At 51.5% G+C, this 68966-nt stretch overlaps 4 protein-coding genes across 16 annotated transcripts in view; 2 read left to right on the top strand and 2 right to left on the bottom strand.

Annotated features, from left to right (window-relative positions):
- Window positions 1-6724: 6724 nt before the first annotated feature.
- RNF112 (ring finger protein 112) lies at window positions 6725-17055 on the bottom strand. Of its 4 annotated transcripts, XM_003912449.5 has the most exons (15): window positions 14706-17055; window positions 14499-14539; window positions 13387-13672; window positions 13021-13227; window positions 12755-12886; window positions 12488-12592; window positions 12027-12077; window positions 11662-11718; window positions 11508-11582; window positions 11253-11370; window positions 10930-11099; window positions 10798-10851; window positions 10536-10610; window positions 7246-10422; window positions 6725-7168 (listed from the first exon to the last, which is right to left on the bottom strand). In XM_003912449.5, the coding sequence occupies exons 1-14, from the start codon at window positions 14757-14759 to the stop codon at window positions 9952-9954; spliced, it is 1896 nt and encodes a 631-aa protein (XP_003912498.1). In that variant the 5' UTR covers window positions 14760-17055; the 3' UTR covers window positions 6725-7168; window positions 7246-9951. The 4 variants fall into 4 exon arrangements, with proteins under 4 accessions (XP_003912498.1, XP_017805893.1, XP_017805892.1 ...); XM_017950404.2 differs by lacking the exon at window positions 14706-17055 and having other exon boundaries at window positions 7246-8532; window positions 8681-10422; window positions 13387-14536; XM_017950403.2 differs by lacking the exon at window positions 14706-17055 and having other exon boundaries at window positions 13387-14536.
- A 16255-nt stretch (window positions 17056-33310) lies between these two features.
- MAPK7 (mitogen-activated protein kinase 7) lies at window positions 33311-48605 on the bottom strand. Of its 8 annotated transcripts, XR_002518029.2 has the most exons (10): window positions 47938-48605; window positions 46858-47094; window positions 46055-46220; window positions 45498-45515; window positions 44313-45391; window positions 43547-44226; window positions 43075-43208; window positions 42701-42943; window positions 33804-33867; window positions 33311-33400 (listed from the first exon to the last, which is right to left on the bottom strand). XR_002518029.2 is itself a non-coding variant. In XM_009189853.4 (8 exons), exons 1-8 carry the CDS (start codon window positions 47972-47974, stop codon window positions 42790-42792), a joined length of 2505 nt encoding a protein of 834 aa, XP_009188117.1. In that variant the 5' UTR covers window positions 47975-48605; the 3' UTR covers window positions 42485-42789. The 8 variants fall into 8 exon arrangements, 7 of the variants coding, with proteins under 7 accessions (XP_009188118.1, XP_009188122.1, XP_009188121.1 ...); XM_009189853.4 differs by lacking the exons at window positions 33311-33400; window positions 33804-33867 and having other exon boundaries at window positions 42485-42943; XM_009189856.4 differs by lacking the exons at window positions 33311-33400; window positions 33804-33867; window positions 47938-48605 and adding an exon at window positions 47447-47737 and having other exon boundaries at window positions 42485-42943.
- Window positions 38789-42584, top strand: MFAP4 (microfibril associated protein 4). Its single transcript, XM_031657407.1, has 6 exons — window positions 38789-38879; window positions 39192-39270; window positions 39566-39720; window positions 40571-40667; window positions 40744-40926; window positions 41315-42584. Exons 1-6 carry the CDS (start codon window positions 38874-38876, stop codon window positions 41560-41562), a joined length of 768 nt encoding a protein of 255 aa, XP_031513267.1. The 5' UTR covers window positions 38789-38873; the 3' UTR covers window positions 41563-42584.
- Window positions 48606-64920: 16315 nt separating the features above from the next.
- Window positions 64921-68966, top strand: part of B9D1 (B9 domain containing 1) — a 23087-nt gene continuing 19041 nt past the window's right edge. Inside the window, exons 1-2 of one of the 3 annotated variants that reach the window (XM_009189851.3) lie at window positions 64921-65150; window positions 67308-67376. In XM_009189851.3, coding sequence (XP_009188115.1) covers window positions 65088-65150; window positions 67308-67376 — 132 coding nt within the window. In that variant the 5' untranslated portion in view covers window positions 64921-65087. The remainder of the gene's footprint in view (window positions 65151-67307; window positions 67377-68966) is intronic. The other 2 variants (XM_017950401.2, XM_003912447.4) reach the window with 2 other exon arrangements.

Below are 68966 nucleotides of genomic sequence, written 5' to 3'. Positions count from 1 at the left end.
CCGATGCTTTCCGTAACCTCAAGAGGGTAAGTAAGCTTCTGGATCCCATTGAGGGATTGGGATAATCACTCTGCAATTTTCCTTTTGTGCACATTAGTAAATTTCTATGTTATTTCTCATATTAATCTGCCTTTTGTGAGTTGGTTTTAAGGCAAACATTCAGAGGGTGAAGGGGAAGTTTTCCCTTGGCCCCTAGAGTCATTTGACTTATTTTTATGTCCCCCATACCGTGATAGCTGTCTTACCAGTGCATAAGACCTGGCACTTGTAGGTGTGCCATGGGACTAGCTGTGAACAAGCATTCTTACCCGATGCCTATATTGTGCCTGGGAGATGCACTCTCCTAAACTCTGCTATCTCAACAGACTTTGATCAAATAGATGATCATGGTTATACAATGTTGATTTAGTTTGGATATTTGTCCTTGCCCAAATCTCATGTCGAATTGTAATCCCCAATGCTGGAGGTGGGGCTTGGTGGAATGTGTTTGGATCTTGGGACTGGATCCCTCATGGCATGGTGCTGTCTTTCTGATAGTGAGTTCTTGAGAGATCTGGTCACTTAAAAGTGTGTGGTACCTCCCCCAACCCCCCTCCACTGCCCGCATGCGCCCCCACCTGCCTCACTTGCTCCTGCTTTTGCCATGTGAGGTGCCTGTTTCCCCTTCGCCTTCTACCATGATTGAAAGTTTCCTGAGGCCTCACCAGAGACCAGGCAGATGCCAGTACCATGCTTCCCGTAAAGCCTGCAGAACTATGAGCCAATTAAACCTCTTTTCTTAATAAATTACCCATTCTCAGGTATTTCTTTACAGTAATGCAAGAACAGCCTAACACAAATGGTAATAAGACACTGGGCTCCAATGTGATTTTCCTGACTTTTCTGTTAAAAATCCAGCTTTGACCTGTTAAATAAAATTTATAGGATGCAATTAGTCTGGAGTGAGCTTCCGCCCTAGGCCCAACAGATCAAACCAAAACAGAGTTCCTCATACTGAAGTTCCATGCCAACAAGCCAAAACTGAATTGTTTATCTGACCTTCCAGGGAATCAGGACACAGAGGGATAACAGCCAAATCCCCAAACAGGCCAGTTTTAGCCAGCATGATAGGACGTCCCCTCTGCTTTAAACTTTGCAGATGCTCCCAATAAACCCATCCTAAGTTAAAAATATTACAAATTAAGTCATTTTCAGTTGGGGACCAACGTACAAGGAAAGTCACTTTGAAACCACTCGTCTGCTTTCTGTTCTCTCTTTCTGCTTTCCACAGACCTTTTCTCCCTATCAAGCCAAACCTCCTCTGTTCAGCTCATCGGAACACTCATTCTATTTTACGAGAATGAGTTATTGCACAATTCTTGAGTCACAAATAAAAGCCAATTAAGATTTTAAAACTTGTTGTGCTTTTGTCTTTTGACAGATCAGAGTTTGCTGATGGATCACATACGAGATGCAAACAGCCAACTTAGGCTTCCTGTGCCGTGGTAGCTGCTCATGAAATTGTGGGAGCTTATTTTGCCTGGAATTAAATCAGCACAATTTGAGTTAATGAATAGCTTACATTTACTAGGGCTTGGCTCAGGACTTAAAACGAATGGACGTACTGATAGTAAATGTCTGTTTAGTGTCAGTCATGCAACAGGGAAGATTTTGAAAAATAAGAGATTCTTGACTTTGACAGGAAGTAAACTCGCAGAAAATTAACAGCTGAGGCCAGGCATGCTGGCTCACACTTGTAAGCCTAGCACTTTAGGAGACCAAGGTGGGAGGATTGCTTGAGCCTATTTCAAGTCTACAGTGAGTCATGTTCATGCCAATGCACTCCTGCCTGGGCAACAGAACAAGGAGACCCCATCTTAAAAAAAAAGCTAAAGAAAAGAAAATTAAGAACTGAGTGTTTAGAGGCATTACACTGTAGCATTCACATGGGCAAAACAATCCCATTTCTAAAGGAAATAATTTTACTGAAGAGCTGCAAAGGCCACTCTTCAAATATAGCAGACCCAAACTTAGAAGTCTCACTTTTTTTCTTTCTTTCTTTTTTGAGACAGGGTCTTGCTCTGTCGCCCAGGCTGAAGTGGAGTGGTGTGATCTCGGCTCACTGCAATCTCTGCCTCCTGGGTCCAAGAGATTCTCCTGCCTCAGCCTCCCAAGTAGCTGGGACCACAGGCATGCGCCACCAAGCCTGGCTACTTTTTGTAGTTTTGGTAGAGATGGGATTTTGCCATGTTGCCCAGGCTGGTCTTGAACTCCTGGACTCAAGTGATCTGCCTGCCCCGGCCTCCCAAAGTGCTGGGATTACAGGTGTGGCCCACCACTCCCAGCCAGGAGTCCCACTTTTAACACAAGTAACTTCTATCTACTTTCAAAACTATGAATCACAAAAGGAAACTGACAAATGGAATAAGAAAGGGGCTAAAAAAATCTGACTGGACTATGGGCATTAGCTAACAAAATAATATTGTACCATGGTTCCCATTTACTTGATTAGTAATGTGTCATCAACAAAACCATCCCCCAGTGAAAAGGGATCTTAAAGGCACTCCACTTCACTATGCCTGCTAAGCAGGTGGTATCGTCCAAAACACGCTGATGTGCAGGTTGTGGGCAGGATTCTTTAAGGCCACTCCCAAGGTACATACAGAAGGTTCTTTTCCACCAGCTTCACCAGGGACCTCACAGCAGCTGGATTCTGTAGAACTAAGGCCTTTGGAAGATCAGAGATTTTTGTCGCGTTCTGTTTTCCAGGATGTCCACATAGCCCATAGTCTATTGTGGTTCAGGAATGATGCAAATCATGCTGTCATACTCCCTGTTACCCTCAGTTCTCTGGACAAATAGAGCAGATGAATTGGACTCTAAAGCCTCATTTAGAAATCTGCTGGCCTAAAATGGCCTCATGCTTTAGTGCTAGCCTTGTTAAAAATGAGAGCAACCCTGCAAGCAAGCACAGTATCACTCCCTTTGAAATTCTGTTTGGCAGGCCTAGGAATTGGGTCTGAGACCATGTCCTGGGCCCAATTTAACTGAATCCTCTCATAATCATGTTCTTTACTTAAAAGGGCATCTCTCTTCCCTGGAGACATAAAATCAGAAGGATTCAGAAGGATCTGCCAGAGGAAATCTGACACCCCACCAACGATCAGGTGATTTTGTGAACATAAAGGTGTTCTAGAGGAAAGATGCTGTCATCACCCTGTGAGGGACCCTTTCACATGTTCCGAAATGATTATCAAGGTGAAAGAAAAATCCAGCTGGATTCATGCTTTCAACTGGACTTGTGTTCCCACGAGGACTCAAAACTTAAATCTTCTAGAATAACTGATATTGGTACTAAATTCAACTGAAAAGAACTATTTTCGTGAACTTATTATTACTATTATCATAAACAGCCTTGCTGGCCTATTCACAGCAGTGATGATTTCAATTACTTTAAGACTCATAATTGACTAGAAACAAATATGTTATTTGTAACACTACTTTTCCTTCTGTACTCCCAGTAATGGTCCCCAAAATTATTTACTTCCCATCTGCTCTATATTGTGTTTTCAGGATAGATATGGCCCAAATTTATAAGACCAACAATCTGATTGTCATCAGAGTGAAGGTGGGACCATCTTCCTTTTATTTTTTTTTTTTTTGTTTTTTTGAGATGGGGCTTTGTTCTTGTCGCCCAGGCTGCAGTGCAATGGCACCATCTTGGCTCACTGCAACCTCCACCTCAGGGGTTCAAGTGATTCTCCTGCCTCAGCCTCCCGAGTAATTGGGATTACAGGCGCCTGCCACCACGCCCAGCTAATTTTTTTTTTTTTTTTTGAGATGGAGTCTTGCTCTGTTGCCCAGGTTAGAGTGCAGTGGCCCGATCTCAGCTCACTGCAACCACCACCTCCCAGGTTCAAGCGATTCTCCTGCTTCAGCCTCCCAAGTAGCTGGGATTACAGGTGCCTGCCATTGCACCTGGCTAATTTTTGTATTTTTAGTAGAGACGGGGTTTCACCATGTTAGCCAGGATGGTCTCGATCTCTTGACCTCATGATCCACCTGCCTCGGCCTCCCAAAGTGCTGGGATTACAGATGTGGATGCCCGGCTAATTTTTGTATTTTTAGTAGAGACGGGGTTTCAGCATGTTGGCCAGCCTGGTCTCGAACTCCAACTCCTGACCTCACGTGATCCACCTGCCTCGGCCTCCCAAAGTGCATTTTTGGTAACACTAACATAACTAATATGCATCACAATATTCAAGCCCTAAGTTTGACACGAAATGTCTGAGGCTAAAGTAGTTTGCATAACCAGAATTGCATCCCCTAGGCTCTCCCACTATGAAATCTGATTATTAAGAGGCTTATTTGAGGTCATACAAGGACAAAAAGAAACACTAAATACAGTCCTTAGAGGAATAGAAATAGACAAGTGTAGCTAAAGCTTGTTGATAATGACACCTTCAATAATAAACTTTGAGACAATTACAAAAACACATAATACAATTGCAATGGAAATGGCAAAAATTCAGAATTGGACTATTGAGAAACAATGTAATGCCCAAACAAAAATTCACCACAAGGATCTCAGAGGGACTCAGCAATAAAGCAGCTTAGCAATTAGCTAGAAAAAAGCTCTGAGATTTCGTCACTCGTTCAGCATGACATGCTGCTATGATAATATAACTACTGATTGGACTGATGTGGAAAATGGCCAATGGGTGGGTTTGTCCTCAAGACTCAACATAATAAAAGCCATGGACATGACCAGGCATGGTGGCTGACACCTGTAATCCTAGCACTTTGGGAGGCCAAAGTGGGCAGATCACCTGAGGTCAGGAGTTCGAGACCAGCCTGACCAACATGGTGAAAACCCGTCTCTACTAAAAGTACAAAATTAGCTGGGTCTGGTGGCACATGCCTGTAGTTCCAGCTACTCAGGAGGCTAAGGCAGGAGAATTGCTTGAACCTGGGAGGCAGGGGTTGCGGTGAGCCGAGATCGCACCATTGCACTCCAGCCTGGGCAACAAGAGCAAAACTCCGTCCCAAAAAAAAAGAAAAAGTCTTAAAATTTTAGATGGGTGCTGCAGGTAAGCCACTCCTTAGGCTTAGATTGGGTAAGACTTTGTAAGCAACTACAAAATGATACTCAAATAGTTAATTGCATGAAAGGGCAAGTGATAAAGACAGCACAGCAGTTTGTAACATTAATGTGTGCCAAAGGAGAATTTTTGCACATTGCTAATCAGGTTTGCTTTAACCAATCGCCATTAGTATGATGCGTTTAGAGGTTTTTCCCCGAGGTGCGTATTCTACTGACTGTTAAATTCATCCCATGGAGATCCTGATCATTGTTTTTACAACAGGCTGAATGTTTATGTACACCCAAAATTCATATGCTGAAATCCTAACTAATCCCAAGGTGATGGTATCAGGAGGTGGGGTCTTTGGGAGGTGATTCGGTCATAAAGACAGAAACCTCATGAATGGGTTTAGTGCCCTTGTAGAAGAGAGTCCAGAGACACCCTCCACTCCTTCCAGCATGTGAGGTAAAAAAGAAGACAGAAGTCTATGAGGAAGCAGGCCCTCACCAGACATCAGATCTGCTGGAGCTTCGTTCTTGGAGTTCCAGCCTCCAGAACCATAAGAAATAAATTTTTCTTGTTTATAAGCCAGCCAGTCTATGATGTTTTGTTCTAACAGCCTGATCAGCTTTACTGTTTTACTGTGGGCTCGCTGAGTATTTTAATGGCTTCAAACTGCCCAGAGAAAGGTAAAAAAAAGCAATGGAGATCATTAGCAAATTATAGTGTTACTATAAAATAATAACAAAGTGGGGAAACTGTAAAGGTAAATAAAACTAAGATGGCATTTGTCTTGTTTCCAAAAGGAAAAGAAACCCCTTCTCCCCCTCCCTTTTCTTAGAACATTTCCTTGAGAAAGCTTGTATTTGTAAATCCTTCCTCTGTTCCTTCAGATACTTATGCAAGTCTTTTAAAAGTTTAAATAAATCTTTTACCAGAATTAAAACCCAAAACTGTTTTTCTGAAAAGCCTGGGAGCCCCCTCTCACAAGTGTAACATCAAGGACGACAGTGCCCCATGTTGCTGTCACCAAGGGTGTGTCAAGGTGCAACTAGGTGCCTTGACAACCTGCTTTATTTTTTATTTTTATTTTTTTGAGACGGAGTCTCGCACTATTGCCTGGGCTGGAGTGCAGTGGCGTGATCTCGGGTCACTGCAACCTCTGCCTCCCGGGTTCCAGCAATTCTCCTGCCTCAGCTTCCCAAGTAGCTGGGATTACAGATGCCCGCCACCACACCCGGCTAATTTTTTGTATTTTTAGTAGGGACAGGGTTTCACTACATTGGCCAGGCTGGTCTTGAACTCCTGACCTCATGATCTGCCCACCTTGGCCTCCCAAAGTGCTGGGATTACAGACGTGAGACACTGCCTGGCCAACAACCTACATTTCCTAGAGATTCAAGTTGCTTTATTTTCCCTACAGAAAAAGGCACTAATTAACACAGATGCCACCCCAATCACCAGGTGAATTAGGTAAGCTGTGAGCGCATGTATAGCAAACAACAACGCCGTGGAGCTCTCTCTCACCTGAGTTCAAGTCCTCATACACGACAGCATGTGTGTAATGGGTTGTAGCTGCTTGACTACATACATGGGGGGATTTCTGTCTTTATGTTGGTGTTAGCTGATTACACGTAATGCATCCATGTGTTTAATGCTTATTCAATCACAGAACTAGTATTTTCTTTATTTTCCACATTTGTGGAGAGAATATTCTGGGTTGGCAGGAGATTTTATTGAAAATAATTTTTTTCCTCAATAGCACAAGGTCTATCTTCCAAGTTGCCGTAGGCAACAATTTTAGCAAATGTTCTGCTACGACCTAAAATACCTTTCCTTACCGCCCAGCCCCCAACTGGTGATACTTTACCTGTCTGTTAACAGCATCACTCCATTTCAAAGAACCCATTTCTGTGTGTGTTAGAGTAGGGTGGGCAATGGTGTACTAAGTCAACCTAGATGTCGCATCCCCTTCATGCAGTAAAAGTTTATTCCTTGCTCACGGCGTGGTTTGATGAGAGCCAGTGGAGTCGGGGGCTTATTCCTGCTCCAAGCGGTCAGGGGCCTTCAGGATGCAGGCACCTCTTGTCTTGTAGTACTGCCATCTGCAACATGAGGGAGGCCTCAGAAACAGGAACCACACGGCAAGTCACCAAACCTCCAACCCAATCCTGGAACCTACCAATCTTGGAACCTTCAGTGGGTCATAGAAGGGAAACCAGCCAGACGTCAGCATGCTGCTGAGACCTCGGTCAGTGAGTCACCTGGGCTCTTGTGAATTACAGAATCAATGTTGGAAGCCCAGGAAGCCAACAAATCGGGTTTAGAACCCAGAAGCTTGGTCGTCTTGGAGTCTGGAGAGGCTTGAAGGTTCCACTGAGCCAGGGATTTGGCACCAGAACTCTTGGGGCCAACTCCTGGCCTACCTCTGACTAGTTGTTTCCACTGAGACACATCATTTCTCTCAGTTTCAGTGTCCTCCTCTGTAACACTGTGTGTCCTACATACTGCTTGAGATGATTTCAAGGCTTAAGGGAGACAATGTTTGAGGAAATGTTTTGAAAGCTACAAGGCACAAGACAAACACCACTTAATATTACTCATCTTGTCTCTGCAGACATCCCTCGCTGGGCCAACCTCTTCCCATCTGTGCACAGAGTGGGGAGAGGTAGACACGGAACTGATGTTCCTTCCAGTGCTGCCGGGTGGGATTCCAGCCATGTAACACCCTCCCTCTGTGAGTCTCTGGCCCCTCATCCTGAGCCTCCAAAGTCTGGACGGTTTCATAGCTCATGTGTCCACCAGATGACAGTGGAAGGGCTCAGAGAGATGCTTCCAGAAAGCCTTTCTCCACAAACACTACACAAAGTTAGGACCCTGTTCCCACCCTTGGCTCAGACACTAAAAGAGAGAGTCACTCTTATTTGTCTTTACCCCACTCAACCCCGCCCTGGCTTTGGGATTTCTCTACATCCTGTATTTTGTACCCAGCCTGTTAACTATAACTTCACTGCTGAGCCATCTGTTCTAGACCATGTTCCTGCCTCTGCCCACCACACACTTCCCTGGAGCTGGACCTGATCAGCCAGAAGCAGCATCTGAAAAGGAGCATCTCAATTTCAGCACAGTTGACCTTAACAAAATGACTTGGGGAAGAACACCAGCTTGGGAACCAGGACTTCGGGGTTTCCCTGCTTCTGTCACTGGCAGCTGCACAGGCTTATCTGAGACTTTCTCTCTCTGGGTGTGCACCTATAAAATGCCAGGATTGGATGAAATGACTGCTGTTGTGATTCTCAGATGGGGAGCTGGGGAGCGGGGCTAGGAGGAGAATCAGTCGGGTGAACTCCTGGCTGGCTGAGCCCTGCAGAAGTGGTCCTGGGCTCCTCCTTCCTTCAAGGCTTGACCAAGTTCTCTCTGCTTATGCCTCCATTCTGTCCTCTCGCTGGGACAGATGCTTGTTGACTGCCTGTTGACAGGATCATGGGAAGCAGTTTCTCAGAGAGGAGACAAGAGGAACAGAACCCCAAGTCCTAGTGGAAGAGCCTACAAAGGTGGCCATAACCACTTGGCCTTGGCCTGAGCCCTCTCACAGCCACCGAATGGGGACCTCTTACATTCACTTCCTCGGATCTCTTGAATTCCAATCTCCCTCTTCCCATCTGTGCATTCCATCAATGGATCTCATTGGTTCACCTGCTCCCACCATGAAGTCCTCTGAGGGTTAAATTCTGTTTCAATAATATACTGGGAAGCTGACATTCACATACACACATTTTATTTTTCATAAAATAAAATAAAGGATAATGTGCCCACCCATACCCTGTAAGTTTCATAGCCTAGAAGTCAGTTTCATATCCTAGAAGTCAGTTTCACAGCCTAGAAGTCTTCCTAGTAGTCAGATTTTCTGTCCCCCCGAGGGAGAACTCCTGCACCCCCAGTTCCCAGGGGACCTGGTGTTTGAGGAGCTGCATCAAGCCGCATCATCTTACAAGCCCAGGGGAGAAAGGATGTGTTTAAGAATAGAAGTTGTTCATTTTGTTTTCCTTTGCAAGATTTTGATAGAATCTAGTAGAAAGGCTGTCTGGCTTAGCTCAAAATGCAAGAAAAGGTGTTATTCTTTGGCATCTGGGCATTTCACAGAGGGCATGGGCACTCCCCCATCTAAACAGGCTTGAAAAAGGGCACACACCCAAGAGAGGTCCTCGGGGAGGCCCAGCACAGAGTGGTTCAGGATGCACAGACAGCCTCCCTGGGGCTGTGGGCCAGGAGGTGGGAAAGCCACCTTACTCGGGCTGGAGCAGATTTGGGAAGAGTCATGGGAGCAAGTTTCTCTGCTCTGGGGTCTGGGCCACAGCCTACCATGTCCCATCTCTCTGGTTCTGCCCAGTGTTCCCTCCTTCCTTTTATCCCCAGCACCTCATCAGGGCTCCCTGCTCCTGAACACCATGGTCAATCATCCTGGGGCTTCTCACATCTGTGAAAGAACAGGTCTCTCGATCACCCAGGTGTAGACTTCCAGGATGGTGCCTGCTTAACTTTCCTACAATCCAGGGTCATCAGGGAAATGAGCCAGGTGGGGAGGGTAGAGCCTCACTTGCAGCCAGAAACCCTGGGATGTAGCCTATCTGTGACAAGGGCAGATTGGCAACCATCTGCAACCAGAAACAGGCCAGGTATTCTATCCACTGCCCCCAGATGCTGCCTCCCAGGTTCCTAGAGCCACCTTGAGTCCCAGCTCAGCCGCCACCCAGACACCGAGCATTCAACCAGGGCAGTGCAGTACATGGGGGCGCCTTGGAATCCCTGGCATCACCCTCACCCCTCTTGCCTCTCTTCTTCGTCCCCACCTCACATCTCTCCCGTCCTTCAACATCTCCTGGGGCTGTTACTCTTCCTGGAGAAGGGGCTCTCGGTCCCCTTCCAGCACCCTCTCATCCTCCTCCTTCTCCATGCAGCCCACTGTGGCAGCCAACCCAGCGCCCACACCACCCCCAACCACGGCGGCCCCTGTGGCCCCCACGGCAGCTCCAGCAGCCACCATCCCGGCCTCTGCAGCCAGTGCAGCTGCTGCCATGCCAGCACCCACCACGCCTCCTGCCAGACCCATGAGCCCGGCCCCCACAGCACCCCCCACAGCAGCCAGGTGGCCACAGAAGCGCATCGTGTAGGAGTCCATGAAGGCCTTGGCCGTGGCCTGCAGCTCAGCTTCCAGTGCCTCCAAGGTCTGATCTCTCCCCTTGCAGAGTAAGGCCACACCATGGCGGGCCAGAATGGCATCTTTCTGGGTAGAGAGGAGGTTCCGCATGGTGTCTGGCAGGACCCGTAGCGCAGAGAATATGCGCTTGGTGGCTATGTCCTGTGACAGGGAGGGGAAAAGAAGGTGCCCTGACCAGGAGCCCCAGGCATCCTCTCCCTGACCTGGACCCTGCCCGGACCACACCTGCCCCCTGAGCACGCCCTAGGGCTCACCTGCTGCCTCACGTACTCCTCGAACTCCCTCTTGGCAGCTTCCACCTTCCTCAGGTCGTGCAGCTGAGCAGCCATCTGTCCACGGGAAAACCCAGGCTGCCTCCTTCCTTCCTCCTCAGCCAGGGGCGCCGCTTGTTTCCTCATCTCCACTCCCAGGGCACACAGACCCCCACCCCGGAGGCCTCGGCACAGCCCCCACCTCCCTGCCTCCCCTGACTCCCTGCCTCCCTGCCAGAATTCTGGATCCCCCAGGGGCTCATACCTCATCCGGAGAGGTGAAACCGGGCCCTGTCCTCCCCATCCATCCTGAGAGGTTCTGCGGAGACACCATCGCCGGGGTCAGGGAGAGCAGGGGCCCAGCCGAGTCGCCTGGGTCTCCAGGGAGTTTTCACACCTTGATTTCCTGAGCTAGCTGCTGCCCCGTGAGCAGGCGTCTGTCCCCTCTGGCCACGGCGCGCCCCTCGTTCCAGTACCCCTGGCAGCGGCTCTTAGCGTGCTGAGGGGCCGCGCTCAGCACATCTGAGACGTAGGCCCCCAGAAGGTGGCAGAAGTCATCATCTGTGTCTGAGGGAGAGATTTGCATGCTGAGAGACTGCAGGCTTTGGGAGGAGAAGGGGTGTCAGAGGCCAGGAGAGGCGGGTGCTTCGAGGGGCTCGGTTGCCCAAGGAGGGGAGCTGGGAGCAGCGCAAAAGAGGTCCAGCTCTCGGGGACACTCACCATCGGGGCTTGCATGGCCTTGGTTCATCCACCGCCTCCCTGGGGCAGGCAAGAGGCAGCAGCGGGCTCGCTTCCCTTGCAGCAGCTCCTGCACTTTGGGGTATCTGCCAGATAATCTCTGTGAGGCAGCAAGAGGAGTGCTCTGAGCTAGGAGGTCCACCCTCCCATGCTTGGGTCCCTACTGGGACCCCTCCCAGCCTTCCCCACCTCTGCCCTGTCCATGGCCCCTCCACCCCATCCCCTTGCACCACTCACCTGGAAGATGTTGCCTACATGCCCCTGCCCTGCCTTGTTGGGGTGGGATGAGTCACGAACTAAGAGGTCCAGATGCTGGAAGAGAAGGGGTCCTGACACCAACAACTGGGGGTGTGGGGCCTGGGACCAATGAATCCAAAGATAGGTATCTCACCTGGATGGGCACCATCCCATAATGCTTGCCCATCACCTCGGCCACGTGGACAAACATCTGGGGGTGGGACACAGACAGCGTCAGGGCTGCGCCACTTTGAGGACTATGGTGCACCCCAAGCCTGTCTCCCCACCTCCCTATGCCTGCTGTAGGAGCCAGGCTTCCCGCTTCACAGCCTGGGGTTCTCCTGCCTCTCCCCAGACCAGGCATCTCATGCTTTACTCTCCACCCTCCCCCTTCAACCCTGTTCAAGTATCATAAAACCCTAGACCAGACCAGGAGGGCACCTAGTTCCTTCGGGTCTAGCCCCTGGCCTAGTGGGCAGGGCAGGGGTGGGGGTGACCCAACATCAGAGGTCTCTGTACCTCCAGATAGTCCAGGTCTGTATCCTTCAGCTCCTGGCAGGTGTTGAGGATCTGGAATCAGAGAGAACATGTACGAGGGATTACAGAGGCCAGGTGACTTCACTGGGGAGGGCCCTGGTGAGTGGGGAGCTTGCAGGCAGCCTGTAGGTCTCCGAGCACGGGAGAGGCCAGTATGGGGGCCTTGAAGGCTGTAGGGCTGGGCTGGCCTCAAGGCTGGAGGCAGACCTGGAGGGTATTGTGATCCATCAGGCCTTCAGTTGCCCCAGGGACCATCAGCCCACCTTTAGGAATAACCCACGTTCCCACCTTCACCAACTAGAAGCACCTTCCCCCTTCCGGGGCAGCCCCAGAACCTGTGAGGACCCCAGACACCAAAGCCTGTGAGATGCTCTGGCCTTGAGGAAACTGAGTTGGAGAAGGGTGTGTGGGGTGGGGATGCCAACATCAGTGTCCCCCATCACCTGGTAGGAGCTCAGCATCGTGGTGAGAGCACAGAGCTTGATCCTTGTTTCCCTGCTCAGCTCAGGGCTCATGGCATCCCCTGTATCCACCAGGAACACCGCCACCTATGCAGGGGGTAGGGGAAGACCCAAGGGGCCAGGCCTGCCTTGTTCTCCCACATTCTTCCCAATCCTGCCCCGTCCCATCCCCATCTATCCTTACCCCAGAGATGCCCTTCTTGATTCCCCTTCCCATCCCTGACCTCCTTCTGCCACTTCCCCCCTCACCTTCTTTCCTTCTTTCCCCAGCAAGAAGGGGTGGCTCCACATCCATATGCCCCTGGCAAGGCCATTGGCACCCCACCTACACCCCTGCAAGGACGCTTCTCCTCCTCTCGGCCAGCCGCCCTCACCAGACTCCTGCAGGGGAGAGAAGGGAGAGCATCAGTTGGTCGGTTCCTTGTCCCACAGACTAGAATAACAGACCCAGCTTCCCCCAAGCAGGGATTCCCATCCTTGCTCCCCGCCCCCCTCCTGCTCCGCCCTGCCCTCACCAGGCCCGGCAAGCCCTGAAGCAAGTGGTTGAGGAGGAAGGACTTCCCTGAGTGCTGCTCTCCCAGGACAGCGAGAAGGCAGACCGGGGTGTCCCTGGCCAGGGGGTGCTTCAGGCAGCGGTTGATGGCCCCCATCCTAAGGATGAGGCCCCCAGACGCATTGACGCGAACCAGCAGCAGCGGCTCCGCCCTCACAGGACAGGTCTCCTGGGCCAGGAGAAGAAAGGGGCCCCTGAGCATCCAGGACCAGCTCCTGACCTGGGAGTGTGTCCAGCCTGGAGCTCTGGGTGCTGTCCTGATGTTCTAGAATAGGGCCAAAGCCACCCCCTCCTCTTGGGTCTGACTGATTAGGTCCAGTCCCCAGACCTGCAGCGCAGGGGGCAGCGGCCGCTGCGGCAGGAGCTTCATCTTCTCGCCCAGGCTCCGGAGGCCCCTCTTCTGCTTGCATATCTTCCGGCACTCAGGGCAGCAGGGCGGCTCACAGCCCGGGACACGGTGCGTGCTGAAGCACCGTATGCAGAAGTCGTGGCCACATTCTAGCGAGATGGGCTCGCGCAACCTCTCCAGGCAGATGGAGCAGGTGGGGAGCTCCCGGGGTGCCATGGGCCGGGGCCCCAGACCCAGCTCCAACTTGGGGAAAGGTGTGTGGGACCTGTGGGGCAAAACAGGCCACTGAAAAGCAGGATGTCTATTGGGGGCAGGGGGTACCGGCCAGGGTTGTGGCGGAAGACTGATGGCTTGGGAGTGGGGTATCCTTTGTGCCAACCCAGTTTCCATTGGTGCCTCCATGGAAAGGCGGAGCTGCTTCCAGAGAGGCCAAGCTCTGCCAGTTCCTCACTGACGTGTGTCCTAGGACCTGGGGGCCTCAGAGTGGGGGCAGCAGAGCGGTGGTGAGAGAGTCTGAGAGGGAGAAAGTCTGGGTAGAAGGGACTCCACCACATCCCAGCCATGCAAATGTGAGCAAGTTCCTTCCCCTCTCTGTGCCCCAATTTCCTAACTGTCCCAATGGAAAGGATAGCAATACCCCTCATGGGGCCGTTGGGGTGACCATCCGAGAGGAGGCGTGTGCAGCTGTCTGCACAGTGCCTGGTGCAAATGCTTGGGAAGAGGCTCTCCCGGCTTTCTGCAGGGGGCTGCTTCTATGAGGTGCTGACTTCAGCCAGGCCCCCAGGCATGATGCCCTCCACAATACCATGCTGCAGGGACAGTGAGGAGAAGGCAGCAGCCTGTGCTGCAGTTGGGCAGATGGCTCTGGATCTTAGAAGATTCCTTCCGCTCTCTGCTCTGAGCTGGCATCTGCCTCCCTGCAGCACCCACCTGCTTCTTCCTGTCCCTCCCTCCACAGCCTGGCGGATCCAGCCTCAGGCGGACAGCCCTCCTGGCTGGGCTGCCAGGCTCTGTGTTCCGGGACCGGCCATTTCAACTGAACTGCCTGGTCTCACTGCACCCATCCCAGCCTGGAAGGCCCCGCTACATACCAACTGTTGCCGCTGTTTCCCATGAAGCTCTGTTTCCTCTCCTTGGAGAAAAAAATAATAATAATAAGATTTAGAACAGAATCCAGACTTCTATCTTCATCCTGGGTTTCCAGGGACTCCTCATGCTCCCCCACCCCGCCCATCACCCACCCCAAGAGGGCTCTTCCCACCCCACTCTCTTTCCCGATCTTAGGACTGAAGACTTGCCCGTTTGCCAAGCCGATGACAAAAGGAAGTGACTGACAAGGCGGGCCTCGGCATGGGAGGCTGGGATGGGGAGAGGGTCCGGATGCAGAGGGGGAGGCCCCGAGACCTTCAACCAGAGGTAAGGATGCCTTTTCTCCCGGAAAGGCTAGCGGGCTGCGGCAGGTGGAAGGTGAGGTTGGGGGATGGTCTCCCCGAGGAGCTGACTCCCGGGCAGAGCTGGAAAAGAAATGTGACAGCCGGGAAAGAGGAGGCTGCTGCTGGACTCACCCCAGGGGGAGGAGACAGGGCTGCGGGTAGCAGGGCTCCGAGGAGGGAGGGATGGAGCCCGGCTCAGAATCCCTGGCAGAGGCTGGGATGCAGGCAAGCCGAGGTGGTGAGTCGCCATGGAGACAGAAGGGAAAGATAAGGACAGGGAGGGGGAGGGGGACAGAGAGGGAGAAGGCGTGCAGTGCACCCACAAACATGGAGGCGCCCTTCGGCGGAACCACGGGCCAGCACTGCCTCTACTGGGCCAGCTGAGGTCTCCCCAGGGCCACAGGACAGGGTGGGCAAAGAGAAGAGGTGTGGGAAACAGGAGAGGGTATGACCAGAGCTGACCCAGAAACAAGGAGTTATTCATCCATTCATTCAATGAACAGTTACTGAGCACCCACTATGTACAGAGCCCCCGAATGCCACCCTACTTCACGTGGCCCTGCACATGCCCCTGCCCTCCCTCAGGTTTATGTCACTGATGCCCAACCCAGCTGCAGCCTTCTTCAGCACCCATGGCCCTCCATGTCCTCTGGTGTATTTCCCTCTCAGTGGCTTTCACCCTGCCTCAAACTTGAGCAGGGTGAAATCTATCAAAACTATGAGCCACCTCTGGATCTTCTAATGGCCTCTTGACTGGGCTCCTTGACTCCCTTCCACTCCCCAGTGCACAGCCAGCATAGACTCCCCCAGCACAGATGACCTCACACTGCTCAAACACCTTCAGTGGCTCCCTACTACCATCAGATCGAAATCTAAACTCTCCAGCCTGCTGTCTGGGCTGAACCTTCCTTCTACTCTTCTCTCTCGCCCCACTCTTCCCTGCCTCTGCACCCTGGCTTGGTTGCGCTGTTCCTTCTCATCCCTCCTGGGACACCCTCCCAGGCCCAGCGCAGGTGCTGTGGCCTCCCTAGAGCCTCCTTCCCTCACCCCTCCTAACTGGGTGCGGTCTTGTTCTCAGGCAGTTCCGGGCTGGGGACGTCTGATATGTGATAAGCTTGGCGCAGCCCAGGCTTCAGAGCCAGGCAGATCCGGGCTTGATTCCCGGCTCAGGGGCTCTGGGATTCCAGTGCACCTCTCTGTGCTCTGAGGAGCCACCATTACCTACCTAAAGCCACTAGTCCAGGCAGTGGAGTCATTTGTACATCTTAGGAGCTAGGATGCAGAAGGGTTGGGGTGAGGTGGGATTGAGAACCTAGAAAAGTTCAGCAGAGACCACCTTCAGCAGGTGGAGACACCCCTGAAGCTGGGGCTGGATCTTGTTCATTTTGGTGTCTGGAGGACCTGAGACTGTGGGCTGAATCAATCAGATTCAGAGAAGCAGTGCCACAGACTATATCTTCTCCTGCCCCAGGTGGTACAAGCCCCTGTGTGTTGGCAGCAAAGCCTCACACTCAGGGGATGAGGAAGCAAGCCTGAGCCGTGCCACAGCTCTGCCTTCAGGGCAGAAGGGAGGGTTTTCTCAAGCCCTGTAGCCTTTCATCCCTGCAGGAGAGAAAGCGTGGGCGCTAGACTCAGATTCAAGCTCTAAACCTGCCTCCATCCCAGCATGAAATGCTGGTGAGTCATTGCCCTCTCTGAGCTTCCATTTGCTCATCACCAGGCAAAGATGTGAGGAAGCAGATGGGACAGTCAGTCTTCACTTAACGATATTTACTGAGCACCAGGCACTGTGTCTCACACTGGGGTACAGCTGGAAACAAGAGAGACAAAGCTCTGTCCTCCCTAAGATCCCAACCGGACAATGAAAAGGCATTGCTATGATCTGGGTGAGAACCTGGATGCGGGGAGGGTGAGGAGGGGTGTCAGGCTGTCCTGATAAGCAAGGAGGTAGAAAAAGGCTGTCCACGCAGGGCAAACCACATGTACAGGGCCCAGAGGGGACGGGACACAGAACCCATTCGGGGGAATGAAGGAGGTCTGGCTAGCCTGGCAGGAATATTTGATGCTAAGATAGGTGCACCAAGGTGAAGGGTAGAGCAGGCCTGGGTCATGCAGGCCCTCAGGGGCCAAAGGGGGGGATGGGGACTTCACCAGTCAGTGTCCCAGGAGGGATCCTGCAGGGCAAACATGTATGGTAGAAGCCTCACTCTTAGGGCTGACTATATAATTTTATTTATTATCATTATTATTATTATTTTTTTTTTTTTTTTTTTTGAGATGGAGTTTCGCTCTTGCCCAGGCTGGAGTGCAATGGCGTGATCTCAGTTCACTGCAACCTCTGCCTCCTGGATTCAAGCGATTCTCCTGCCTCAGCCTCCTGAGTAGCTGGGATTATAGGCATGCACCATGATGTCCGGCTAATTTTTGTATTTTTAGTAGAGACAGGGTTTCTTTATGTTAGTCAGAAATTCCCGACCTCAGGTGATCTGCCTGCCTCAGTCTCCCAAAGTGCTGGGATTACAGGCCTCAGCCACCACGCCTGTGGCTAGTTTTTTTTTTTTTTTTTTGGAGACAGGGTCTCACTCTGTCACCCAGGCTGGAGTACAGTGGTGTGATCTCAGCTCACTGTAGCCTCCACCTCCTGGGTTCAAGCAATTCTCCAGACTCAGCCTCTCCAGTAGCTGGGACCACAGGTGCACACTACCATGCCCAGATACTTTTTGTATTTTTTAGTAGAGACGGGGTTTTGTCATGTTACCCAGGCTGTTCTTAAACTCCTGAGCTCAAAGTGATCTGCCTACCTCGGCCTCCCAAAGTCCTGGGATTACAGGCATAAGCCACGGTGCCTGGCCAGGCTAGTTATACAATTTGGTGAAAAACATAACTGCAAAGTCCCCACCAGAGGCAAGAAAGTCCACTGCCTCTTCTCACAGCACACTGCCTCCACCCATGGCCAATAGGCAGCCCCTCCAGATTGCCACAGTCATTTTAGGACACGCTCAATACCTGGATTGGGGGTCATGGAGAAGCCTATGCTAAGTTTCAGCCCGGGGAGGGGAAAGCCACCACTTTGTCACACCCTAAGATGCCAGGGGCCAATCCAGCAGTCCCCAGTCCTCCTTGAGCCCACATTCAGGCCTCCAGATGGAGGGGGGCAGCCATGGTGGGGCAGAGGTGGGGACACCGGGAGCCTGGGAGTGGGCAGCCGAGAGCCTGTGCTGGGGAGGCAGTGGGACATGGGACACACACAAACCAGCTTCCAAATTCCCAGTGAAGGCGCTGTTTTCCCATCAGATTTCACTCATAAAGCACAAATTCAATGCTAACATGATTGTTTCAAGATGGTGGCCAGAGCACTGAAACCCAAGCACACGGCCCTTCTGAGCTCTGGTCTTGAGTGGCTGCACTGGATGCATACCTGTGAAGCTGGCCCCGCCCACTCTGGCTGCTGTATGGACAACAGACTAGAGGGGCAAGCGGGGAGGCTGGGGGTGCTGTTGGGGAAGTCAAGGCTACAAGTGGAAATAGAGATCCACCTGGGATCATACCCAGGCACCTAAAAGAGGGCAATCCTCAAGGCACGGTACAGGCCGATCAGGTGGATAGGAGATGGGAGGAACACCAGGCTTGCTCCTGGATAAAGGATGGGCCCTGCTCCTTTGCAGCCAGAGGCCTCTGATGCTATCTAGGGCTCCAAGGGGAACCCCTGGCCCAGGGAGGCCAGCTGTAGTGGTCGTGGGTCCATGTCTATGGGCAGCCCTGCTTTATCCATTATGCTCCACGAGTCCCTGAGTCTACGGTCTATGAGAATGTTTGAAACCTAATGGAAAAATGAGGGTCTCCAAACCACAAAAAGAAAATTTCAAAGTCAAAAGTAACACCCACTTAGTTTAATGTCCCAGTACCCCTTACATGATGTTAGCTGGTAAACCCAGCTTGAGTTATCATCTGTAAAGTCAGATTCAAGTCATGAACGCACTGATTCAACACATGTTTACTGAGCACCTACTAAGTGCTGAGCACAGTGCTAGGTTCTGAGAAGTCAGGGTGACCAAAACAGAGAAAGTAATGGCAGTAAAGTGTTGAGACATCGACCAGGCATGGTGGCTCACACCTGTAATCTCAGCACTTTGAAAGGCCGAGGTGGGTGGATCGCTTCAGCCCAGGAGTTCGAGACCAGTCTGGGCAACATGGTGAAACCCTGTCTCTCTACACACACACACACACACACGCACGCACACACAATCAGCCAGGCATGGTGGTGCACAGCTACTCAGGAGGCTGAAATGGGAGGATCACTTGAGCCTAGGAAGTGGAGGTTGCAGTGAGCCAAGATTGTGCCACTGTACCCAGTCTGGGTGACAGAGTGAGACCCTGTCTCAAAAAAAAAAAAAAAAAAAGTGTTCAGACACCAAGATAAATAGTGTGTCTTATCAAAAGATGATCCTATCCTTTGAAAAATATTCATGGCAAAAAACTTCAACTCAACCTGGGCTGTGGATGCCCCATGTTTTAATGTGTTTGCTCTGATTAGAGAGAGTCCTTCAGACAGTCAAAGGGCCCAGCGCCTGCAAAGTTCTTGAGCCTGGCAGCTGAGGCCCTCGTTGGAGGATGACTACCCCACGTGGACTGCAGTGAACCTGAAAAGGAATGGAAGAAACTCCACTCTGCCTAGTTGCTTGCTTTCTAACTATGGTGAGGCTACCACTCAGGTTTCCCATGGTGCCCCTAAGTGGCCTCTGACCTTCCCCAGGGACTCAATGGGACAGGAAGAGCCACACTGAGCCAGGCCTGGTCCTGCAAGGTGGACAGGCCCTCAAGGTGCTGTTGGGGGCCGAGCAGTGACTTGAATGAGAGTGGAGTCCACAGAGAGGGTTGGGGTGGAGGGGAAGTCCTGGGTTTCAGGGGTGGAGCTTGAGCTGTGGGAGGGAGTGAACTGCAGGCCCTAGAGACAGTCTAGACTTATTTCTCATTTCACCTGTTGTCCATTCATTCACCAACAAATATTGGCCGAGTTGGTGTGAGGTGCTTCTACCCAGCAAAGAAATGCCAGGAATAGGGCCATAACTCACCCAGACAGGATCACTACCTTCAAGACCTTGCACAGACTCAAGGAGTATGGACCTGGGAGTCCCAACGCCCACTGGGCTGGTCCTGCACCATCAACTAGCTCCATGCCGTCCACCCTGTCAGACCTCTGCCCAAATCCGGCCCTTGGCCTCCAGATCCTGAAGCTGAAAGCTCCCAGCACCTGCTCTCCCTCTGCCTCTTCCATCCCTGTGAACCAGGCTCCTGGTGGCCCAGCTCAGGCTGCTGACCTGACTTCCTGACCTCTGGCTCTAGCTTCCAGGCTGGGAGTTGGAGTGGAGGTGGACTCATTTTTTGAATAACCAGCCTCAGGAATCAAAAATACAGTTTTCCAGACTGGGACCCTGTTTGGGGAGGTTTCTGAGTCCCTTGATGTGGGCAAGAACCAGCTTCACACACGAACACACATGCACACACACATGCATGCATGCACACACCTGGTGAGCCCTCCCCCAACATACCCTTCCATGTAAATCCTCACACATACCATATACATATGGTCAAAATATTCCATGTATCCCACACTCTGCTCACACACTGTGCCACATGCACATCCATGACTCCACTTTGCCTGATACAGACCCACAGTGCTCGCACACACACACAAACACACGTACACAGTTACATCCTCACAACTGCACTTGCACATCCACATCCACTCACATGCTTACTCCTTCATACTCACACACAAATACGTGTGTACCTTCAGGCCTCATGCTCATGCACATTTACACACGGGCTCACTCTTACTGCCTTACATGCACAGGCATACATCATACATCCTTACCCAACAGGTGCTGTTCCAAGCACTTTATGTGATAAACTCACCCCGAGTAACACAACCTATGAGGGAGGTACTATATCACTTCCATTGTATAGATAAGGGAACTGAAGCACAGAGAAGTTAAGCCACTTGTCTAACACCACACAGCTATTAATGGCAGAGCTGGAATCCAAACCCAAGCCATCAGGCTCCCCAGTCCAAGCTCTTAGCCACTACATTCCATGGTCTCTTTGGTGGCAGAAATAAAGTTAGTTATTACAATAAGCCTTAGAAAGAGTTTGTAGTTTTGCTGTGTCTCAGTTTGCAGTTACTTGCCTCAGAGGGAGATAAAAATCAGTCCTGCCTCTGTCTATGCAGAATATCGGAAACAGGCAACTGAGTTCTGACTGGTTCTAACCCCAGCTAGATGTGTGACCTTGGGCAAAGCCCTGATCTTCTCTGGGCCTGTTTCCTGATGTGCAAATGTTGGAGAGAGGGGCAATGAGATCAGAGGTCCCTTTGGGTGGAATGCCCCTAGTCCTCTCCCACCTCTTAGCCTGGAAGCTGGCCTTCATGAAGCCTGGCATTGTGGGCACTGCCCTGGTAAGCACTGGGTCTTAGCCCGTTTCTGCTGCAATAACACGATACCATAGGCTGGGTAATTTATAATGAGCAGAAATGTATTTGGCTCAAGGTTCTGGAGGCGGGGAAGTCTAAGAACAAAAGGCTGCATCTGACGAGGGTCTTATTGTTGTGTCATCACATGGCAGAAGCCATCACAGAAACAAGAGAGAGAGGAAAGGAGACCAAACTCATCCTTTTATAAAGGAACCCATTCCCGAGGCGATAGCATTAATCCATTCCTGAGGTGACCTTTAACCACCTCTTAAAGGTCCTATTTCTCAAACCATTGCACTGGGGACGACGTTTCCAGCACTTGAACTTTGGGGGACATGGTCACCATCTTGTTCATCTACCCACTTACCCATCCATGCATTCATTCATTCTCTATTCCTCCAACCATCTATCCACACATGCACTGATTATCTACCTATTTATCCATCCACTCAATCACCCATGCACTCATTATCCATCCATTAATTCATCTATGTATCCACCATTCATTTCTCTTTCTATCTTTTTTTTTTTTTTTTTTTTTGAGACAGAGTCTTGCTCTATCACCCAGGCAGGAGTGCAGTAGCATAATCTCGGCTCACTGCAATCTCCATCTCCTGGGTTCAGGCAATTCTCCTGCCTTAGCCTCCTGAGTACCTGGGATTACAAGTGTGCACCATCACACCCAGCTAATTGTTTTGTATTTTCAGTAGAGACTTTTGTATTTTTAGTAGAGACGGGTTTTCACATGTTGGCCAGGCTGGTCTTGAACTTCTGACCTCAAGTGATCTGCCCACCTCGGCCTCCCAAAGTGCTGGGATGACAGGCATGAGCCACCACACCTGACCTCATTTCTTATATTCTTTCATCCATCCATTCTCCAACTACCAATCCATACATGCACACATGTATGATTTGCTCCATCCATCCACCCAGACACGTACACATCTTTTCATCCATCACTCCTCCACCATCTGTGTATCTACTCATCCACCACCTACTCTTACTCTTATCCATCCATGCATGGATTCATCCATCTGTCCATGTTACAAACATTTATTGAGCAATACACCAGACGTCATACTAGGCTCTGGGAGTAGACTGATGAGCCTTCAGGGTGCTTCCAGTCTACTGGGGAGACAGAAAGGTCAATAAACAAGTACTGGGTGATGAGTTCTCTGATTAGGTAGAGTGAGGGGAGACGCACAAGGCACAAGCAAAGGCACCTTGCTCAGACCTGGGCACTTAGGAAGGCTTCTCACACAGGCTGCATCTGAAGGGTGAATATGAGGTGGCCAGGCAAAGGAATGGGGACAGGCAAACAACATGTGCGGCAGAGAGACGAGCTCACGCAACGACCCAGAGCTGCAAGATAAACAGCTCACCTGGAGTGTAGCATGTGAAGTGAGGAGAGGTAAGGGTGACGGGCCAATCACAGAGAGGTGTGTAAGCCCTCCCCTTGGTGTCATCCGTTAGTCCATGCCCGTATATTGCTTTCTTGCAGGGCTTGGGACACCTCCTGTCCTGCTGAACCAATGGCCTCTGGGTGCTGCTGGCTGCGGTGAGCTGGTGTCCATGCCAATACGGCTGCCTTCCCCATCTGGGTCCTGACCCTGGCCCCAAGGTGCAGCAGCATGTGCTCCCTGTGGCTGCCCTCCTCCTGTCCCCCAGGCCCAGTGGCCCTCCTTGCTCTCATCAAGGCTGTGTCTGTGCCAGGTCCCCTTGTGTGAGCATCAGAGGCCAGGCCTTCCCATCAGCAGCTGGAAGGAAGTCAGAGCTCCCCAGCTTTACTTCTGAAGCTCCCCACCATCAATCTGGTACTAGGCATCCTGAAACAATTAATAATAGTACAATTATCCAACATTTGCTTAGCAATTTAGGGTTCACAATGTGTTGTCATGCGCCCTACTACCTCAACTGATTCTCATAATACAGTGACTATTAGCCCTGCTTTCTGAATGAGGAAACTGAGGCTTAGAGAGCTAAGGAAACCTTCCAATGACAGCCCTGGAAGAAATAAAATGCCCTGACTCCCAATCCTGGGCCATCCCCTCCTTTCTGGCCTGCTGCGTGCTGTGGTCTCCCAACATTCACACCTCCACACCTTTGACCCAGCCACTCTCCTTGCCTGGAATGCCCTTGCCAGTCTCTGCCTGCCTACATGAAACCCATCACCCAGGCCCAAGTTGGCTCAGAATTTCTACAGGGAACCCTTCCACATCCTTCTCTCTCCTCCCCTTTGCTCTTCAAACTTATGAAATGCCTCATATATACCAAGCATGTGCCAAGAGTGATGCCGGATGCAGAGACTACAACCAATAACAAGATTTGGTCTGTTAAATAAGATTTGTAGGAGGGTTATTGGTCTGGATTGAGCTCCTGGATAAGCTCCAACAGACCAAATCAAAATGGATTCACTCATGCTGAAGTTCCATGCTACAAAGCCAAAACTAAATTGTTTATCTGATCTTCCAAGAAATCAGGACACAGAGAGATAATAGCCAAATCCCCAAACAGGCCACTTTTAGCCAGCATGACAGGAAGTCCCCTCTGCTTTAACCTTTACAAGGAAAGCAACTTTGAGATCAGTCTGCTTTTTGTTCTGTCTGCTTACTTCAGCCCTTTCTGCCTATAAAGCCAATCTCCTCTGTTCAGCTCGTCAAATGATCATTCTATTTTATAAGAATGAGGTATTGCCTAATTCTAAAATTTCAAATAAAAGCCAATTAGATCTTTAAACTAAATGTATTGTCATTTTGTCTTTTGACAGGTCCCTGCCCCGAGGAGCTCAAAGACTATGTGCAAACAAGGAAGCAGCTGCCTCGCAGCACAGCCCCTGCTATATAGGAGCTGCCCAGGGAACTGTGGTAGCCCGGAGGAAGCCCCTCACTCAGACTTGGGAGTCAGCAAGGCTCAGTCTTGCAGGATAAGGGAGTTAGCAGGGTAAACATTGTTGGGGGCTGGGACTGCAGACACAGGGCACAGCACATGCAAAGGCCTGGCAGTGAGTTGGCAGGGCAGGTTCAGTGTGGGTGCAGCTGGAGCACAGGGTGAGGGCTGGCAAGAAGGAAGGATAAAGGTAGGGTAAGGGGACCAAGGTCAGTCAGCAGGGAACAGATAGATGATGGAGGGCCACATGACAGATTTTTGGATTTTCACTGCATGTCAGTGGAGCCATAAACTATTTTAAGCAGGGATACAGGTGAACAGATTTGTGTTCTTGAACCATTACTCTGAGCATCCACTGGGACAGACTGGAGGAGACACCTTGCTACTTTCAACAGCCACTTTGCATTAGGCGCCTTTGAGTACTGACCACATCGTCGAGCTAGGCCTCTAGGGATAGACATCTAGAGCATTGCTAACATTTTGCTATAACAAATAGCATTGCAGCACATATTACTATTCTTACCCCGTTTCCACTTGGGTAAGTATAATTGAACGATATCTTGTGAACACAGAGCAAAATCATACATATTGGTCTTTGCCAATTTTGGCTATAAATGTTAAAGGATGATTTTTATCTTTTATTCAGGGAGTTTTTGGGTTATCTATCTGCCATGTCAAAAACAGTTTTATTTTATTTTATCTTTTTGAGATGGAGTCTTGCTCTGTCGCCAGGCTGGAGTGCAGTGGCACCATCTTGGCTTACTGCAACCTCCGACTCCCAGGTTCAAGCAATTCTCCTGCGTCAGCCTCCCGAGTAGCTGGGATTACAGGCACCTGCCACCAAGCCCAGTTAATTTTTAGTAAAGACGGGGTTTCACCATGTTGGCCAGGCTGGTCTTGAACTCCTGACGTCAGGTGATCCACCGACATTGGCCTCCCAAAGTGCTGGAATTACAGGCGTGAGCCACCATGCCCAGCCTTGTAGAATTTTCAGATGCTCATCGAGCAGTAGGCACAGTAGAGATATCAGAAAGGGGAGAAAGAAGCTGAGGGTGAGGAAGGAGGGGCAGGAGGCACCTGGAGACTGGAGCCCTATCTTTTTAACCCTCACAACCCTTGAGGTGGGTATAAGTCCCCCACTACCCCGCACACACACAATTTTACAGATGAGAAAACAGAGACTTAGAGAAGTTAAATTACTTCCCCAAACCTCGTACCATTATCTCATTTGAAGCTTCAACAGTGAAAACAGTCAGGCCTGGGGTAGCCCAACAAACATTTGCTAGATTTATTGACAAAAGTGGGAAAGATGAAATTCAAATATGGGCTGCCTTTCCAGAGTTATGAAGCATGGGGCACAAGAGGTGGGGTGGGGGTGGGAGGGTGAGGACAGGAAGGTGGGCTTCAGAGGCAGGGTGGAAGCAGGACGTACAAGTTTGGAGGCACTAGCTGATGGGGACAACAGGGGAGAAGGAAGTGACAAGAGTCAAGTTAGAAGACACCTTGAGCGCCCTTCTGGATATCCACACTGGCGAGCAGTCCCTGGCTGCTGGCAGCCAACCTACCATTATGCATCATCTCCTCTCCTCCAAGTCAGAATTGAGACCAGGCTCCAGACCCCTCTCCTCCGCTGTACTACCCCCATTCCAACTTGCATACTGCCCATTAGGATCCTGGGACTGGAGTATCCAGGCAGTCAGCCAGGAAGTTGACAGATGTGGCCAGCTGGCCCCTGTGGAGCAAACTTCCCCCCACAGACTATGCCCAACTGGATCCAGGCCCCATAGACCCCTCTGGAGTGACAGGCAGCCCCTTGCAGCTGGTTTGATAGGCAGAAGGCCAGTCTGAATAGAGCCAGAGGCCTGCTGCAGTCCAGGCCTCTGCATGTAAGCCTCTGGTGGCCCGCTGACCTACGCCATCCTTCAACCTGACTGGCAAGGTTATGTGTGTCCTGGGCAGCACCCAGGCTTTGGCACCAAACAGGCCTTGGTTCAAATACTCGTTCCACTTAACTCACTAGGCAGAGTCACTTTTCTCACTCAAGCTCAGTTTCCTCAGCAGTAAACCTCAGCAGTAAAACTGAAGATATAATTACCCCCATGTAGGGTCAGTGCAGAAAGCTTGGTGAACAGTAGGTGCTCAATAAATGCTAGTCTGCTTTTGTTTTTTGAGATGGAGTCTCGCTCTGTTGCCAGGCTGGAGTGCAGTGGTACTTGGCTCACTGCAACCTCCGACTCCCTGGTTCAAGTGATTCTCCTGCCTCAGCCTCCCAAGTAGCTGCGATTACAGGCACACACCACCATACCCAGCTAATTTTTGTATTTTTAGTAGAGACGGGGTTTCACCATGTTGGCCAGGATGGTCTCAAACTCCTGACCTCGTGATCTGCCTGCCTCGGCCTCCCAAAGTGTTGGGATTACAGGCATGAGCCACTGCGCCCGGCCAATGCTAGCCTGTTAATCAGCCTTGGAAGCAAGTCTGGGCCACTTACCTCAGTGTGCCCAGATCTCCCCAGGCATCAGCCCTGCCCCAACTTGGATCTCAGACCAACCCCCTCAAGGCCTCTCCTCTTTTTTTTTTTGTCAAAGGAAAATCCAAGAGATTCTTACAGAAGGACTTTTTACACAGTAGGCCTTAGGACAAATATCCAACAGATAAAGAAGTACAGTTTTCCATTAGTTTATTACAATGATAATAATGATCATGTCTATTTACTGGGCTCCTACTATATGCTGAGTCATTCTAATAACAGAATCTCCGATCCTTCCCACATTTCTCTAAAGGTGAAAATATTGGCTCCATTTTACAGATGAGGAAACTGAGGCTATCCAAGTGACCTGCAGCCAAGCCTATCTCCTATCTAGTCTCTAGCATTTGTTTCTCTCTGTCTCTCTTTCTCTTGCAGACACACAGTGTTTCTTCTTCCTCTCTCTCTAACCCCATTTGCTCTCCCCATCACAACACCATAATCTAGGGCCACGCAGAGCAAAGCAGCCACAGCAGTCATGTCCTTAGCAATCCATAATACAGCATGTTTGCTGAAAAAATGAATGTGGACACAGTTAGGCAACAGGAAATTAACACCTGACCCCAGAGGTCAGGAAAGAGGGCGTACAAAAGCTGAAATGTGCTTCTGCTTCCTGACACTGAGTCTGATGCCAGAAAGAGCAGAGGTTCCCCACCCACATCAGGCAGCCCTGGACTGCTTGACCCTGACTGATGACCCAGTGCCAAAGAGGAGGGAGGTGACCATGGAGCCCAGGCCACCCCACCCCACCCACAGAGGCCATCAGGGACAGATGATGGTGTCTGAGAACACTCAGGCCATCAGTCCCTCCCCTGCCTCCCACCAATCCATTTTCCACCTGGCAGTCAGCCCGGTTTTTTTAAGATGCAAATAAAAATGTGTCCCTCCTCACAGGAAGCCTGCTGTGGTGCTAGAAATCTGGGTGGTAGTTCCCAGGTACACGTTTGGAAAGACTGGTCTACGTCACTCTATGTAACTTATGCCTCATAATTCTTTTTAAGGAACTTCCACTTGTGGGAAGATGGAGTAGGTATATTTTTTCCTATACTTCCTGCTAAGTACAACTAAAAACCTGGGACATCACATACAAGACAGACATGGGAAGACTCTGAGAGGTGGAGAAAAGAAGGCAAGCGGGCCAGGGACCTCAGGACTGAGGATGGTGGTGGTGACTCTCTTGGGCTTTCTTTTTGTCTCCTTATCCCAGAATGGGTACTGGAGAAGCTGGCAATCTGGAAATGCCAACAGCCACTAAAAAAAAAAAAAAAAAAAAAAAACACCTCAACAAAATCTGCTATCTGAAGGACCAGGAAAAGGGTGGCCTGGCAAGACAGAAAATTCCTAGGCAATAAATACCCTACTGCAGCCAAACACCACAGGAAAGCATGCAGCCCCACCCACCCATGCCACAAAGGCTGAATGGGGAGCCTAGACCTCCCCCTCACAAGGCAGTAATGAGGGGTCCCAACATCCCTAGCTGGGTGGTATCAGAGAAGGCCAAGTAGGGAGCCAGAACTTGTATCCCAGCCATTACAGGTGCTCTCCCTGACCTTGCAGTGTTAGTGGAGACCACATGGGGAGCTGAAACTTGCACGCTGTCTAGCAGTAACAGGGAATCCCCCTCTTAAGTGTCAACAGAAGCAAAGTGAGGAACTTGGACTTCTACCCCCACCTGGTGGTACTGAAGCAGTGCCACCCCTCTCCCGGCCAGAGGGGTGTCAGAGGAGGCCAGCTAAAATAAGTTTAGGCCGGGTGTGGTGGCTCACACCTGTAATCCCAACACTTAGGGAAGTCAAGGCAGATGAATCACTTGAGGCCAGGAGTTCCAGACCAGCCTGGGCAACATGGTGAAAGCCCGTCTCTACTATTAGGTTGACGCAAAAGTAACTGGTTTTTGCCATTAATGGCAAAGCTGCAATTACTTTTGCATCAATCTAATAAAAATACAAAAATTAGCCAGGCATGGTAGCATGCCCCTGTAGTCCCAACTACTCCGGAGGCTGAGGCAGGAGAATGATTTGAACCCGGGAGGTGGAGGTTGCAGTGAGCCGAGATCACGCCACTGCACTCCAGCCTGGGTGATAGAGCAAGACTCTGTCTCAAACAAACAAACAAACAAAAAACAGGTTTCAATCAGACCCAGCATTTCATAACATAATACAAAACGTCCAGGTTTCAATAAAAAAGTATTAATCATATAAAGAACCAGCAAATCTCAAACTGAATGACAAAGGATAACTGATAGATGCCAACACTGAGATGACTGGGATGTCAGGATTAGCTGACAAAGATTTAAAATGGCTGTAATAAAATGCTTCAATGAGCAACTGCAAACACACCTGAAACAAATGGAAACATAGACAGCCTCAGCAAAAAATAAATAAATGAATGAATGAATAAATAAATAAAAATAAAAAAAGAAAAATTTTAAAAAGCAGCTACAAAGAACCAAATGGAAATTTTAAAACCAAAAAATACAATACTCAAAATAAAAAACCTCAGTGGATGGGCTCAAGAGCAGAATGGAGAGGACAGAGGGAACAATCAGTGAATTCCAAGACAAAACAATAGAACTACCTAATCCGACAACAGAGAGAAAAAAGACTGGAAAAAATATGAACAGACTCATGGACCTGGGCAACTATTGTACCACAAAGATCTAACATTTGTGTCACTGGAGTCCTTAGAGGAAAGAAGGAGGGTGAGGTAAAAAGAAGTACTCAAAGCAATAATGGCTGAAAACTCCCCAAATTTGACAAGAGACATAAGCCAACAACAGATTAAAAAGGTGAGCAGGCCGGGCGCGGTGGCTCATGCCTGTAATCCCAGCACTTTGGGAGGCCAAGGCGGGCGGATCACGAGGTCAGGAGATTGAGACCATTCTTTCTAACACGGTGAAACCCCATCTCTACTAAAAATAAAAAATTAGCCAGGTGTGGTGGCAGGTGCCTGTAGTCCTGGCTACTTAGGAGGCTGAGGCAGGAGTATGGCATGAACCCAGGAAGCAGAGCTTGCAGTGAGCCGAGACTGTGCCACTGCACTCCAGCCTGGGCGACAGAGCAAGACTGTCTCAAAACAACAAACAAACAAACAAAAAAAAGCGAGCAAATCCCAATCAGGATAACTCCCAAAAATTCATGGCAAAACACATAAATTTCTGAAAACTAAAAACTAAGAAAAAATATATAAAGCACCTAGACAAAAATGCTTTATTTATAGGAGGAAAGCAATTTAAATGACAACAAACATCTCTTCAAAACCCATGGAGGCCTAAAAGATGTATCACAATATTTCTCAGGGAAAAAAAAAAAAAATCTCCAGGCCCACGTGATTTCCCTGAAGAATTCTACCAAACTTTTACAGAAGAATTAACACAGGGCCAGGCTCAGTGGCTCGTGCCGATAATCCCAGAACTTTGGGAGGCTGAGGACAGAGGATCGTTTGAGTCCAGGAGGTTGAGGCTGCAGGGAGCCATGATCACACCACTGCACTCCAGTCTGGGTGACAGAGTAAGATCGTGTCTCAAAAAAAAAAAAAAGAATTAAAACTAGTTACATACAATATCTTCCAGAAAATAGAAGGAAAGAGAAGGAAGTGCTTCCCAATTCATTACAAGGCTATTATGACCCTGTATCACAACCAAAGATGGTACTAGAAAGATAAATATCCAGACCGATATCCCTCATGAATAGGTGCAAGAATTCTTAACAAAATATTACCAAATAGAATTCAGCAATATAAAAATAATTCTACACTATGACCAAGTGTAATTTATTCTAGAAATGAAAGGTTGGTTTGACATTTGAAAATCAATCAATATAACCCACCAAGTGAATAGGCTAAAGAAGAAAACCCATAGGATCATATCAATTAATGTGGAAAAAGTATTTGAAAAAATTCAACACCTCATGAATGATAAATTGTCAGAAAAGTAGGAATACAGGGGAAATTTCTCAACTTGATAAAGAGCCTCTACAAAAAAACTACAGGTAACATTATACCTAACAGTGAAAGACTGAATTCTTGCTTTCTTTTTTTTTTTTTTTTTTTTTTTTGAGACAGGGTCTGACTCTTACCCAGGCTGGAGTGTGGTGGTGCGATCACAGTTCACTGCAGCCTCCACCTCCTGGGTTAAAGTGATCCTCCCACCTTGGCCTCCCAAAGTATTGGGATGACAGGCATGAGCCACCACACCTAGCCTTGGATGCTTTCTTGCTAAAATCAGGAACTAGGCAATGATATCTGCTCTCATCATTCTTATTCAACATAGGATTAGAAATTCTAGCCAGTGCAATAAGAACAGAAAAGGAGATAACAGGTACACAGATAGGAAAGGATGAAATAAACTTCCCCCTATTTGCAGATGACCTAATTATCTATGTAGAAAATCCTAAGGAATCTACAAAAAGAAGGGGGAAAAAAAGAACTTGACTTCTATAAATATTAACTTAAAGTGGATCACCAACTTAAATGTAAAATTATAAAACTAGAAAAAAATAGATCTTTGGGACCTAGGACTAGGCAAAAAGTTGCTAGATATAACACCAAAAACGCAAAGTTGATTAATTCAACTTAATCAAAATTTAAAATGTTTGCTCTATAAAAGACTGGCCCTGTTAAGAGGATAAAAAGACGAGCCACAGAATGGGTAAAAATATTTGCAAACCACATAGCTGACAACGCACTAGTATCTAAAATACATAAAGGTCTCTCAAAACTCCAGCAGAAAAAAGCAAATGGTCCAATTAGAACATGGGTGTGGGGAGTGGGTGCAGTGGCTCATGCCTGTAATCCCAGCACATTGGGAGGCTGAGGTCAGAGGATTGCTTGAGTCCAGGAGTTAGAGAGCAGCCTGGGCAACATGGCAAAACCACGTCTCTAAAAAAAATACAAAAATTAGCCAAGCGTGGTGGCACATGCCTGTAGTCCCAGCTACTTAGGAAGCTGAGGTGGGAGGATGGCCTGAACCTAGGAGGTTGAGGCTGTAGTGAGCTGAGATTGCACCACTACACCCAACCTGTGTGACAGAGCAAGCTCCTGTCTCAAAAAAGAACATGGGAAAAGACATGAACAGATTTTTCACTGAAAAAGATATACAGATGGCAAACAAGCACATGAAAAGATGTTCAACATCATTTGCTATTAAATGATTCAAAATAAAATCACAAGATATCATTACATACCTATAAGACTAGCTAAAGTAAAAAATAACAACAATACTAAATTCTGGCAAGGATATGGAACAGCAATCATTCATTGCTGGTAGGAATACAAAATGGTACAGACACTTTGGAAGATAGTTTAGCAGTTTTTTTACAAAACTAAACAAAGTCTTAACCATATGACCCAGCAATCATGCTCCTTGTTATTTACCCGAGTTGAAAATGTACGTCCACACAAAACCTGCACACAGATGTTTATAGCAGCTTTATTCATAATCACCCAAACTTGGAAGCAACCAAGATGTCCTTTATTAAGTGAATGGATAAATAAACTGGGGTACATCCAGACAACTGTATAGTATTCAGTGTTGAAAACAAGTGAGCTATCACACCATGAGAAGACATGGAAGAACCTTAAATGCATACCATTAAGTGAAAGAAGCCAATCTGAAAAGGCTGCAAATTATTATATGATTCCAGCTATATGACATCCTGGAAAAGATAAAATTATGGAGACAATAAAAAGTTCAGTAGTTGCCAGGGGTTTAGGGGGAGGAAGAGATGATTGGCAGAGCACAGAGGATTTTTCAGGCAATATATAACATAGGATCAATTTAAGAGATCCAATATCCAACTAATAAAATTATCACAAAGAGAACAGAGAAAATGGAGGAAAGAAATAGCCAAAGAAGTAATAGAAAATAATTTTCTCAGAACTGAGGGAAACAAACCTCCACTTGCTGGCCAGCACAATGAAAGAGAAAAGACTCAACCCCAGGACTCATCAAACACAGGGCTAGGGACTGCTGTTTCTCCATATACGGCCTCCAAGTACCCCTTTTATCCCAATTATACACATGCATTTGTTTATTTAACAACAAAAAGACCTCTAATCTGTATGCTTTCTCCCCAGTTATATAGCATCTACACATCAAAGTAAAATCAGGAACCTAAGTTACATATCTCAATATACCCTAATCCCAAAGGCCCTTGGGATGAAGTTCAAATGTTTTAGCCTACATTCAACACCCTCTCCATCTCTAATCTGCCTCTTCTCTCTGCTACACCCTGAGCTCCATCAACTGATCTTGTCCCAAACTATATAAAGGTGGGGAGAGACACCAAATCCCTCCTAAAACCTTCCCCCATGTTAGAGAAATAAGATACAGTGTTCCCCACCACAACACGTCTGTGTCAGCCCTTGGACCCAGAGTTCGCCATTACCATCTCCACACTACGGCCTTCTGGACATGCCCTGTCCCAAACTTTGGCCCCATTCCTGCCGCCTTCCTGCTTCACTTTTCATAGTACTTATCATCGTTTCACTTACTTTTCTTTCTCTTCTGTAGCTCCAGGAGGGCTGGAGATTCTGTCTTGTGCACGGATGCCTACAAAGGGTTAAAGAGTGCCTGGTGCTTCGAAGATGCTTGTTATGGGATGCATCGTGTCCCCCAACATTCATACTGAAGCTGTACCATGCAGTACCTTGGAATGCGACTATATTTGGAGATACAGCCTTTAAAGAGGTAGTTAAGGTAAAATGAGGTTATGAGGATGGGCCTGATTCCAATCTGACCTCATATTCCACAGCACCCACTCAGAATACCACATCCGTGTCCTGCCAAACGATGACTGTGCGAGCCCCTGCCCTCTCTCTTCTTTCCACTTTGGGCAGCCCCAGGCTTCACCCCCAGTCTTCCAAACAATTGTTCTCACTTTGCTGCAGCAGCGGCCTCTGGGAAAGGGCCCTTGGGTTTGGGCAGCTCAGGGAAAGTCTGTCCTTCTGGCAGACAGCCCCTCTCTCGGAGCCGCTTTGCTTGGCCTGGGTTGGGGGGACCCACCGTCTCTTCTCCCTAGGTGTTCTCTGCTTTGATGAGTTTCCTTCAAACCTCTCCTCAGGCTTCTCTAGCTCCGGATACAGGAGGGTAGATAAAGGAGCAGTCTAGCTGCCTGCCAGCAAGACACACAGGGAGGCGTCTGCACCTGCAGAGAGAATAGAGGTCTTGTCCTTAGCTGTTGTCCGAAACAACAGAAAAAGCTCCACTCCACAGGCTGCTGTGCTTTTAGAGGAAACCAAAGTAAGACCTTGAGTCAGTCAGGGTCCTCTCAGGAAATAAAGGGTGAACTCAGCCTTTTGGGTTTTGTTTTGTTTTGTTTTGTTTTTCTTCAGAGAATTTAATGAAGGGACTATTTACTTGGGTGTGAACATTAAGAAAACCAACATGGGGCATTGAGACATCCTGGGACTAGCAAGGATGAGAGCCCTCATCATCCCAGCCTGAGGGGCAAGGGGAGGAAACTGGGTTACTGGAGACAGTGAGGGAGGTTGTGGCAGGAGATGTCATCAGGAGGTGGGGGGTGGAGGACAGCAGGCACAGCTACAGCCAAAACTGCAGTGCCTATCAGGACAGGAGCTGGGGAGAAATACTTAAACCTCTCTCTTCTCCCATCTCCTGTTGGTGTCTCCCATTAGTCAAACCCAGCTGGAAGCCAGGGGCCATGGAAACCCAGTGATGCCCTCCCTACAGGGCAGCCACCTGGGCACAGAGGAGGATGTGGGTGGATCAGGCAACACAGAGAACAATCAGCACAGGCCTAACCCAGGGGCAGGAGCCACACCAACTTGAGCAAATGTCCTACCAAAATGACATCGAGGAAGCACAGGGGGTCATCTGTTTTTACTGAGCCATCTGGGTTTGACAATATTACGGCGTACATTACAATGACTATTACAGAGGGAGATTTTTTGTACACCTGCAGCCACTTCCCCTCCTAATCTCACACTCGTTTTCTGTATTATCATCATGGATGCCTCTCTCCCCGAATCAGTCCAGTTTCCATCAAGTAACACTCAGATTAGGACAATTTGAGTAGCAATTAATAAAAGGACTATTTGCTGAGGTGTGAGCAGGAGATGGCCTCCTATCTCTGGGCTGGTAACACCAGGGCTATCAACACCCCTAGACCTGAAGGGGGCAGAGGAAGAAGGAGTCGCCCACAGTGAGTCAGGGGGCTGTTATGGAGATGGCTGCCTGGCAGGACTTGAGACTGTTGGCTGAGAAACAAAGCCAGCCTGTGGGGACTCTACAAGGAGGAGAATGAATATTCCTACTTCATTCTCCTTTTCACTGAATCCTCCTAGGCTCCTCATTGGCTGGACCCAATCAGAAACCAGAGGGTGAGGCTGGCCTCCCGGGGCCCAGGGCAGTGCGGAGAAAGGTGGGGAGGCAAATGAAAGGCGTCCAACTGCAACCCCCTTTCCAAGGGATGTGTAAAACAACCCAAGCAAGGCCGGTGGGATGGGTCCTCCCCACTCCTGGAATCTGGCAGACAGACAAAGCCATAGCCCTGTGCACTGAGCAGCATCAACCCGACATTGTCCCACCGCAGGACCCCCACTGAGGGCCTGCTTTCCAGAGCCCAGGGCAGCCTCAGCTCCCACCCACCCCTAGTCTAGACTCTCAGCAAAGCCTCCCAACAAAGTCAGAGTTAGCGTGTGTTGTTGGCAATGACAGAATCCAGACACAAACATCTTCATGCATGTGAGTTGGGGGTCTCTTTCAAAAACATTAGCAGGCAGAGCAAACTGATCACTGGGAGGGCTGAGAACCAAGCTCTGGGCTTTGCAGCCTGAGACTAAGCCAGTGTCACTCAGCATTGCGCTTGCCAAGCCACCACCAACCACCCAGAGAAACTAGGACCCAGACGGCACTGGGGTCACCATCACCCCAGGAATGGATTGTTCCTGCTCCTGCTTCTCAAATCACTTTCTCCCAAAATGAAGCCCAGGACCGTGCATTTTATCAGCTAAACCAAGGCCATGTGCCTTCAATCAAACTGCAAGGAACCCTGGGAATGTGAACACCCAGCATTCTAATTAGGAGAGGAACACCCCAAACGTGGGAAGAGGTTTCCTATGCTGGGCAGCCAACAAGTAATGGCCCCTAACTGTATCTGTAGCCTCTTCAACATGTCAGAGTATTTCCTCCAGACAACATCTTAGAAGGATTACCGACTCTGGGTATGTTATTACCAAATTTCTTTCCCGCAAAAGTTAAACTAATTTCCAGCCACATCCAGTGAACACAGTGCCTGCTTTGCTGCACCCACACACATGATTACATTTTTTAAGTAGAAACTAATTGGCAAAATGCAATTGATACCTCATATCTTAATTCTCTCTTTTTTAGGAGGAAGGGGAGTTTCTAGGTTTGCTCATTAGTGATATTCTCCAAAAGCCTTCAGTACTTGACTTTGGACCATTTTATTATTTGTTTTGATGACTGATTTTTTTTTTTTTCATTATTTTCCCTTTTATAGACTTGTGTTAAAATTAGCTGGCATTTGCTGAAAGAAGAAATCAGGATTAGATTCAGCTGTGTGTAACAGAAAAAAAAAAAACCCCACAAAGACTTAAAGTACACAGAAGTTTCTTTCTCTCTTGCATAAAAAAGGCCTAGAGGAGGGCAGTCCAGGGCTGTTTTTGGACCCACTTCACAAAGTCGTGAGAGGCTTTCCCAGTTCCTCCTCTGCCATCCCCTGATGAGGCCTCATCCTCCTCATCCCCACTGTCCAAGGTGGCAGCTAGAGCTCCAGCCATCACATTCAGTAGGACAGAGTGCAGGATGAAGAGGGACAAGCCACCTACCTTTACAACAATAAGTTGGCATCTTATTGGCCAAAATTCAGATGTGTGACGTCATCTAGCTACAAGGGAGGCTGGACAATGAGCCCAGATAAAAATCAGATCTTACTACTGAGGACTAAGGGAAGAACGAGTATTGAGAGCCAGCTGACTGTTTCTTCCACAGGCAAGAATACAAGCTGTGTTGAAGACAACCCATTCATATGAGAATCATGATGTTTATTATGAAGATGACGATAGCTAATATTTACTAAATAGTTGCCAATTGTAGCACTGTTCTAGGAACTTGATATGTATTACTTAATCCTTACCACACCCCTATGAAGTAGATACTATGACTATCCTCATTTTACAGAGGAGGAAACCAAGGCACAGAGAGACTAGGTAATTTGTGCAAGGTCACCCAGCTAACAGGCAACAGAACCTAGATTTGAACTGAGGCAGCCTGACACAAGACACAACTATGAACAGAGGCAATCACAGAACCAAGTCAGGGAGGCCAGCTGGGGCTTTTCCAAGGGGCTTATCTATTGACTCAGGAGTGGAGAGATGGGACCTAAGCCAGAGCTGCCTCATCACTTTGCCTTTGAATCTTTCATCTGTTTATCCATTCAATACAAATGTCCTTTTGTAACACACCTTACATTTGCAATTCACTGTCCAAAACCCGTGCTTGCCACTCCGCAGGGCAGATACTGTATCCTCAGCAGCCAGCACAGCCTACAGCACACAGGGCTCAAAACATACCTGTGAGCCAGGTGTGGTGGCCCTATAGTCCCAGCTTCTTGGGAGACTAAGGTGGGAGGAACACTGGAGGCCAGTTCAAGACCAGCCTGGGCAACATAGGGAGACTGCCCCCCCCATCCTCTACAAAAAAATTTAAAAATTAGCTGGGTGTGGTGGCACACCTGTAGTCCTAGCTCCTTAGGAGGCTGAGGTGGGAGGATCACTTCAGCCCAGGAGCTTGAGGCTGCAGTGAGCTATGATTGCAACTGGACAACAGAGCAAGGCCCCGACTCTAGTATCTTATCTATATATAAAAATATGTGAGTGACTGTGCATGTACATATCAAGCCTACCTTGTGCCAGGCTCTGTGATGGGCACTGAGCATGCAGAAATGAGACCCAGACCCTGCTCACTGGCCCTTATGGCCAAGAAAAGGAGGCAGATGAGTGGGCATCACAGGGGGCAGCACAAAGGAGTGGGGACCTCCATGGTGAGAAGTCTGGGGTGGCTGCCCTGTAGTTTGAGTCACAGTAATAAGGGACAAGGTCCTCAAGGTAGGCCAGAGACAGACTTGAAATTCCTTTCATGTCCAAGGTGAAAAACCTAGCCTCAGCCCTGAGGCAATAGGGAGCCATGAGGCTTAAGCAGGGTGACATAATCTGAGAGGCCATCTAGAACAACTCTCCTGGTAGTGTGCCAGGGATGGGAGGAGAGAGCCCAGAAGCAGGGAGATTCAGATGAAGTAGAGTCTGGGAGGTGTGGGAGCCAAAGTGAAGGGTCTGGAAGAAAGGAGGAGGGGTGGAGTGAGGAAAAACAAAAGAGGTCCCATACCCTGTGCATGTGAGCCAGAGAGATGGGCCAGGGAACTGTGGGAGGGGAAAAGAGCGGGCCTGAGGTGGCCAGAGTGAGGAGGTGCCGGCGAGGGGGGCTGGAGAGGGGCCCTGCCTGGCCTGAGCTGGGGCAGACAGAGCAGTTGGACGCCAGCAGCCTTGTGCTCATGGCTCAGAAATGTCCCAGGCCTGCCAGGAGACTGCTGCCTCTGTCCCCCCACCAGCCCCAGCCAGGCTCCCACATCAGGAGCTCTGAAGCTGTCCCCTCAGCCTTCTGCTCCCCCAGAGCAGGCCTCCCCTCCCCAGAAGCCGGGCATATGACACCCCCTCAGCCCTCCCCCTCAATGGCTGATGAAACACAGGCCAGGGAAGGAGGGGGAAAGAATAAACAGACATCTGCAGGGGGGCCCATCAGGAAGCAGAGGACAGGCTGCGGCGGGCTGGGGCTGCCTGGGGGTGCCAGGGGGCCCACAGATCTAGCGGGGCGGGTGGCGGATGGCGGATGGAGTGGGATCCAGGGAACAGTTGGAGCCAGCAGGGAGTTAACGTCTGCAGTACTTTGCCCGACAGGCCTAATGAGACACAGGTGGTCCCCTGGCTCCGGCCCCACCTCCCAGCCCCCTGATAGTGTAAACTGATGCTGGTTGTCTGGGGTGGGGAGAGGGGGGTTCTGCAGCTACGGGAAGGGGGGCGGGGCTGGGGCGGCTGGCGGGGGCCCAGCACATAACTCTGGGCGGTTGCAGTCTGGGGCCGCAGACACCCAGCCACTCTGAGCAGAACTGACAGCATGAAGGTACGGGGCCCAGGGTAGGGGGACTCATAGCACTGGGGAATTGAGCCCACTCCAGAGGCCCCTGGCCACAGAGGGGACTATGAAGGCACAAGGAGTTCTCTTGAAACTTGTAAGCGATGAGGGTATATAGCCTGTCCCAAAGAGTGGGGTTACTTGGCCGGAGGGGGGGCAGGGTGGGGAAAGAGGGGCCAAATGGCAGGAGAGGGATTCAGGAAAGGGCAGCATATGCACGCATGGTGGGGGCAAATACAAAGAGAACAGGGGGTCTCAAGCTGGGAAGGGGCTGTGCTGACCCTGTCTGCCCATCGCCAGGCCCTCCTGGCCCTGCCGCTGCTGCTGCTTCTCTCCACGCCCCCGTGTGCCCCCCAGGTCTCCGGGATCCGAGGAGATGGTAAGCAGCCCCACACTCACAGACGCGGCCTGGCCCACAGGTTGGGCAAGGAGAGGCTGGACTGTCAGAACAGACTGTCAGGGCTGAGCCCCAGCTCTGCAGGACTCAGGTTCCTCCTTTACTAAATGGGGCAGATGGATGACATGAGCATTGCTCATCTCCCTTGAAGAAATCTTCCATGACTCCTTGTGTCAAATTCCCCCAGTCCCAGGGACTAAGGCAAGTCTTGGGGTGCTGAGGTGTCAGTGATGCCATAGTCCCACTCTCCTCACTGTCCCCATGTCCCCACCCCCAGCTCTGGAGAGGTTTTGCCTTCAGCAACCCCTGGACTGTGACGACATCTATGCCCAGGGCTACCAGTCAGACGGCGTGTACCTCATCTACCCCTTGGGCCCCAGTGTGCCTGTGCCCGTCTTCTGTGACATGACCACCGAGGGCGGGAAGTGGACGGTGAGTGGGAGGAGGGAACAGAGGCCAGAGCTGGTTCTAATCCCAGCCCTGTGACCCTGGGCTTCACATCTGTGAACCTCAGTTTCTTCATCTTTAAAATGGGGACAATGATACCCACAGCACAGCTTCTGAGCAGCTGCCAACACTTAAATTCTAAGTGCCTGAGGAAGGTGTTTGTCTGTTTGCTTTGAGGCGGAGTCTTGCTCTGTCATCCAGGCTCAAGTGCAGTGGCTCCATCCAGCTCACTGCTGCAACCTCCACCTCCCAGGTTCAAACAATTCTTCTGCCTCAGCTTCCCAAGTAGCTGGGATTACAGGCATGTGCCACCACGCCCAGCTAATTTTTTTATTTTTAGTAGAGATGGGGTTTCACCATGTTGGCCAAACTGGCCTTGAACTCCTGACCTCAGGTGATCCGCCCACCTCAGCCTCCCAAAGTGCTGGGATAACAGGCGTGAGCCACTGCACCCGGCTGAGGTAGGTTAATGCATATAAGCCTCACAATAATCCTGGGAAGTACTGAGGAACTAAAGCCTCAGAGAGGTGAAGGAACTTGCCCAGGTGCCACAGCTAGGCACTCGAACTCTAGAGCGCCCCCCTCTTAGCCTCTTTCCTGCCCCTATACGAAACTGGGTATGAAGAGCCCAGGTGGGTGCTGGCAGCTGCTCCACAGGGGGCCTGGTGCCAATGTGGACCTTGTTTTAGCAACCCCACTCCCACTACCCCCCACAACTCAGTCCTTTAACAAGCTGGCCACAGCATCACAGGGTCCATGCTTGAGGTGGGCAGGGCAGGCCCAGAACCCTGCCCACTGGACCCTTGATGGTCCAGTCTCATCTTCTCTGCTCCAGGTTTTCCAGAAGAGATTCAATGGCTCAGTGAGTTTCTTCCGGGGCTGGAATGACTACAAGCTGGGCTTCGGCCGTGCCGATGGAGAGTACTGGCTGGGTAAGGTGGGGACCAGGTGGGCTGAGGGGCTGCCCCAGGGCCAGGTCCTTGTTGACCAACTGCCCCTCCTCCCCAGGGCTGCAGAACATGCACCTCCTGACGCTGAAGCAGAAGTACGAGCTGCGAGTGGACTTGGAGGACTTTGAGAACAACACGGCCTACGCCAAGTACGCCGACTTCTCCATCTCCCCGAACGCGGTCAGTGCAGAGGAGGACGGCTACACCCTCTATGTGGCAGGCTTCGAGGACGGCGGGGCAGGTATACCCCGCCGTTAGCTTTAGGAGGGGCTGTGAGGGGAAAGAAGGCAGGGCTGGCCCTGCCCAGTCATCCCCAACCTCCTTCAGGCCCCTCCTTCAACCCTCCTGGGTCTGGAAGGGCCAGAGCTGGCTCCAAACCAGCTCAAACCAGCTTGGGCCTCAGCCCTGGGGAGCAGCCATCCTGGCCCTGCTCCAGGCAACTCTGTGGCGGAGCAGCTGTTTCTCTTCATTGCAGAAGCACATCTACCCAACATCTGGCTCAGGGAGGGTGCCCCATCCCGCCAGGCTGCCACGTGATCTCTCTCACAGTCGTCATTGTCACCCTCTCCCGGCCAGCTCGGAGCTCAGTTCCCTGCCTCAGCAGCCCCAACCCTTCTCCCCTCTGCCAGGTGACTCCCTGTCCTACCACAGTGGCCAGAAGTTCTCTACTTTTGACCGGGACCAGGACCTCTTTGTGCAGAACTGCGCGGCTCTCTCCTCAGGAGCCTTCTGGTTCCGCAGCTGCCACTTCGCCAACCTCAATGGCTTCTACCTAGGTGGCTCCCACCTCTCCTATGCCAATGGCATCAATTGGGCCCAGTGGAAGGGCTTCTACTACTCCCTCAAGCGCACTGAGATGAAAATCCGTCGGGCCTGAGGGGCTGGCCCCCTCAGGCCCCTTTCCTGCCCTGGACACGCATGGTCTCCACGAGTGCTCCCTCTGCTGCCCCTGATGCATGCTTCTGCTGATTCCCGAGCACCAACTCCTTACAAGGGGGCCTGTGGCTCTCAGCCATGCTTCATCCCTGTCATACACCCAGGGCATCCATTCCTAAGCCAGACCTGGCTCCCCTACACCTGAAGTTACGCTGCCAGCAGCTCCCCAGGCCTTTTCCGAGAGGCACATGGTTCTAGCCTGGACCTGGCTGGGCTCCATGAGAATGAGTTGCCTCCACCCTGTCCCAACAGCTGACAGCCAGGAGCCATCCTCCCAGCTGCAGGCCTTTGTGTGCCATCTTGTCCTGCTTCCTCACTGTGGACCCCTGTCTGGGCCACCCTAGAGTGCTAGGCTGAGCAGTACAGTGTGAACAGGGCCATGGTGTATTCTAGGCCACAGCCCAGCACTCCTCTGGCTGCTCTCAAACCATGTTTCATCCTCAGCCTTCCTCCCACCAACTTAATCCCCTGTGGTGAGTACCATGGAACCCCAGCCCATCTCACTATCATACTCAGCTTTCCCTGATGACCCATCCCAGCCCCCGAAGCTCTATACCAAGAACACAGCTACTGCACACCACCCTGAAACAGCCACAGCCAAGGTAGGCATGCATATATGAGGTCTTCCCCATACTCTCCAGGGGTTGAGAGGTTTAGCCACATGAGGGAGCAGAGGACAATCTCTGCAGGGCTGGGAGTGGGTAGGGACTGAAGGTCTCAATAAACCTTCAGAACCTGAATGAACTGGCTTCACACACACAAACATATTTGCTTATTTCCCCAAATGTAGGCACCTGTCTCCTCCTTGCTCCCCTACTGATGGTGTCCTACCCCGAACTCCAAAAATTACACCTGGAGTCAGGTGCAGAAGGGAACCTTGTATTTCACAGGCCTCATTTTGATGGCAAAAAGACAGTGTAATAATAACATAATAATAAAAATATAATACTGAAAAGGATTGTACAGGGGGAGTCAGGGTCTCCCAATCCTGTCATGGCTCGGTGGTGGCTCAGGTGGCTGCTTAAGGCTGAAAGGTGGGTCTGAGATGAACCTGCAGAATAATCCAAGCCGAGCCTCACCTGCTGGGTCCAGGGCTAAAGCCTTTGAGAATGTTCCCATGGATCTTGGAACTAGGTCTACCGTGGCAGCAAGGCACAGGCTGTGGGCCTCAGGGGTCCTGGAGGTCAGGCAGGTCAGCCAGCAGCATTGGGGAGTCCATCTGGATCTCACGCTGCAGGGACTCAATATCGGCAGGGTTCATGCCATGGCCTTCGAGCCAGTCAGCAAGCAGGGAGGCTGAGAGTGAGGCTGAATCTGACTGGCTGCAGGGGAAGGGAAGGGAGGGGTGCTATTAGTGTAGGCTGGACTCTCACGCATCCCACAGGTGCATGCTTCCTGCACCAGGAACCTCTCCCCACAGCCCCAGTCTAGGAGCTCAGTCCAGCCACCTTACCCATCCTGTGGCCCATCAGCCACGCCCATGTCGAAAGACTGGTTTAAGAATTCCTCCAGGTCAAAGCCAACACCGTAGCCAGCCCCACTGCCCTTTGGTGTGCCTGAGAACACAGGGGGCAGGGGGTCCTCCACCTGCAGAGAATGACAGATTACAATGCAGGCAGACTGAGGTCTGCAGGGCACCCTGTCCCAATGCTGCTGACTACTCCGCCTGGATACCTGGGAGTGCTAACACCAGTTTCGGCCGTCAGTGAGTGCTAGCTGGCCCCGCCTCTGGGCCAGGCACTTTCCAATATCTAACTTGTCTCCTAACAACCTCTTCGCCATTATGCTCCTTCTGTGAGCAAGGAGACATGTTCAGAGACAAAGCCCCATCTGCTGCTCAGTTTTTGTGGAACAGGGACCACTCCTGAACCCATTTTCCTTTGGCCCGGACCCAGGTGTCCCCATGGTCTGGGCCTCCCTCTCACCTGTGACTTAGATAGCTGCTGAGTCACTAGGTTGACATCAGGTGACTCTGACATGGAAGACTGAGGGGCTCCCCCGGCGTCTGTAGGTGGCAGGCCAGGTGGGAAGTAAGGCAAAACTCCTGGGGTGTTGGAGCCAGGCAACCCAGGGGGTGGCACAAGTGACTGGGGAGCCAGGAGGCTGGTAGAGGTGGCAATCTGGGGTGGCGCAGGGACAGGGATGGGCCTAGGAGGGCCGGTGGGGTGGGCTGCAGGGCCAGGGGGTGGGCAGGCAGGCTGGGGTACAGGGCCAGATGTGGAGCCCGCAGGTTGTGGTTGTGGGCCAGTGGGCTGGGCTACAGGGCCAGGAGGAGGACTGGCAGGTTGGGCTGGGGTTGGCGTTGGCACTGGGGCAGGGGCTGGCACAGAGGTCAGGGCTGGGGCTGGGGGTCGGGCCATTCGAGTCCAGCGTTCCAAAAGGCTTCTGTCATTGTCGCTGAGCACTAGTCCAGCCAAAGGGTCAGTGGAGGGGCCCCCAGAAGCCCCGGCCCCCCGTTCCTTTCGCTCCCGCTCCTGCCGCCGTTTCTCCCGCTCCTTGGCTCGCTCTTGCCGCCGCCGCCGCTTCTCCTCCCGCTCCCGCTGGCGCTCCTGGGCTGTCACCGGCTTCCGAGGCTCAGGAGCCTCCAGGGGTGCGCTGGGGCCATCTGTTGGGCAGGGGAGAAGGTAAAAGGCTGAAGCCTTGTCCAAGTCCAAGTCTCCCCTCTGCCCACCCGACCTGCCCACAAGGCACCTCTGAGCCGGCTTCTCAAAGACTTGAGCAGGGCAGCTTTAAGGGCAGCCTTAGTGTTGTCTGAGATGGCACCCTCTTTCTTCGGTGGGGCAGGCTCACTGGCTGGTGGGGGTGGCTGCAGGGTCAGATCAATGGTGTCAGGTGCAGGGCCAGGGCACGGTGGTGGGGCTGGTGGGGGAGACTCCATGGCACAGTCCCCACTGGGAGCCCAGGGACTGGGCATTTCAACATCTGGACAGCCAGGTTCACTAGCCACAGGCTGGAGAGAAGGCTGGAAGCGGATCTGTTGGCGGATGCCCTCGCGCCTTGCATGGAAGTCCTCAATCTCAGCCACAATGGCCTCCTTAATGCGCTCCCGAGTGAGGGCTTCACGGTCAAAGGCAAAGTCAAAGGGCGGGGCACAGTCAGGCTCATCATCAGGATCATGGTACTTGGCCAGGAAAGGGTGGCGAAGGGCAGCAGCTGCTGAGATGCGGGCGCTGGGCTCAAAACGCAGCATGCGACCCAGGAGTGATAGGGCCTGACGGTCGGCACCTGGGTACACTGTCTCCCAGGGCACAGGCTGGCGTGGTGGCAAGCTCTGGATATAGGCCCGCACCCTCTCAGCCCCCACAGCCTGAATCACGGCTGGTGATGGGGTACCCAGCACCATCATGATGAGCTGTAGCTGGTGTACATAGTTTTTGCCTGGGAAGAGCTGGCGCCGGGCCAGCATCTCACCAAAGATGCAGCCCACAGACCAAAGGTCAATAGCCTGTGTATACTCATGCAAAGAGAGCATGAGCTCAGGGGCACGGTACCAGCGCGTGGCCACATACTCGGTCATGAAGTACTGATGTTCAGCGGGCGAGGTGCACAGGCCACGAGCCATACCAAAGTCACCAATCTTGAGCTCACAGTTCTCATTCACCAATAGGTTGGAGGGCTTGAGGTCACGGTGGATGACCTGAGCCGAGTGCATGTACTTCAGGCCCCGCAGCAGTTGGTACAGGAAGTAGCGCACGTGTTCCAGTGTGAGGGGCTGTGAGGAGTGGATGATCTGGTGCAGGTCACTTTCCATCAGGTCCAGGACCACGTAGCTGGAAGGGGAAAGAAGGAGAGAAGCATGGGTTGGCCTGATCACACTCCAGGGACAAGCCCCATCCTCACCACACCCTTCCGATTCCAGACAGGTAACAGCCTTACCCTGGGACCCCGTAGGGGCTGACGGCATGGTATGGAAGAAGAGCATCACGTTTTAGATTCTCTACGACTTTTCCATGAACTTGGTTAAATCACTTTTGTCTCCAGACCTAGTTTCCCCATCAGATAAAAGATGGGGTTGGACTACACCAGGGCTGGCCAATAGGTTTCCTTTTGGGGCTATCTCCATTGTTTGGTAGTGGCAGCTTGAAGAACTATGATGAAAATTGATCAGGCTTGTCCACTGTCTGTAGGAAAGTGTTCTGTGATTGATTAGTCAAGTCTGCTATGGGAATAGGAGGGTGTGGTCATAGTAGGAATGTCCTACATTTGACATCCTACATACTAAGATTCTATAAAACTGTAAAATCATCTGTACACTTCTTGAGGAATAACAGTTGTCCCTGGCAAAACTCTAAAGGAGAACTGGTCCTAGGACTGCGGCAATTTTCCCAGCCTGCTTCAGATTAGATTCAGCTGCCCTTCCAGAACTTCAGCAATATGGGTGCAGCCTTCAGAAAAGTCCCAAGTCTGGCTCCCTCTCCCATCCCGCTTCTTACACAGATTTGAATTCGCCATAGGGCACAGTGGGCCTCAGGATGTCCTTGATGGCGATGATGTTGTCGTGCTTAAAGTGCTTGAGGATCTTCAGCTCCCTGAGGGTTCGCTTGGCATTGGTCACCACATCGAAAGCATTAGGGATCTTCTTGATGGCCACCTGCTGGCCTGAGGAGCAGGGAACAGGGACATACCAGAGGATACCTTGGAGAAACTGCAGAGTCGACCCAGCCCCTATCAACACCTCCCTTCTAGGATGCAAATGACAACAGCTACCAAGTACTGGGTACCTACTATGTGCCAAGCATGTTACCTACATTATTAAATGTTACCTTCACAACTCCCCTACAGGGCAGGTCCCAATAGGTCAATGTTAAAGAGAAGGAAATATGGCTTAGTAACTTGTTGGAGGTTGCACAGCTGCCCAGTGGTGGAGTTCAGTCTCTAATGCCTACACCCTCTGCATCTCAGACCTCACCCATCCCACCACCAGTTCCTTGTGCCAGTGTCTGGCTCCAGAACACATTTGTCTCTTAGACATGAAGGAATGGCTCTCCATTCTGGTCTAACTGGGACTGTCATTTTTCTAAGGAGGAAGTAGGCAGGCAGGATGGCAAAACCCCCAGGCCAGAGTTTCAGAGAACCGAGCCTCCCCGGAGCCTGGCAGGCAGAGGGTCCTGGTCAGCGTGTGTTGACTGGAGCCAGAACTCGCACCCCGCTTTCCTTCCCAGCTGTCTGGGACGGGCCGGTTTCCCACTCCCTGCGACGCTGCCACATCTGGGAGGCGACGGCTCAGGAAGCTCACCGGTGAGGCGGCGGCGGGCGGAGGACACCACTCCGTAGGCCCCGTTGCCTATGGTCTCGATGATCTCGTACTCGTCGCCCACGTCAAAGGTCACATCGAAGGAGCGGGCTTTAAGCAGGGCCAGGTTCTTGGCCGCTACAGAGGCAGCGGTGTGGGCGGGTTCGGCCTTCACGGGCCCGGGGGGTTCCGCAGAGCCGTCCTCGCCGTCTTCCTCCTTCAGGGGCTCGGCCATGGTGTCTGCGTGGAGACTCGGGTGAGGAGGGGACCGCCTCCCGTGGGCCTCAGCGTCCCCTCTGCGGGCTGGGGAGGAGGACCAGGGAACTTCCCAGTTCCCTAAACCGACAAGGGCCAGAAGCGCGCGGTTGGTTCGGGGAAAACACGCTACCCCAGGGGTCGGGGCCCAGCAGGGGCCAGGCCAAGGTCGGGGGATGGGGAGGCGAGGCGCGGGCCAGGAAGAAAGGGAGGGGCGGGGCACCTGGGTTTCCCCCGGGCCGCACTCACCCCTGCGCCTCCTCAAGGCTTTCAGAGGTCCCGAGGCTCACCGGCCTCCCGTCCCCAGCGCGGGAGTCTCCGAGGGTGGCTCACTTACTTATTCAAGGGCCGCGGCCACCACCTCAGCGTCGTGAGCTGCCCTGTCCGTCCCCCTCCGCCCCGCCTCCCAACACCACGCTCCCTCCAGCTCCTGGCCAATCGCTGAGCTATTTCTGCGAAGGGTCCTGCCCCTTCTACCTGCTGCGCCCAATCCTAGCCCACCGGCCGAGGAAGCCACGCCTGGCGCGCGCCGCTGTCCAGCTAGCCGGCGGGAGCCGCCCAAAGGGTGCCCGGCACTTCACAGGGGTGTGCTCCCCGCCCGGCACCGCCTTCAAACGCATGCGCACTGGCAGTCGGGCGCCAAGGGAATGGAAGGCAACGCCCCTGCACGTAGCGCGCGCGTCCCCATCTAGCGCTCGACCTCGTCCGGCCAATCACAGCTAGTCCCATGAGCTCGGGCAACTGTCCGGACTGAGATGCCCGGGACTGGGACTGTTATCTTGGCTACTGGGTCCCGAAGTCCCCCTCCGCCCCGGGAATTGTGCCCACCATTTTCTCGGTCCCAGGAGCTCTGGGAATGTGTCATCCCCGGTAGAAGGGCCCCGTCACGGCCAACCACAGAGATCCCGGTCCTCCAGGATTCTAGAGCGGCCGGCCGAAACCTCCACTGACTTCCGGTGGCTGAGTCTCTCCGCAGCTTCCGGCCAAGTTGGACCGCACCTGGGGGTTTCCTGGCCTGCAGGTGTGTTACCTCCGCTCGTTTGTTTGTCCCGCGATTCCCGTGCTTTGGGCTGCAGCGGAGTTAACCGAGGCGGCCGCCCGGCCTCTGTCCCTCTGCGGAGCCCGCTGGTAGGCGGAGCCCTCGCTGGAACCGAGCTGCGCCGACCCACCCCAAAATCCGATGGTTGATTCGTTCATTCATGCAGCAAATGTTTCTGGAGCACCGCCCCTCTAAGGCTCAGTGCCAGGAGGCGAAGATGGACATGGTGGATAGTGTGAGCTGGAAGGAAAGGTTTTTTAAAGGGAACGGGGTAGGGCTGAAAGAAGTGAAGAATTTTGGTTTCACTCCTAGGCGGCTTATAGAAAAAAGCAATACAAATACATATTCGTACCCACCTTCCCTTTCGTGTACAAAATGTAACATATTCTCTTTTCCTGAAGATCATTCCGTATCAATAACTGGAGGGGTCCCTCACTTTTAAACAACTTTTAATAACACACCATAAAACTCACCCTTTTATAGTGTACAATTCAGTGTTTTTTGGTGTATTCACAGTTGAGCAGCCATCATCACTACCTAATTTTAGGTAGAGTGGTTTATGGAACATTTTCATCGCCCCTAAAAGAAACTTATGTGAACCAAGTATCTGAGACAAGTCTCAAGTCAATTTAGAAAGTTTATTTTGGCAAGGTTAAGGACATGGTGGTGACATAGCCTCAAGAAGTCCTACAACATGTGCCCAAGATGGGGCACAGCCAGCCTTTATACATTTTAGGAAGACATAATACATAAATCAATACGTGCAAGATTGACATAGATTTTATGTGCTTATTGGCCATTTGTCTCCTTTGGGGAAATGTCTGTTCAATGTCTATTCTGAAAGGGCAGGACAACTCGAAGAGGAGGGGCTTCCAAGTCACAGGTAGATTTAAACATATCCTGATTGGCAGTTGGTTACAAGAGTTATTATCTATAGAAAGGAATATCTGGATTATGATAAGGGGTTGTGGAGACCTAGGGTTTTTTGGGTTTTTTAAGTATATTATTATTATTTTGAGAATGAGTCTTGCTCTGTTGCCCAGGCTGGAGTGCAGTGGAACGATCTTGGCTTGCTGCAACCTCCCCCTCCTGGATTCAAGCAATTCTTCTGCCTCAGCCTCCAGAGCAGCTGGGATTACAGGCGTGAGCCACCAAGCCCAGCTCTTTTGTGTGTGTGTGTGTATTTTAGTAGAGACGGGGTTTTACCATGTTGGCCAGGCTGGTCTCGAACTCCTCACCTCAAGTGATCCACTGCCCTCCCCTGGCCTCCCAAAGTGCTAGGATTACAGGCGTGAGCCACTGCGCCCAGCCGGGAGACCTAGGTTCTATTATGCAGTTGAAGCCTACCAGTAGCAGGCTATAGAGAGAATAGACAAATGTTTCTTATCAGACTTATGGTCTGTGTTGATGTTAATGTTGGAGGGGTATAATGAGGCATGTCCAACTCCCATCTCCCACTGTGGCCTGAACTGGTCTTTCAGGTTAAATTTTAGGGTGTGCTGGCCAAGGAGGGAGTCCATTTAGATGGTTGCAAAGGGCCTTCTAATTTTATTTTTGGTTTATACCCATTAACAGTCACTCCTCATTCCTCTTTCACCTGAGCCCTTGCAACCTCTGAACTACTTTCTGTCTCTATGGACTTGCGCATTGTGGACACTCTATACTAATGGAATCACACACTGTGTAGTCTTTTGTGTTTGACTTATTTCACTTAGCATAAAGTTCATGTTGTCATATTAGCGCTAATTTTTATGGCCAAATAGATTGCATTGTTTAGATAAAACATATTTTGTTTGTCCATCAGTTTATGAATATTTGGGTTGTTTCCACTTTTTGGCTATTATGAATAATGCTTCCGAGAACATTTGTGTACAAGTTTTTTTGTGGATATGTTTTCATTTCTCTTGGGAGTGGGATTGCTGGGTCACATGGTAAATTATAAACTTCTTGAGAAAGTGCCAAGCTGTTTTCTCCAGCAGTTGCACTATTTTGCAAACTCATCAGCAATATTTAAGAATTCTGATTTCTCCACATCCTCACCAACACTTCCTTTCTTTTTTTGATACTGAGTCTCACTCTGTCGCCCAGGCTGGAGTGCAGTGGCGCGATCTCGGCTCACTGCAACCTCTGCCCCCCAGGTTCAACCAATTCTTCTGCCTCAGCTTCCCGAGTAGTTAGGATTACAGGTCCCCACCATCATGCCCGGCTAATTTTTGTATTTTTAATAGAGATGAGATTTGACCATGTTGGACAGGCTGATCTCAAACTCCTGACCTCAAGTGATCCATCTGCCTCAGCCACCCAAAGTTCTGGGATTACAGGCATGAGCCATGGTACCCAGCCTTATTATTATTATTATTTTTAAATTATAGCCATCCTAGTGGGTGTGAAGTGATAGGTCATTGTAGTTTTGATTTGCATTTCCCTAATGACTAAGGATGTTTTCACGGCTTATTGGCCATTTGTCTCCTTTGGGGAAATGTCTGTTCAATATCTATTCAAATCCTTTGCCTTTTTTTTTTTTTTCTTTTCTTTTTTCTTTTTGAGACAGGGTTTCACTCCAGCCCAGGCTGGAGTGCAGTGGCAGGATCTCGGCTCACTACAACCTCCGCCTCCCAAGCTCAAGTGATTCTCCTGCCTCAGCCTCCCAAGTAACTAGCACTACAGGTGCACATCGTTGCACCCAGCTAATTTTTGTATTTTTAGCAGAGACAGGGTCTCACTACATTGGCCAGGCTAGTCTTGAACTCCTGAGCTCAAGTGATCCGCCCACATCAGCCTCCCAAAGTGCTGGGATTACAGGCATGAGCCACCGCACTCAGCCCTTTGTCCATTTTTAATTGGGTTATTTGCCTTTTTATTGTTGAGGTGTCAGAGTTCTTTATATATTCTAAATAAAAGTCCCTTATCAGATGATTTACAGATACAGATATTATTAGATGATTTATAGATATTTACTTACCATGATTTACAGATATTTACTTCCATTTCTCAGGTTGTCTTTTCACTTTCTATGTCTATCACTTGATAACGTCCTCTTTTCCACAAAAGTTTTAATTTTGATGAAGTCCAGTTATGTTTTGTCTTTTGTCACTTGTGCTATTGTCATATCTTAAAAAAAAGCACTCATTTTTATAGCTGCATAATATTCCTTTACAAATGTAATCTATTTAACCAGGACCCTCTAGATAGACATTTAGATTAGTTCAGTTTTTTCACTATTGCAAACAATGCAGCAGTAAATTTTCTTGAACATATCATTTTGCACACAGCAAGTGTATGTGCAGGAAGAATACCAGAAGTGGGAGTGTCAAGTTAAAGAGTATTGCTCTTACAATTTTAGTAGCTAATGTCAAATTTCTATCCTTAGAGATTATACTGATTTAGACACCCACCAGTGGTATGAGAGAATGACTCACACGGTGCTTTTTAAAAGCTTGGAATTATTTGCCTGTCAAAAATGGGGGGATATGCCATAAGAATCCTGATTTTTGCTTTCTTTTGGAAAATCAGGTCAGCATTTCTGCATAGCCATCGAGCTGTGACCCCACCATTGAAAGATCATGTGCTTTAATTCACCACAGTCCCTGCCACTCCCTAACAGCCTCCCCAGCATAGGCCGAGGGTCAGATGCCACTTAGCATTGTGCTTTCACAGCTGTTTTCTGCATCTTATTAAAAGCAGGAAAACAAAAGAGGCTGAGATGACATGTGTTTCAGGAAAAGAAAGACCAAGTATATCTCTTTGTGGGAACAAAGACAATCTCATGTGTTATATACAGATACTCCACTCACTCGGCTCACGTTTCCTGCGTGGCCACGGTGGGCATTTGAGTTCAAGATTTCTGGTTTAGGTTACCGAAAGCCTCTGAACTAATCTAAATGTCTACCTAGGATTTTTGAGTAGGCAAATGCCCTTCAGAGCTGCCTTCCTGAAAGGTATTTCTGGCAGACATCATGGAGGGTGTACTTGAAGGCAGAGCATGCCTTGATTAAAAAATAGATGTGGGATTGGGTGCGGTGACTCACGCCTGTAATCCCAGCACCTTGGGAGGCTGAGGCTGGTGGATCACCTGAGGTCACCAGCCTGGCCAACATGATGAAACCCCACCTCTACTAAAAATGCAAAAATTAGGCTGGGCGCAGTGGCTCAATCCCAGCACTTGGGGAGTCTGAGGCAGGTGGATCACCTGAGGTCAGGACTTCGAGACCAGCCTGACCAACATGGTGAAACCCTATCTCTACTAAAAATACAAAATACAAAAATTAGCCGGGCGTGTTGGCAGGTGCCTGTAATCCCAGCTACTCAGGAGGCTGAGGCAGGAGAATTGCTTGAACCCAGGAGGTGGAGGTTGCAGTGAGCCGAGATTGTGCCACTGTACTCCAGCCTGGGTGACAGAGAGAGACTCTGTCTGAAAAAAAAAAGTTTAAAAAGAGGTACATAAAGAGGTAAATGCAGGACATGTGATGGTGTCCGTTTCTAGTAGACAGTGGAGATGTCACCAAGATGAGGAACCAGGAAGCAGAACAGGTTGGGGGGTGCTAATGTGCTTTGAGGCTCTTTTAGTTATCTGTGACATGGTAATTATTATCTCTAATCCAGGCCCTGGAGACCTTCCTGAGCCCCAGAACCTTACCCTCATTCAGGGAGGTCCATCATGGCAGTCGGCCTCCCTTTTTGTCAGTCCCAGCATGGGTTCCAGGGTAGCCTCCCATTGGACAGGCTCAGCGTGGGGGAGAGGGGTATGCTGATTGGCCAGACCTGAATCACCTGTCCACCTCTGGAAGTGAGGCAGGGAATCCGGCTCAGCCAAACTCCTCAGACCAAGTGTGGATGAGGGCCATTTCCCCACAGGAAACCTGAGCTTTCGGGAAGGTGGATGGATGTGGGTCAGCAGAAATAACAGATGTGCCCGACTGTTTGCGCCCCTCTGCCACAAGAGCAGGTGTGGTTAAAAACTTTGAGGAGCGTCCACAGGCACGGTGGCTCATGCCTGTAATCCCAACACTTTGGGAGGCCGAGGCGGGCAGATCACGAGGTCAGGAGATCGAGACCATCCTGGCTAACACGGTGAAACCCTGTCTCTACTAAAAATACAAAAAAAAAAAAAAAAGTTAGCCAGGCGTGGTGGCAAGCACCTGTAGTCCCAGCTACTCGGGAGGCTGAGGCAGGAGAATAGTGTGAATCCAGGAGGCGAGATTGTGCCACTGCACTCCAGCCTGGGCGACAGAGGGAGACTCCATCTCAAAACAAACAAAAAAAAACTTTGAGGAGTGCAGTTGGATTGTCCAAGTGGAGTGCCGCTCTGCTGATGTTACTGCCTCCCTTCCAATCCCTTGCTCCTACGTTTTACAGAGCCGCACTTTGGTTTCAGAAACACCTGGGTTTGAATCCAGCTCTGTCACATGGAGGCCAGGGCATCCTTTCTTGTCTGTGCTGTGTGCTGGAGTCAGAGCCATGAGCACGAGTCCCAGCCTTCTCTGATGAGGGAAATCTGTGACAGGCACCGAGATGGGGAGCCAGCCCTGGGGAGCTAAGAATGGGCCCTTTGCCCAGTACAGGAAGTCGGGAAGGGGCCCTGGAAGTGCCATTTAAGTCGGGACCTAATGGACGAGCATGTGGCAGCAGAGGGACCGTGGGGGCAAAGGACACAAAGCTGATGCAGGTGAGAGTGTGGCACATCTGAGGGCCACGAGAAGGCCAGAGGGAAGTGGCAGGAGGGAGGGGGTCACACGGAGACATGGAGACTAGAAAGTTAGGCAGGGGTGAGACCATGCAGGGCCCCAAGGCCATGGAGGTAGCCAAGACTGACAGCCCTGACCCGAAGTTCCTCATCTGTGAAGTGGGGATGTTCAGACTCACCTGGTTGCATTGTTTTGTGGACTTAAGGAATTTTATCTGCAGGGGCACCTGACACAGGGTCTAGCCCTTCACCGGCGCTGCAGCAGCTGCCCTTGTTAACGCTGCCCCCGCTCCGCCCAGCCCCTGCAGTGTTCCAGCAGCATCTTCAGTGTGTAAGCGTTTCTACCTTCATCTTGCTCCAAGGGAGACTCAGGTCCCTGGTTACATCATTGTCCCTGGTTACAGGTGACAAAATGGGCTCAGCTGTGGGAGGGGCCTCTGTTTGTAGGACTCCCTGCACCAGGTTTTCCTTCTTTACACACACTCAGCTCTCTGATTAGTGCCAGCAGCCACGAGTAATCCAGTTCAGTCACCCAGTGCGTGGCTGGGGCATCCAGGAGGAAGCCCGAGTGGTGAAACCACAGCCCACACCCACGTCTGCGGCAGCCTCTCCCACAGCCCACGCTCTCAAGGGCAGGCAGTTGTCTTTCTGTAGGACCCCCACCCCTTCCCCTTCCCTGCCTTCCTTGGCAGACCCTCCTGCTCCAGGTGTCATCTTACCTGCTAGGACGGTCTTGGAAAGGATGGATTGTCCCTGTCTTATGAAGGAAGGCCAGTTTAACAGATGAATCTGCCAAGGACACACTGTCACTTCCCAACAGGGGTATTGCAGGCACCAATGGGACAGGTTGGGGAGGAGAGTTTGGGACCAAGAACTCCCATGAGCCCTTAGAAGCCACCATAGAGGTGAGAACTGAATTGTCATCCCATCGGCTGGTGACCTTAGGCAAGCCTCAGCCCTCTCTGAGCCTCAGTATCACTTCTGCAAAATGGAGTAGTGATCTGTTCCCCTGTCGTGCAGGAAGGAATCTCCCCAAGGCTGAAAGTGGGATGTCGATCTAAATCATGACTGGTTGCAGGCACCTGTACACGCACATTCACACAGAGACAACACTCTTAGGTACACGTTTACATTGACACACAAAGATCTGCACAAACGCGCACAGAGATTTGCACAAGCACACACCCAGGGCACAGGTACGCACAAGCTACTGGAACATACACCCTAGGTACACACACGGGGACTTGCACACTCAAATCCACACACAGGATGCACAGACACACACACACTCCTCCCTCCCTCCCCCCAGTGCTGCTGCCTGTTCGCTCTGCCTCAGCACACAGAGTGGCCAGGGCCACGTGCCTTCCTCTCCCTGTATCAGGAAAATCGGAGGGGATGGTCGCTGCCTGAAAGTGCCTTCCATGCAGGGACTCAGGGTGAGCAGGGTTCACCCAGAGAGGCGAAGGCACCAAAGCAGTGGAAAGCAGTGGGGCTTGATGGGCAGGATGGGCTTTGTTGTAGCTGACCTGCCCAGAGGACGTGGAGGATCCAGGCCTCCAGCATTGACCCCTGCCTTGGCTCAGCCCAGTGTGGCATTTGCATGCGGCCCTCCCCTTGGGAAAGGGACTGCCCCTGAGGCCAGCCTATGAGTTGAGTGTGGTTTTGGTGGAGGAAAGGGCAGGAAGCCGCATCTGGGAAGTGGCTGCCCATGGCTTCCAGAGGCCTGGCTGAGTGGCTGACCTCATGGCCAGATGGCTCCAGACACCTCTCGGGGCCTCACCCCTGCTTCCACCATTCAGCACAGCCAGGCTGACCACAGACCTGGGTGGGGAAACCTGGTCACCTCCTGTCACCATGCCTGGAGTTCCACCATTGGTGCTGCAGTCCTCGGTGGGCCCAAGAGAGCCCAGCAGCTGAGCAAACACACTGAGGCTGACATCACCCATCCCAGAACATCCCCCAAGGCCTGTGTTTGCCTGCCAGAAAGATCCCAAGTCTGTGAGGGACACACATAGCACATGTCATCGAGATGTCAACCACACGGCCACACGCCCTTCCTCCTGGCCCTCTGCTCTTCTCTGGTATGGTGGCATCTCCAGGCTCAGCCCGGGGCCCTCTCCTCTACGGGTTGTTCTCCCTGAGCTCCAGATCCAACACCCAGCTGTCCTAGACATCTCCCCGCTGGGCACCCTGAGAAGCCACTCTGCACAGTAGCCAGAGCAATCTTTCAAAAAACATCAAATCGTGTTCCTGCTGCATCTGCCTCATCTCATGGAATAAAATCCATCACCAAGGCTTGCAAGGCCCTGCCCAGGAAGAATGAAAGGGAGATGGGAGGTGGCCGTCGGTGAAGTGCCCAAGTTCTCTGAGTCCAGGGCGTGGTGACAGCTCTAGCTTGTCTGGTTTCCTGTGAGATCATCATTTCACCCATCAGTGATGTGCTCCCTGCCCAGTTTCCTCTCTCAATCTGCAGGAAAAGCCTATAGGAAATGACTGAGGGGCAGGTGTGGTCCAGGGTGAGTTGGGGTGTGGGCCATGTTTGGCGGGGCACGAGGTAGGGATCCTGCTCCGAACATCCCAGGAGGAGGGAATGGCCACGGGGTGGGTAGAATCACACAGCGAGTCTTCCAGAAGCAATCATGAATCTCCATCTTCTCCCACCTGCCACCTGGATTGCTAGCTAAAACACAGGATACCTAGTGTTTTAAATTGGAATTTCAGATAAACAACAAGTAATTCTTTAGTTAGTTATGTCCCAAGTAGTGCGTGCATCCTGTATTTTTCTTTTCTAAGTCTGGCAAAACTACCTAGATGACCACATCTGCCTGCTCCTCAGCCTCTCAGCTTTCCCCCCACGTCCACACAGAGGGATCCTGTAAAAACCCAAGTCACTTCACCTCCAGCCACTCAAGCCCTGGGTGATCTGGGCCTGGCAAGTTCTCTGACCTCATCTCCTACCCCGAGTGATGTGCTGGTAAAGTGGCACATCCCGTTTTCTGAGAAAAAATAAAATATAAAATAGTAAAGCCCTGATTGCAGCACTGGCCAATTTCCTTGGTTTAAATATTCCTTCCGTGGCTGATTGCAAGCTACCAGCATGACACGCCGAACGCGGAGTTGGGAAGAGGTGCACAGTTGTCTCAGTGCAGGCAGGCTCCAGACTGCCCCTCCCTGCACGCAGGGCCTTTGCACTGACTGTGCTCTTTGCCTGGATGTGCGCACCCCCAGATCCGTGCATGACTCAACCCTTCACTTCTTTCTGGACTTTGCTCCACTGTCTTCTCATGAAAGGAGAATTGCTTGTCTACCATAACCCTATATGCCCCCCATCCCTCGCTATCTCGCTATCTCTTTGCCATGCTTCATGTTTTTTCTTCGTAGCAGTTCTCAAAAACAAAAAAGGCCTGTCACCCACTTCACTGTTTCTCAGAGGGGGAAAATGTAGCTCTTAGAAACAAGCATCCTAGAACCATCAGAGGTGCTTATATTCAGCAACATCCAATGTAAGAAACAGAACTCATGGATCTGGGTTTGGTTTGGTTTTGTAAGAGCTGGGGTCTTGCTCTGGCACCAAGGCTGAAATACAGTGGCGCCATCAGTTCACTGCATCCTTGAACCCTGGCTCAAGTGCTCCTCCCGCCTCAGCCTCCCAAGTAGCTGGGGTCACAGGCCCACACCACCACGCCTGGCTGATTTATTTATTGCATTTTTCTTAGAGTCGGGGTCTCGCTGTTTGCCCAGGCTGATCTTGAACTCCTGGAGGCTCAAACGATCCTCCTGCCCCAGCCTCCCGAAGTGCTAGGATTACAGGCATGAGTCACTGTGCCCGGCCCCAAAATGAATGATTTTTAAAGACCTACAATTTTTTTTTTCAGAATTTGGCCAGCAATTCAACTTGTCTGTCTACAAGTAAACTGGACTCCAATCATGTCATCATCTTCCCTGTGGAGACCATTGCTGACATTTACTGAGCCCTACTAGTAGGGACCTTGTGATCCTCATTTTCCCAGAAGCTGAGACTCAGAGAGGTTAAGCAAACAGCCCAAGGTCACACAGCCAGTGAGAGGGAGAGTTTGGACTGGAACTCAGCTCTGTCTGCTGACTAACTCTTAGAAGAAGCTACTCCAAGCACTTTCTCCCGTGAGCTTCAGGGGTAAGCGGGGCATGCCTAGCCCCTGAGTCATGCTTTAGAGAGGCCAGGGATTCCCGCAGCCCTTCAAATGACTTAACAGGAGAGTGAGATAGTCCAGGCAATGCCCTCTTCTCATTAATGAAGATTTTGAGGCCCAGAATACAGCAATGACTGGCCTGGGCTCACACTGCAAGTTGAGGAAAGGCTGAAGATGGAAACTGGGAGCCCTCTATCCCACCTCGGGCTCCGCCTCAGACCCAGACTGGGTTATTCTGTTATGCTGCAGGAGGTGGATCCCAGTTGTCTCTCCCCATGTCAGACTCTAGGCCCTCCCTGTGGCTGGAACCCCAGGGCCCTCCAGAGTGCTCCCCAAAGACCTCCACTCACACATTCACTCAACAAGCATTTAGTACATGATCCCAGGGCACCCACCCTCCACTGCATATGCTGGGACTTTGAGTCTGGCTGGGGAGACCAAGTCAGACCACTAGTGTGGAAGAGCTGTGACCAAGGGGCTGAGGAAGCCCAGGGTGAGCCCTAGACCAAGTTGGGGATCCGAAGAAAGACATCCCAGAGGAAGGGGCATTTATCTGGCTCTTGAAGTTAACAGGAAGCTTCCAGGCAGAAATGGCAGGAAGGACTTTCTAGAACAAAGGAACAGCATTTGCAAATGTGATATACAGAATGCCCCTGAATTATACACATAAAAAATGGTTGGTTGGCCGGATGTAGTGGCTCACGCCTGTAATCCCAGCACTTTGGGAGGCCAAGGCGGGTGGATCGCTTGAGGTCAGGAGTTTGAGACCAGCCTGGCCAACATGGGGAAACCCTGTCTCTACCAAAAATATAAAAATTAGCTGGGCCTGGTGGCGGGCGCCTATAGTGCCAGCTACTCGGGAGGCGGAGGCAGGAGAATCGCTTGAACCCAGGAGGCAGAGGTTGCAATGAGCCGAGATGGCACCACTGCACTCCAGCCTGGGCAACAAGAGCGAAACTCTGTCTCAAAAAAAGAAAAGGTTGATTTTAGCTTATGTGAACTTCCCCTCAAAAAACAAACACACAACATTGTTGAGAACGTCATGTGCAGGTGCAGAGGCCAAAGCGGCTCCATCTCAGAGGCGAATCCGCCATGCTGGCTTCTGATTGACCCCAGTTCCAGAAAGGCCTCTAAGATTTCTCCTTTATGTACTGTCACTGGCAATGCCGATCAATTGTCCTACACACCCCTTCTGAAGCACGTATGTCCTTTCTCTATGCTATACATGCCCTGACTCTGCGTGTCACAGTGTGGAGACCTACGTGTCTCATGACCGCCCAACACATAGCTTCTGTTCGTATGCCTCTATAAAATGCTTCTTTCTGAGAAACCGGATTTGTCTGCCTCTTTCTTTGGCCTCTCAGCCCACGTAGCTTCCGGTTTGCATAGACCTGCCCACCATAGAACCGCAGGCATACAGTACTTCAAGACTGAGGGGAAGGGTGAGATGAGGCCCAAGGAATTGTCAGGGACAGGCCACAAAGGGTATTGACTTAGCACCATTTGTGAAATTCAGCCGAGTGCCTGGGCTGTGCCAGGCATTTCAGGCAACAGGCATTCCAAGCGTGGCCCCTCCGCTGAAGAGCCGAGAGGCAAAGACAGAAGAAAAGACCTATAAGGCCTTTGAGAGAAATGATTTGGGGACTCGGAGTTACAGGGACCCTGATTTGAATCCCAACTCTGCTTCCAACTCACTGTGATCTTGGGAAGTCAGTTTGTCTCTGAGCTTCGACTTCCCCATCTGTAAAAGGGGGCTGGGAGGCCGGGCGCAGTGGCTCACACAGGTAATCCCAGCACTTTGGGAGGCCGAGGTGGGGCGGATCATGAGGTCAGGAGATCGAGACCACGGAGAAACCCCATCTCTACTGAAAATACAAAAAATTAGCTGGGAACGGTGGCAGGCGCCTATAATCCCAGCTACTCAGGAGGCTGAGGCAGGAAAATGGTGTAAACCTGGGAGGCGGCGCTTGCAGTGAGCCGAGATCGCGTCACTGCACTCCAGCCCAGGCGACAGGGTGAGACTCCGTCTCAAAAAAAAAGGGGGGGTGGGCTAGGAGCACTGGCCGGGGGTTCACTGTGAGGAGGTCAGAGCCACAGGTGCTCAGGACTTCATGGGGTGTAAAGAGAGGGCACGTGGGATTATTATCATTACTGTTGGTCTCAGCCGGCCGCCCTCTCTGCCTCTTACCTGAGACAGGAGGCAGAGCAGGACTCTGAGAATTCCCCTGCCCCAGGACCCAGGACGAGCTCCTGGGAGGAGGATCTGGAGACCCCAGCGCTGAGTCTGTATGCAGGATGCCTGTCCCTAGTGTGCACCCCAGGACTGCCCATCCCGACTCTCAGGTCAGGCCCTGCTGGGCAGCTTCCTCTACTCCAGGCTGCTTCCCCTTCGCCCAGTGACACGAGCCTTATGGGGGTGGTAGGGAGGGGCACCGGAGAGGTTAAATCTCCGACGCCGACAGGGCAGAGGCCAAACCCAGCCGGGGACAAGGTCCAGGCCTGCTCTGCAGATGTGGCCGCTGCTGCTGCTGCTGCTGCTGTTTGGTAAAGAGTGGTGGGTTAAGACCGGGCGTGGTGGCTCACGCCTGTAATCCTAGCACTTTGGGAGGCCAAGGTGGGTGGATTACCTAAGCTCAAGAGTTCGTGACCAGCCTGGGCAACATGGTGAAACCCCGTTTCTACTAAAATACAAAAGAAATTAGTCGGGCATGGTGGCGTGTGCCTGTAGTCCCAGCTACTCAGGAGGCTGAGGCAGGAGAATTGCTTGAACTCGGGAGGCGGAGGTTGCAGTGAGCTGAGATCACGCCATTACACTCCATTCTGGGCGACAGAGCAAGACTCCATCTCTACAGAAAAAAAAAAAAAAAAAAGCTGCAGGTAGAGGACCTGGGGAATAGAGAGGAAGGGGGGCTGCCTTCCATCCCTAGAAGGCCATGGGTCAGGGCCCCAGTTCTCTTAAAACCGGTAACCCAGTCCTGGGTTTGAGCAACAGGAACACGGGTCCAACACAGAGAAGGCGACAGGCAGCAAGGGACTCAGTCTTCAGCCTGCAGGGAGAAGCTCCATGCAGATCAGACAGGACCCTGGAAGGTGCTGAGGGTGGACCCCGATGACCAGGGCAGAGCAGATGGAGGGCTGTCCTCAAGGAGGCCCAGCTTCCTTAGAGATGAGTGAGCTCCCTGTCTAGAGAGAAAAGCAAGCACAGCCAGACACCCACTTATAATGAGCGTATGGGTGGGAAGTGGGGAGCAGACTGTGGGGCCAAGGGAAGAGGCGTTCAAGGAAGACTTCATAAGAGTGGGCTCTGAAGGCTACATAGGAGTTCTCTGGGCAGATAGGTAGATGATGAGCTGGGTAGAAGGAACGGCATGTGCAAACCAGGAGGCATGAAAAAGCAGGAGCATCCCAAGAACTACTTTAGCAACAAGAATTGCTGCAATGTATACACCTACTATGTGCCCACAAACTTTTTAATTAAAAAACAAAAAAGAATAGCTACAAATGTATGGAACTTTGACATATATTATCACATTTAATCCTCACAACAACCCCCTGGGTGTGATGAGGAAACTGAGACTGGGAGAGGTTAAAGGACTTTCCCAGAGTCACACAGGATTCCACTGCAGGCAGTCTGATTTTGAGCTGGAGGGGCAAGGGATGGAAGCTGGGCTGCAGAAAGAGATGCATGGTAGACCTGCAAGGCCTTGGGACCCGGAGCTGAGCCCTGAGGCCTCAGTCTCCTGAGGTGCAGGGTCCAGGCTGGCTGAGGCCTCCAGCAAGAAGGGCCCAGACAAATGGCTTTGCCAGGCCAGCATCTTCCTGGACACCGGGTGCCGCTGTGAGGGGGCCTTCATCTTCCAAGAGTGGGTGCTCACAGGCGCCAACTGCTTTGACAGGTGGGTGCACAGCTAGGAGGGGTGGTGGAGAGGGGCTCCAGGAGGGTGGCCCCCCAGCCTCTCCACCTCTCCAGCCTCTTCACTTCCCCTTTGCCTCTTCTCCCCACAGTTGGCCTTGGTCCCACTTCAGTGTGACCTTGGGTCCAGCTTGACTGCAGATGGACTCTTGTGAGATCAAGTCACCATGGGGGAGCTGCTCTTGTCCTCAGCAGGGCCCGAGGGCTCTGGGTTTGGTAGCCTGGCCCTGGCACAACTGGCAAGGCCTCTGTCGCTCACCAGTGCTGTAGAGCCTGTCCCCCCGGCCACCCAGTCCCACTGTTTCCTCTTCCTGAGACAATTCTGCTGAGGCCAGGGATTTAAACCCGATTTCAGTAAGGGCGGCAGCAGAAGCCTGGGATGGTTGAGAGACTGGGGGAGGCAGATGGCCAGGGTGCTTGGGACCCTGCAGGAGCTCTGGCCAGCTGCCTGGCAGCACCATGGCCATAGGCACATGCAGGGAAGAGGGCTGGCACTGACACCTGCTCTGTTCGAGCCAGCTTCCAGCCTCACCCCTGCCCAGTGGCTGACAGCCCAATGCGCTGGAAGCTTCCCTGAGGGGACTGTGTGGGAGTGCACCAGAGGACAGAGCTGTACTGAGAGTGAGGTGGGAGCAAGGAATGTCTAGGAGCCCAGGAAGGCATCTGGGGGTGGAGAGACTTGGCACAGGCACAGGCAGGGAAGCTTGGCAATATATGTTCACAACCAGCATGGCTGGACTGGTGCAGACCTGCTGGTGTCAGCTGGGCTGAGGGTAGGCCCCACCCCATTGCAGATCCCTACATCCCCAAGAGCTGCAGAGTGTCCTGCTGAGATCGCTGCATGTCAGCATCGGCAGAGACTACCTTCTCCTCCAACCTGACTGTCCTGACCTGAAGGACAGCCTGCCCAAGGACTTCTAGTGCACCAGGCTCTCCACTGGGCCCCCTGAACTAGTGGTCAGGATTCCAGCAGGCCCTATGCAAGTCCCTGAGACCCCCTCCCCTGAAGTCCCTTCTAATGCCACTAGACTTGTTAAAGTTAGGCCTGGTCACCCTCCCATCCTATCCTGGAGTCTTCCATTCTCCAAGAACCAGGGTTCGGGCTTATTTGCACCCCTGAAGGCCACCCTAGAACTTCCTACCCCTTGGGGAGACTCCCCCATTGTGTCCTATTCGAATGTGGGGCAGTCTTTGGTATAGCCAGGTCTTAAACTACTGGGAGCCCCTCCAGTTATTCGATAACTACAAGCATTTTGCTGAAAACTAACTTTTGTGCAGTATCAAGCCTCAAAGGCCAAAGGGAGGAAAGAATTGAGTGAGACTGATAGAATGTGTGGGAGAAAGCACTTTAACCAGAGAGTGGAAGCACTTTAACCAGGGGTGGAAGAAGGGAGTATGACCCCCCTCTCTAGGAGGGGAAATGGGCCCTGTCTTGAGCTTTGGGTGCAGCACTTGGGCCATCAGCCCACCCGCACCCTCCCCCAGCTGCTCTTGTCAGATGTGTGAACCTGGTTACCCACCGCCCCCCATCCCCTGCTCAAATATCTTTGCTCACCAGGCAGGGGATGGTTCAGTGGGTGCAGGCTGGGCTGAGACTGCTCCTTCTCTCCCTCGTGCAGACGGCTGATGGGACTCCCCTAGTCTGCTCCCAAGCCGGCAGCTGCAGGGTGTGATGACCTGAGGTCCCTGCTTGGAGCCTGGCCTCCCGGGAGTCTACACTCCTGTGAATCCCTTCATTTCCTGGATCTGAGATAATGTCTCCAACATCTCCTTTGACATCTGTGCCAACAGATGCTCTTGGGCTGGCCCAGGACAAGACAGAGGCAGTGGGGGTTGTTAGCCTCCGGAGTCCTGGGTTTGAATCCTGACTTAGCTACTTACCTGCCTTTGCCATCTGAATCTGTTTCCTCCTCTGTAAAATGGAGATGTCTTCAATTACTCATTTATCAACAAGTTAGCAGTTACCAAGTGCTTACTGTGTGACAGGCCACGGAGATTCAAGACTGTATCTTGACAGATTCGTGGATTCTAGCTAGCAACTCCCCTGAACGCTAGCTGATTGGAGTGCCAGGCGCCGCCCACTGTGGGCCTCAGTTTCCCCAGCTTCAAACTAAAGCGATGGCTTGGATGTAAGGATTCTTTTTTTTTTCTTTCTTTTTTTGAGACGGAGCCTCGCTCTGTCGCCCAGGCTGGAGTGCAGTGGCGCAATCTCGGCTCACTGCAAGCTCCGTCTCCCGGGTTCACGCCATTCTCCTGCCTCAGCCTCTAGAGTAGCTGGGACTACAGGCGTGCACCACCACGCCTGGCTAAATTTTTTTGTATTTTTAGTAGAGACGGGGTTTCACCGTGTTAGCCAGGATGGTCTCGATCTCCTGACCTCGTGATCCGCCCGCCTTGGCCTCCCAAAGTGCTGGGATTACAGGCGTGAGCCACAGCGCCCCGCAGGATGTAAGGATTCTTGAGGTCCCTCCCAAGTTTGTTTAATAAACTTTTCGAGGGCGAGGGTCTCCAAGCCACAAGAGCGCATCCCTTTCACCTGCTTGGACGCTGCTTGGCCCCAGTTGGGGAGCCTGGTCCAAGCACCCGGCTTTCCAGCGTTAGCCGGCACAGCTGTGGTCACGCCGCCGCGCTCCGCAGCACTTCCCTCCGCGTCCTCGCGGTGGGGCCACAGCGACATCTAGTGGCTGAACGCATTTTAAACACTCGACTTGCTGCGGGCGAGTCGGGGCGCTGCTCCCCAGGACTCAGCTCTCATTTGCCTCCGCGCTTCGGCGGGGAGGCGGAGACGGGCCGAGTCAGAGTGAACACACACTCCCTGAGGGTGCAATTGAGTAGAGCGGTAGGGCTGGCTTTACCCCACAGGTCAACGCTCCCGCCCCAGGTCTCGGTCATATCTGCCCCAAGGAGGGGTGGAGCCTCGGTGTGGAGCCCCGCCCCCTTGTACCCCGCCCCGCAAAAGCCTCGCCCCCTTATGACGGCGCCTGCTCACTGCGCCTGCGCTTGCTACACACCGACACCCACACCCACACACACACACGCGCATGGCCTTCGCGAAGGTGTCGCTGCCAAGAAACGTGTCCTGCGCGCTACGCCGTCTGTTTCTAGGGCAACGCCGGCGTCTCTTAGCAACCGCGCGCGGCCTAGGTGGGTCCCCCCGGAACCCCCAGCCCTGCCATGGCGACCGCGAGTCCTAGCGTCTTTCTACTCATGGTCAACGGGCAGGTGGAGAGCGCCCAGGTGAGCGGCCGTGGACCCCGCTGGGGCCCGTCCCCCAGCGTCCCCCGGGGCCCTTCCCGCAACCCCCCGGGTTGCCCCGTGGCCCCCGGAGAGCCACGTCATTCCTCTGAGCCTCTCGATTAGGCGGGGGAGGGGAGCCAGCATTGGAGGGCTTGGCGCGAGGTTGCCGGGATCCTGAGTCCCGATGGGCAGGAACAGAAGCAGACCTCGAGATGTTGAGCTAGTACCGAGGTCACACTCGGCCAAGCCTGTGGACCCTCGCACGGATCATGCCCACTTGGTTGGATCACTGGCAGGAGCCTCCCAGGGTGTAACGCGAGGAGCCTAGGCTTGGCTGAGTTTCCAGCATTTGCGCCGTGTCCGATGTGGAGCTACTGTCCTACGTTCTGAATCCCTAGATCCTTGGACTCGGGTTCGAATCCAACCATCCAACGATGGTGGTGGCCTGGAATAACCCAAGGAAGGTGTGCCTGCCAGGCCTGAGGGACGCTACTCTCCATCCCCCTACACTTTAGAGGAATCATTTATTGTAAATATAAACCAACGCTCACCAAGTCCTCAATATGTCCCAAAGTTGGTGCTCGGCACTGGTCCATCCTTACAATCTTGCCAGACAGTCACTACTAACACCCCTATTTTACAGCCGGGGAAACATACCAAAGGAACTATTCTGTCTGGAAATTGAACCCACGCCTATCTGACCTCAAAGCTTCACTACACTGTCCTTCCAGGCTGTTGGAGGTGGTGTTTATTATTCTTTTATTATATTATTGTGAGGATTGACTGAGACGGTTTGGGTAAGGCTCTGACAGGGCCTGATGCTTTGTAGGTGTCTCCTGCCTTCCTGTTTCATCAGGGATACTACTCCATGCTCCCACCCTGTCCGCCTCTGCCTTAGCCTAGTGCCTAAGACCGTCTTTCCCCACTCTCCTGTTCTATCCCATGAGGGGCTCTCCGATGGGCTGAGTCACATGTGTCTGTGCTCTCAGCATCATTGACCCCCCCACACACACATATGCACAGTCACACTGTTCCTCCCTCCTCTGCTCTCAGCACCTCCCTCTCTTCGGGCCTCAGCTCCAGTCTTGCATATGATGGCTTCTCAGACCTTTCTATTCAGCACCATTCCCTTACACCAGTGGTTCTCAACCTTTTTGGCACCAATTGTTTCGTGGAAAACAATTTTTCCATGGACAGGAGGTGGCGAGGGATGGTTTTGGGATGATTTGGGGACGTTACATTTATTGTGCACTTTATTTCTATTATTATTACATTGTAAATAATAATGAAATAATTATACAACTCACCATAATGTAGAATCAGTGGGAGCCCTGAGCTTGCTTTCCTGCAACTAGATGGTCCCATCTGGGTGTGATGGGAGAGAGTGACAGATCATCGTGCATTAGATTCTCATAAGGAACATGCAACCTAGATCCCTCACATGTGCAGTTCACAGTAGGGTTCGCGCTCCTATGGGAATCTAATGCTGCCAGTGATCTGATAAGGAGGTGGAGCTCCCATGGTCATGCGAGCAATGGGGAGCAGCTGTAAGTACAGATGAAGCTTTGCTTGCTCGCCTGCTGCTCACCTCTTGCCCACCTCTTGCTGTGTGGGCCCGTTCCTAACAGGCCACGGACTGGTACCGGTTGGGGATCCCTGCCTTAGACCTTATGTGTGCCCAGCCCTGTGCCAGGCAGTGGGGACACAGAAAGGCATTAAATCTGTGCTCTGCTCATGGTCTAGAGGAACTGACAGACTTAGACACAGGCAATCATTGCTTTTATGGAGGGAAGCACGGGCTAAGGGAGCCAAGAGGAGACCTTAAACCAGCCTGAGAGTTAGGGCAGGCTCCCTGAAGGGTAAGTTTTGAAGGGTGAGCAAGAGTTTCCCAGATGAAGAAGTAGGAAGGACAAATCAGACAGAAGGCAGAGCCTGAGCAAAAGCCAGGGGCTGTGGCACTTGGGAGTCTCCCATGGACTCCCGCATCTTGGTCCTCAGCCTCTCCTCTGAACGCCACGTGCACATCTCCAGCTGTCGCTTAGACCCACTCCCAGGTGTCTGACATTCAGAATTCCTCTTGGCTGCACCTGCCTAGCAAATGCATTGGCCTTAGCATGAATACCACCAGTCGACAGAATCTGTCTGTGCTTTTTTCAGTTTCCAGAGTATGATGACCTCTACTGCAAGTACTGCTTTGTGTACGGCCAGGACTGGGCCCCCACAGCGGTAAGCTGGACTCTTGGGCCTCCCTTACTGCCTTCATGACCTTTGGGGTTTCTGAAGGTGTCATACCCTTCCCCTCCCGATTCAGAACCAGTTGAGAGGTAGACACTGAGTTCAGGGGAACCCAAACATGAGTGTTCCTGGTAAAGCGGGAGCAGAGGACATAGCCACGGTTGGACTCCCTGATCCAGCCACCAAGACTGCACTCACACGCCCTACCCTGTGAGCTTGCCTGGAGCAGCAAAGAGCAACGCCTGCAGCAGGAGGCAGGCCCCAGTGAGCCAGCCTGGCTGTGGCTGAGCTGTGGACACTCTGGCCAGTCTGCTCACCATTTGGCCCCTCCTCAGCCGGTGGGGAGGACCTGGAGTCAGAAGACAGAGTAGGAGCTTTCCTTCCAGGACTTTCCAAGGCGTAGCTCGCCTCCACCAGGTGACGTGCTATGGTGACGACTTCAGCTCACTCTGCACTCTGCTGTTTGCAGAGCGCTTGTTTCACCTTCATCGCAGTTTAAGAAAAGGAGGCTGGCCGGGCACAGTGGCTCACACCTGTAATCCCAGCACTTTGGGAGGCCGAGACGGGTGGATCACGAGGTCAGGAGATCGAGACCATCCTGGCTAACATGGTGAAACCCCATCTCTACTAAAAATACAAAAATTAGGCGGGCATGGTGGCGGACACCTGTAGTCCCAGCTACACGGGAGGCTGAGGCAGGAGAATGGCGTGAACCCGGGAGGCAGAGGTTGCAGTGAGTAGAGATCGCGCCACTGCACTCCAGCCTGGGCGACAGAGTGAGACTCTGCCTCAAAAAAAAAAAAAGAAAAAGAAAAAAAGAAAAGAAAAGGAGGCTGAACTTATTTAAGCCCTCTGAGCCTCAGTTTCCTTGTTTGTACAACTGAGATGATAATCCATCTTTTCCCTTCACTGATTGTCTTCTGGGTGACAATCAGAATGCAGGGGTGAGCAAAGCCAAACCAGAAGCCCCTGCCTTCCCGGAGTGCATGTTCTTGCTGGGGGGTCAGATGATAAGGAGTGCATATTCTAGGATGTTAGTAAGCCAGAAGTGCCAAGGGGAGACCAAGCCAGGAAGTGACAGGGATGAGTGATGAGAGGGAGGCTGCGATCTTGCTAAGGCTGCCAGGGAGGGCCTTGCCGAGAAAGTAACTTTCGAGTAAAGACCTGAAGTGAGGGAACAAGCCATGTGGAAACCTGTAAGAACTGTCCAGGCAGAAAGAGCAGAGAGTGCAAAGGCCCTGGGACAGGAGCTTGCCAGGCATGTTTGAGGACCAGAAAGGAGGCTGTGTGGCCACTGGAGAGCAAGCCAGCAGGAGAGTGGCTGGAGCTGGAGCAGAGGGGCACCTGGGCAGGTCTTGTAGAACTTAGAAGGTCAGAGTAAGGACTGTGACCTTTACTCAGAGGGAGATGGGATCCCATTGGAGAGCTTTCAGCAGAGAAGAAAGTGATCTGACTTATATTTTTAGAAGATTCCCTGGCTTCTACGACAAGGATAGACTCGGGGAAAGGGCAAGAGCGGGCAACCCAGTTGGCTCTGAGAGCAGTGGAGATGGGAGAGTAGGTCAGCAGCAGTGGGGTGGT

The sequence above is a fragment of the Papio anubis genome, chromosome 17, assembly GCF_008728515.1.
Source record: "Papio anubis isolate 15944 chromosome 17, Panubis1.0, whole genome shotgun sequence".
NCBI classification, from domain to species: Eukaryota; Metazoa; Chordata; class Mammalia; order Primates; family Cercopithecidae; genus Papio; species Papio anubis.
The sequence above is the reverse complement of the archived record's forward strand: the minus strand, read 5'-3'. Positions and strand labels throughout refer to the sequence as shown.

Excerpts from the sequence above, each read along its gene's own strand:
- RNF112 (XM_017950403.2), bottom strand. The coding sequence starts at position 13,809 with ATGGAGGCACCAATGGAAACTGGGTTGGCACAAAGGATACCCCACTCC. Across the intron at positions 11,583-11,661 it reads ATGGGATGGTGCCCATCCAG|CATCTGGACCTCTTAGTTCG; the intron begins GTGAGATACCTA and ends CTTCTCTTCCAG. Across the intron at positions 11,100-11,252 it reads AGGCCATGCAAGCCCCGATG|ACACAGATGATGACTTCTGC; the intron begins GTGAGTGTCCCC and ends TCTCTCCCTCAG.
- MFAP4 (XM_031657407.1), top strand. Across the intron at positions 39,271-39,565 it reads CTCCGGGATCCGAGGAGATG|CTCTGGAGAGGTTTTGCCTT; the intron begins GTAAGCAGCCCC and ends CCCCACCCCCAG. Across the intron at positions 40,927-41,314 it reads CTTCGAGGACGGCGGGGCAG|GTGACTCCCTGTCCTACCAC; the intron begins GTATACCCCGCC and ends CCCCTCTGCCAG.
- MAPK7 (XM_009189853.4), bottom strand. The coding sequence starts at position 47,974 with ATGACACATTCCCAGAGCTCCTGGGACCGAGAAAATG. Across the intron at positions 47,095-47,937 it reads CTCCTGGGACCGAGAAAATG|ACACCATGGCCGAGCCCCTG; the intron begins GTGGGCACAATT and ends GTCTCCACGCAG. Across the intron at positions 46,221-46,857 it reads CGCCCGCCGCCGCCTCACCG|GCCAGCAGGTGGCCATCAAG; the intron begins GTGAGCTTCCTG and ends CCTGCTCCTCAG.